This window comes from Lithobates pipiens, unplaced genomic scaffold, assembly GCF_037356315.1.
Source record: "Lithobates pipiens isolate NorthernLeopardFrog02 unplaced genomic scaffold, aLitPip1_a1.2 Scaffold_18, whole genome shotgun sequence".
NCBI classification, from domain to species: Eukaryota; Metazoa; Chordata; class Amphibia; order Anura; family Ranidae; genus Lithobates; species Lithobates pipiens.
In genome coordinates, this window is record NW_027507758.1 from 124113778 (window position 1) to 124185866 (window position 72089).

General features: G+C 43.1%; 1 protein-coding gene across 1 annotated transcript; it reads left to right on the forward strand.

The window, feature by feature from the left end:
• Nucleotides 1-4792: 4792 nt before the first annotated feature.
• On the forward strand, nucleotides 4793-19717 carry LOC143986686 (cadherin-7-like). Its single transcript, XM_077485093.1, has 5 exons — nucleotides 4793-4796; nucleotides 6793-6909; nucleotides 11870-12006; nucleotides 19183-19374; nucleotides 19616-19717. Exons 1-5 carry the CDS (start codon nucleotides 4793-4795, stop codon nucleotides 19715-19717), a joined length of 552 nt encoding a protein of 183 aa, XP_077341219.1.
• Nucleotides 19718-72089: the final 52372 nt, after the last annotated feature.

Consider the following 72089-nt stretch of genomic DNA (forward strand, 5'->3'; position numbering starts at 1 on the left):
CATAAATTCTTAATTCAAATAAAAACCATCTAAAAGGCAATTTACAACATGCATTTTTCAAGCAGAAACACATTTCCTTTACAACAGCTCTGTAGAACTTTCTTTCTCTCTATTGATTTGCAGGGAAATAATTGCATGATTGAATACTTCCTGTCACCTGACATCCCAAATAATTGCTTTATGATTGAAAATGTGAAAGATGGAAGGATAATAACTGCTGGAAAACTCGATCCAGGGAAGATTAATATAACAGTGTTTGTCAAAGACAAAGGTTCTCCTTCACTTAATAGTAGCGCTTCCGTCATTCTAAATGTCATACAAAAAGATGACCCTTATCCAACATTTAACCCAAATGAATTAAGGTGAGTTTTATTTCATTCATGAGTAATGACTCCTTTTTATTTACAGAGATTTTGTACATTGGAATATTCTGCTAAGCACACAATACCAAAATCAAAACTAGCCTGATAATGTTATTCACATCAGATAGGTAATTATGAAAACGTTGGCTATATATAAATAAATTCAAGAGAATACTTTATTGGAGGTAATTAAAGCTTTGCGCACCTTGGAAAGCTTGGTCTACTTTAAAACAAATGACGCTCAATACACAAAGCTTTAACAGAAGGATAAGGATCTTTATTTTAGCTATATGACTAGTACTTTTAAAAATAAAAAAAAGAGGATCTTTCAGGTATCATCAATATGATACAGTGAGGTTGATTTACTAAAACTGAAGAGTGGTTTCTGTGCAGAACTGCACCAGATTTTCCACTCTCCAGTCTTAGTAAATCAACCCCACTGTTTAGTGCTGATCTCCATGTTCCTGTCACAACCATCTTATATTCAAATCTAGTAATGCGAAGAAAAAACAGTGTTCTAAATCCGCCCTAATGAACACCACTCTGCGCCCCTTGGACCAATCACCAACGGTTAAGCGTGTTTATGATAAAAATATACCTTTAGGCAGATACTCTAAATGGTAAACACATGTAAAAACAATATAAATAAAGATTAGCAATAAATGTCCTCTTTAGAATATTGTAGCAGTACTTCCTGTCTACATCCAAGTGAAAACAGATTCACATAGAAAGTCAATAATAAAGTCAATAATAAAGTCGTAACTGATGCGTTTCATCATATCCTGACTTCGCCTCAGACAAAGTCAGGATATGACGAAACGCGTCAACACGTGACCTACCGGAAGTGAGGTCTGTGCCTCAGTCTAGCGTTCCACGGGCCGAACTTCCAGGAAGTCATTCTCTGGTGTACACAGTGGATGCTCTATCTCTTTCAGGTGGCCGAAACCCACTAAACAGGCACAGCGCACTTTATTTTTATGCTTCAAAGAATTGATATCTGGTACGCTTAATTTATTTGGGGGGCTCTGAATTAATAAAGTTGTGAAACAGGACTACACTATGGTATTATCTCCATTCCTTTCACATGTTACATTGGAGCCCTTGGTAATTGACACTGACATCTAGTGGGCAATGAGAGAGGAGCAGTGGAGAAGTTTTATTTGAAAGGTGAATTAATGCTGGTTCTATGGGAGTGCATCCCCATAGGGGAGTTCGTGCTGCACGTGGTGAATTTTGGTGGAAGTTTTCTACAAATCACAGCAAGGACCTTCTAATACCTCTCCTCTGCCACTACACAGTCGTGTCTTTTATTGACTTTCTATGTGAATCTATATTCACTTGGATGTGGACAGGAAGCGTTCATATTGTTTTTAAATGCGAAGAGAATGCTAACATCTCCTAGGAAAACTGGACATCAGAAACACCACATACAATATGCTCAGTGAATGCTACTACCACTGAGACCAATACCAAACTATTAGGCCTCATGTACACTGCTGCTGGTAAACAGACGTTCAGAGGCAGTTGCAAATTTTCTGACGTTTCAGACACCAAACGCGGCTAAAGGCGGTAACTTGTGTTTAGCCGCATTTCGTTTACAGGCATTTTTTATTTAAAAAAAAAAAGAAAACATTTTTTGCAAACACTTCTAAACAAATAAGCAGCAAAACAGACATTTTAAACCTGGGTTATCTGTCAAGTTAAATCGTTTATGAGAGGTTTTAAAATTGTCCCGTGTATATTAAGCCTAAATGTGGTTGTTCAAGTCCAAATTTCACACATGTTGCCAGGTTATTCCCCTAATTGCTTTTGAAGTTGTAAGGAAATTGGCATATTCTGACATATTTGGTGGGAATGGTGCAAAGCAAAGAGATTCTGGACTTGTATGTATTAGACAATTTTTATACTCTATTAGGTTGTTTGATTAGGAAGAAAATCCCTAGAGGCCTTTCCGAATAAAAAATAAAATAAAATACAAAGCTGTTCCAAAAATGAACACCGACTGCTTAAACACTTTTTTATGGCAACTAAACACTTCGAAATACTAAACCTCTGCATGTGTAAAAATGCCAACAATACTAAATGAAAAAATCCCTATGTTTCAAAAGGTCTGGAATCCCTGACTAATGCCGCGTACACACGACCGGACTTTCTGGCAGATTAGGTCCGACGGAATCAATTCTTATCAGGAAAACCGTTCGTCTGTATGCTGGTCCGATGGACCAAATACGACGCAAGGAAAGCTATTGGCTACTGGCTATTGAGCTTCCTTTTTTAGTCCCTTCTTACGTCATCACGTTCAAAACAAACAGACTTTAAAAAAGACTTAGTCGGTTCATGTGTGGGCAAATCCTTTCCTTCGGAAGTCCATCGGAACTCTGCTGAAAGTCTGCCAAGAAGACCGTTGGACCTTTTCTGCCGGAAAGTCTGGTCGTGTGTACATGGCATAACACACTATCTGCCATTGGATTTTGAACCCATACAACCATTTAAATGGTCACGGGGTTAGACCTACTAAGCCAACTCCTTGAACATCTATGAACCCCCTACCCTCCACCCAATATATGCTGTAATTTAATTTCCTCCTTTCCTTCCTTCTTCCACCTCCCACTTCATCCCCTCTCTCTTCCCACTTTTTTGCTACATTACATTACCATTCTTCACTTCAGAATCAAGTCTTAATTCCTCCTTAACATACCATACTTCCCTAACTTTTCTGATTTACTATATAGAGTATAGACCAAAGCAAAGTGAAGCTCCAACATGCCAGTTCCCTTGCACCCATCTCTACCTTTCCCCTCTCTTAGATACTACATATGTTATTATTTACAAGCCAATTTGCTTTAGCCTTGCGTTGGTATACTACTTGCTATTTGTATGTTCCTGTGTATCTACAGTATTTGACTTTGGTATGTCTGTTTAATGTTCCCTGTTAAAGAAAAGAAAACCAATAAAAAAAACACACGGAAACAGAAAAATTAGATTCCTTATCCTGACAGGTTAGGTTAGGCCTATGATCTCCTGAAAGAATGTGAAGCATACGGCAGTGGTCGTGGTGGTGGAGCTTAAATGGCAGCAGATGTATTGTGAGTTGACAATGTGAGAGTCATCGTTATGTTTAAACCAACTTTTCTCAGCCTTTTTAGTTACCATGGAGGAACCCTTGAAATAATTTTCAGCTCCTAAAATGTATATCTACTGTTCATGGTATATTAGTGTGGTCAATAAATTTTAGCTTCAGGAATAAACATAAAAAAATATGTGCCCCCCTAAATAATCTGACACATGGATCAGATCATTTTATGACATTATATTGATCGCCATGACAAATTTATTTTCAACAGTCATCATAAAAAAATTAATAATAATAATTGCCAGCAGAGAAACATAGACAAAATTGTAATGTCCCCTTACATCTGAGGACAATGTAGAAGTGCCCTCCTACATTAATGGCCCATTGAAAAGTACTCTTTTACATTGCTGGACAGTGTAACATGATGATCGGTGTAGATAGAAGATCAAGATCCATCATTGTTCACAGCTCAAGGAACCCTGAGCAAACTCTGGAGGAACCCTAGGATATCACAGAACCCTGGTTGGGAAAGGCTGGGTTAAACTGGGTTAGACTGTAAAAGGAGCATGTTTGAACATACTGTTTGCGTGATTAACATAAAATGCCATAGACCTTTCCCAATCTATAGCACTATAGATTGCTGTATATTTCACACACACATATTCATATTTTTCCAAATGCTACACTTAAAGTATCAATACAATTGGAAGTGACTTATGTTTCTTCTTTGCTTTTAGCACTTATCTGAAGAAAAATGAAATCAGTAGTTCCCCCATTTACACATTTTCTGCTAAGAATACATCAGGGCATAATATCACTTATAGAATTGTTGATGGTAATGAAGGTGGTGAGTATGGACTTATGACAACTTTTTATATATAATAAATCTAAAAATATAAATATATATATATATTAGGGCTGTTACTGATTAAAATTTTCGCGTTTGATTAATCTTTTTTTTTTTTAAATCAATTAATCTACTTAATTTTGATTAATTAAAAAGCACATACAGATCCAACTACTTTTCTCTGATCTCCTTGCATTGCAGCTCTGCATTAGTCAGTGGTAAATGTGGTATACACTATATACAATCACCCGACACTAGTTAGTTTCCATAATCCATGACTTAACTTCACAGTTCACACAAATACATTTTAAATTCAAACTGTAGCACTGACGTAATAAAAATTTTTTTCCCACAGTAGCGTGACATCCACTTCTGGTCTAACTAATCAATCTCACCTTATGGCATGGACCCCTGTGCAAACAGGTGGTCATGCAAGCGGGTATCAAAAGGGTTAACACGGACCATAAACTTTTCTCACATTTCCTTAGATCTTAGCAAGGACGCCAGGTCATGGGTAGAAAGAAAAGATCTAAGTACTCACCGCTTAAGTATAAGATTTAATTTTTGTGTTCAAACACAAACTACTCACATAAAGATGATAAAAACACAGCATGTAAAGCCGACAATCGTGTTAGTTCCGCAGGGCAGCAGCGGGTGATGCCATGCATAGCTCCTCCCCGTACGTGTTATGTTCAATTAGAACTTCAACGTCACCGGACTCCTCCCCCCTTCCCTTCGTTAGCAGACAGAGGCACTTGGGGAAGGGGGGAGGACATCGACATCACTGGATCTCCGACGGAACTCCCTGAAGACCCGGAAGCCGGCGGAGAGGTGAGTACCGATCAAAATATTTTTTTTAATCGAGGAATTAATCTTTAATTTCCACAACCCTAATATATATATATATATATATATATATATATATATATATATATATATATATATATATATATTAGGGTTGTGGAAATTAAAGATTAATTCCTCGATTAAAAAAAATATTTTGATCGGTACTCACCTCTCCGCCGGCTTCCGGGTCTTCAGGGAGTTCCGTCGGAGATCCAGTGATGTCGATGTCCTCCCCCCTTCCCCAAGTGCCTCTGTCTGCTAACGAAGGGAAGGGGGGAGGAGTCCGGTGACGTTGAAGTTCTAATTGAACATAACACGTATATATATATATATATACATATACACTGTATATTATAATTGCTCACTTTTCAAGGGAAATTTCTCTTTAAAAGAAAATTTTACCTTAGCCTGGTGAATTAGGTACAGCTCTGCTGAATTCCATCATCCAATCACGTGCAAGCAAAATTACTGTTTCATTTTCCTTGCGTGTGGTTGGGTATTGTTTGCAAAGTGAATCTTTACCACATTCCCTAAGCTAAGAGAAAATTTCATTGCAAAGTGAACAGCCTATTTGCCTTTAGTAAAACAACCTCATACTGTAGTGTCCTTCAGAATTTTCGATGAAAAGCTCCCATCTGACTTTTTCTGACATTCCACTCGTGTGTTCATGGCATTACCGTTTGAATACAAAAACAATATAACTATTGGATAAATAGGTGCACTTCCAAATAAAATTCATAAATATTTCATCCTAAACCATAAAGTATAAATGCAGTTACAAACGTGAAACAATAATCTCAGCAAATAAATGTCAATAAATACATAAAATTTGTCATACAATCATTTGTATGACACTACGCTGGCTCCCTCTGGTTTTATTTGTAGGATGAATATGTAATGCATACCGTGCTGTTAACCCTTTGAGTCTGGCCAGCTGGAGGTTGGGTGAACTGTACTGACGCAAGAATGCTGTCCACGGAGGCTTATTCACACTTAGCACATATTGATCTCTGTTACCATAGGAGACAACATTTGGTAAGAGGCTGAGTGATTTGTGGTGGAGGAGTCCACTTACCTGCTGTTTGTCCTTTGCACTTGCTGGATGGAATCTGCATGGACTTTGCACATGATCATGCACATTCTTTTGATTGCATTATGAATTTGCATAGTAACAATATTTATTTATTGATTTGCATGATATAATGATTGTGAGAGTAATTGTTATGAATTTATTTGCTGAGATTATTGTTTCACATTCGTAACTGTATTTGCCCTTTATGGTTTAGGATGAAGTATTTATGAATTTTATTTGGAAGCGCACCCATTTATCCAATACTTTATATTATTTTTTTGTTTTAAAATGTTCTGCTAAGGAAGTAATACCAAAATAAAAACTGAAAAAAAAATAAATATATAGGTTGTTAATTTTGTTAATGTTTAATTAAAGCCATGCATGCACAAAGCTTTACCACAAAGATAAGGATCTTTAACAAAATTGCGTCTGAGCTTGAATGAAGTTTATTCGCTAGAACAACTGTAGGTTGGAATGCCGCATATGGCAGGGATACTTTCTGCTCAAATTCCTTAACAAAGAAAGCTTGTCCTTGTAAAGATACAATGTGATACACAGTACATGAACTCTGCAATTTTACTGTTATTTGCAGGTCAGTTTTACTTGGATGAGAATACTGGTGAGCTATGGGCAACAAAAAAATTCAACTATGATGACCAGCCATTCTATACAATTACTGTGGATGCTGACGTGCCCCCTGGCTTGCAAGGTAAAACTTGCCTTTCCTATGCTAGCCTTCAGGTAACATGCATTTATGCAAAGTGGTCTTATCCAGGAAAAATAAGTGTGGTTAATGGAAAGCTAAAATGGTTTTAAATCATTGTTTTTTTATTTATTTATGTTTTTTAAGTTGATAAATTGCTGTTTCTATATATATTTAATTGTATTTAGAGGCTTTTATAAAGAATTTGCTCAGGTTACTCTGTTTGCAGAGTTTACTGGGCTTCTAATAAGAAAGATCAGCACTAGATCTACCATTGTTGAATGCTTCTTACGACTTGGGGAAGGCTTGAAAGTTAATGTGGCATGTCCCCCAGGGCATATCTACCACGAGGCAAACAACCTTTCGGTGGTTGTACTGGGATGATGCCCCCAGTATTGTTTTTTTAGAGCTGGCGGTTGGCTCTCTTGTAATAGCAATCAGAGCGACTTACTAGCTATTACAAACAGCTGGAGAGGCATTCCCCCTCCAGCCGCCTTCCACGGCTCACTCGAGCTCTCCCGTCCCACCCAGAGACCAGAGCGACAAGCTGGCTTGTCTGCTGGCTGGCAGTACAGCTGGAATCAGCTTTGGTTGGCAGCTCGCTATAGTAACCTGGAAGCGATGACATAACATCAGTGGCGTATCATGGGTTGGCAGCACCCAAGGCAAGGCAAATAATTTGCGCCCCCTAACCTGCGGACTTTTAGCACTCCCAGAGTCCCTTCCAATACAATAGTACTGACCTACCTGATTCCTATACTGACCACTACACTAACCTACTTGATTTCAACACTGACAAACCTGATTCCTTTACTGTCCATTACACACTACACTACACTATACTGTCCACTACACTGACCACTATACCATACTGTCCACTACACTATACTGTCCACTACAATATACTGTCCGCTACAGTGACCACTATACTGTCCACTATACTACACTATACTACACTGACCACTATACTGTCCACTACACTATACTGACCACTATGCTATACTGTCCACTACACTATACTGTCCACTATACTACACTGTCCACTACACTATACTGTCCACTACACTACACTGTCCACTATACTATGCTATACTGTCCACTACGCTATACTGTCCACTACACTATACTGACCACTACACTATACTGACCACTGCACTATACTGACCACTACACTATACTACACTGTCCACTACACTATACTGTCCACTACAATATACTGTCCGCTTCAGTGACCACTATACTGTCCACTATACTACACTATACTACACTGACCACTATACTGTCCACTACACTATACTGACCACTATGCTATACTGTCCACCACACTATACTGTCCACTATACTACACTGTCCACTACACTATACTGTCCACTATACTACGCTATACTGTCCACTACGCTATACTGTCCACTACACTATACTGACCACTACACTATACTGACCACTGCACTATACTGACCACTACACTATACTACACTGTCCACTACACTATACTGTCCACTACAATATACTGTCCGCTTCAGTGACCACTATACTGTCCACTATACTACACTGACGACTATACTGTCCACTGCACTATACTGACCACTACACTATACTGTCCACTACACTATACTGACCACTACACTGACCACTACTTTACACTGACTACTACGCTATACTGACCACTACACTATACTACACTGACGACTATACTGTCCACTACACTATACTGACCAATATACTACACTGTCCACTACACTATACTGTCCACTACACTATACTGACCACTATACTATACTGTCCACTACACTACACTGACCACTATACTGTCCACTATACTACACTGACCACTACACTGTCCACTATACTACGCTAAATTGTTTACTACACTACACTGACCACTACACTGTCCACTATACTACGCTATACTGTCCACTACGCTATACTGTCCACTACGCTACACTGACCACTATGCTATACTGTCCACTATGCTATACTGTCCACTACGCTACACTGACCACTATGCTATACTGTCCACTGCACTAAACTGACCACTATACTATACTGTCCACTATACTACACTGACCACTATACTATACTGACCACTACACTACACTACACTGACCAGTGACCACTATACTACACTGACCACTACACTATACTGACCACAATACCGACCACTAGACTGTCCTGCCTATATTCTTCCTAAACTGACATATAGACATATACGGTGCCCCCCCCCCCCCCCCCAGTCCATCCATTCCTCACCTTCTTGTTCTGCATCGGTCCAGACTCCGGAGGATAGGTCCTGGAGGCTCACATGTTCCAGTGCTTGTTTCCTGTGTTCCCTGTGCTCCAGCTGCCATGTTCACTGTTTCCCAGCACACTGTGATTGGGCGCCTGGGGGTCATGTGCAGAGGCGGGACTTCAGGAGCAACTGCGATCGTGGACAGGCCAGCCTCACTCCGCAGATGACCCCCATACGCCCAATCACAGGGCGCCGGACAACGGCGCACGGGAGACACAGGAAAATAAAATTAGGAGGCAGCACTGTGACATGAAATTGCGCCCCCCCTAAATGTCGCGCCCGGGGCCACGGCACCCCCCCCCCCCCACGCTAAGCCACTGCATAACATTTACTCAGAAGCCATCTAAGCCAGTTTTTAAAAATCAAAAGCATTCAAAAAAATTAAAAATAAAAAGCATTCAAGAACACCGAACTTGTTTTACCGAAGTGCAGAGGAGGGATTTGGGTTCTTAAAGAACCCAGATTTCTCCGTAAAGAGTACCTGTCACATACCTATTGCTGTCACAAGGATGTTTACATTCCTTGTGACAGCAATAAAAGTGATAAAAAAAAATGAAAGCAAAATAAATAAATAAATATTTAAAGTGCCCCTGTCCTCCTGTGCTCGCACATAAAGGTGAACACACTTGTCGGTCCCACACACACACGCAAGCAGTGATCGTCCCACACATGTGAGGTATCACTGCGAACATCAGTAATTCTATATATGGCACTAATCATGTCTCAGGGTCCAATGAGGAAGCTGCAGCCGTTCATCATGAACAGCTGCAGCTTCCCCATCACACCCTGAGACAAAAATGGTATACTGCGGCTGTGGTGGGACAAATTTAGATGGGGGGGGGAGGTGCCAATTTTAATCTTGCCTAGGGCAGCACAAGCTCGAAAATACACCACTACATGTCCCTCTTCTATCTGCATCATAGCAGTAAACCAACTTTTTGAAAACAGCCTTGCATTTTCATCCTGATTATTGCAAGTGCTGATTTTTAAATATTCATCTACAGTATTTCATATTAAGCTGGGATAAGAAAGGACTTGAGGATGTTCAGCATCATGTAGAGTTTTTCTCCCCAGCTTTACTGTCCTCTTGGATTTCAGTTCTTTTAATTATGTAAATGCACCCCACCAAGAAAAATGCCCACTCCTCCAGACTGACATCCACCCATGAAGACATTATGATATTTGCATAATAAGCTGGCCCACTTCTTGCAGCAGGGCTAAGCACTTTTGAGACGAGTACTGAGAAAAGGTGCTGTGATGTTTTCAAGGAACTATGTAGCGCATCCTGCCAGTACCTCACACCAGCCATGACTTTGATCTTCCTGCATTGCGTAGGGAAGCACAAAGACCCAGTGATAACGTCACTGGGTCTAAATAAAAAAAGTAATGAAAAGGTTTGGCTCTACTCACAGATCCTGGCAATCATCAGTCCAAAAATACAATCTCCAGCAGAGTAGCCCAGTTTCCAGTCCAAGAAGGGGTGGTTCATGAGCAAGCAGCCCCCATCCCTTGAGCACTTGGATCCACCCCCATAGGGAATTCTCTCAGGGTCTCAGCTTATTTACCAGTAACCCAGACACCATCTAGGCACACCTCCCAGGGATTGGCTAGGCCCTATTAAAAATAGCGGCTGGGGATTTGAATTCTCCCGCCCCAAAACTCCAGAAGCTTCTTCTGGAGACAGGGAGAAGCCATAGATCTCCCGGCCTGTGAAACCCTGGACACACTACACCAAACAATTATTGCTTGTGTGATTACATGTGATTACAGCAGAAGCTTAAAACAATACATTTGCCCATTAGCCTAAACTACGAGAGCGCTACACAGATTGTGAAAAAATGGATGTAATGCTCACCTTGAAAGAAGCATTCTTTGAGCTCCATGATAAAGCTTCTGGGGCTTAGGGATCATTTGCACTAGCAGGGATTGCTACCTCTTTGGCTGGATGAGTAGTGGCCAGGGGTGTTCTCATTTTTGTGGTTGCAGCAGGATTTTACCCCCATTCAAATGAATGGGGCCACACTGCAACTGCATGCAATGCACATGGTTGCGTTGTAGTAGACTAACATTTAAAGGTTCAAAACAATTGGTGAGGACACCAGCGCCTCCTTACTGCCTGTCAGATGCTTTCTAAAGAGTGATCTGAGATGTAAACAAGCCCTTGGGGTAGTCAATGATGGGTAAATGTCTGAAAAAATAACAGCCATTCTTTCTTGTATGTTTTGCTATATGTATTAAAGAAGAGCACACAGGATTAACACCTTCTGCCCTCTTCTAGAAAATGTCTGTGTGTAATTTCAAGGGTTGGTTATCAACTCCTATTGGTACCGCTAACTGGCCTGACCCTCTGAAAGCTTTGTTTAGGCTTTCACCTTAGTGGGGGATCGGACCATGCATGGCAAACCAAATAATCACTCTGTAAGCCAGTGGTTCTCAAATAACAGGTCAGGTTTGCAAGATAACTGAAATATATCACAGGTGATATCATTTGCAGTGATTGCAGTATTCTAGTCTGCATCTCCCCAAGGTAATACCTAAAAATCTGGCCTGTTGGTGGGTCCTGAGGACAGGAGTTTAGAACCACTGCTGTAAGCAATGCCAATGTATAAAGAACTGCTGCATAAAAAAATTGTTGTAAAAATGCTTATTTCTGTGTTTGCATATGTCTTGTTATAGATCCATTGCTGAAGAATATAGCCCGTTTACAAATTAACCTGCCAGACTTTCACAAGGGTCCAATATTTGAGAAGCAAAAATACAACGCAACAGTGTTCAACACTTTACCCCGTGGATTCCCAATCATCAAAGTCACAGTATGCAAATCTTTATATTTGATGCTTTGATGCAGAATTGGTAATTCTGTAATATAAAAATGGTACTATACACTGAGACATGTTATTCTTGTATACAAATCCCATTAAAATTAAGTGTCAGTAACAAAGACATTTTGTTAAAAAATGGAAAAATATTTTGCCTATCATCTAGCATAAACGACACCACATCCCTATTGAAAATTATTGAAAAATGAGAGAAACTAAATGGGATTTTTAAGGTGCCAAAACAGTACAAAATTATTTTATAAAATTAAAAAAAAATATTCAAAAAGTAAAAACAAGACATAGAAGGAGTAAATGTTTATAATATGGTACTAATACATGTGCTGACTGATTTCATCTCTACATGTTTCGCCTTGATATTGGCTTCTTCAAGAGATATAATTGATATCAGGCACAATAAGCACTAGGAATAAACAGAGTTTTGATGAAAAACAGAACAATCAACAATTATAACAATTAGAGTACATAAATAGATACAGCTTAAACAAATTGAAAATAGCATTCATCAATTGTAGACAGCACAGCAAACAAGTCACAGATGGTCATAATAGTTACCTGTATATTTGCAACCATTTACACATAAATTGAGACTCCATAATCATGGGGATATCAACAGACGGATCATTTGGTGAAGCCATAGAGGGGGGGTGTATCCAAAGTACAGCTACCGGTAAGTTATCCGAAAACTATGGGGTAAGGTGATGGACAGAATTAGATACTAAGGTAACAATCACCACTAAGATCCAGACAAAAACTGTTTGTATAGAATAGTTTTTACCCTATGATAAAGTATATTTTTCTGTAGTCACAGGTTGAATTGATCACCAACTCCACAGCAGGACTGGATAAAGATGACGAAAAAGATAGGGTGAACTCATTTCTGAATTCTAGTCAAAAAATGACCCCTTAATCATAAACTTAATGGACCTGATTCGCACCAGACGTGACATCATTATGGCAACAGTGTCTACCGGAAGTGACACCCTAAAGATGCTGATTGACCGCAAGTGATGTAAAAACATCAACAAAAACCCGGACGCGTCAGCAACAAATAGGGTAAACACTGCGGAAAAGATGCAGGGACATATATAACATCCCAGCCCAAACTAACCATTGGGCAAGCCGGAAAAAAGACGTTCTAGCCGGGAAGAGAAATGTTAATTCACAAAAATAGGAGGGTCATAAAAGAGGCAACCCAAATTAATGGGACATCGGTCAGCCAGGCGGTAAACGGTGCCACCCTGTGAAATCAATAGGTTAAACCAAGAGCGATGCCCTTGGCATCCCTATGGCCACTGGATCCGACAAATTCCCCACAATGATGAAAAGCAGAATGGTGTTTAAAAATAAACACTCAAAAATTGTCTGTCTAAGATGGGACACACAAATATATGACAAGAACCATCATTTTTAATCATATTCACAAATAGAAAAAAACATCAGTAAATTGACCAGAGACGACCTAGAAATGCTGTGCATATCCGCAATTGGCGTTACAACAATCCATAATAGCCAATTATATAATTGGGAATACATTATACATCAAACCATATAGAGAATGATATGAATTAATCCAGTGTTCTAAGAATTTGAAGAGCATGGCAAAATCTATTTAGAGGAATGGTTTGTAGCTGATGGATTCATTCAAGCCTGGATGGACAGTGGCTGCCAGGGAATGAATCCATCTTGTTTCACGCTGAAGGATATTATACCAATTGCTCTCCAATTTAGCCATAAAGAGGAGAAGCTGATCTTTGGTGCAAGTCCAGATGACAAAAATAAACTGATGCCAAATTAATACATTTTCAAAGAAATCTTGAAATTCATCAGAGGGGAAAATTTCAAGTACAGATTGGTGTACGATGGAGAACAATTAGTGCCCATCGCCACACCCTGTACCTGCAGGTAGTGGGAGTGATCAAATATAAAAATGCTGTTAGTCAGTACAAAAAGAAGCAGGCTGGAGACAAATTCATTATAGGGATTGGCTCTAGGGCCTCGTTCAGATAAAAAACCCTCAACAACCCCAACCCTCAATTGGTGAGGGATGGAGTTGTAAAGAGCCTCAACATTAATGACCACCAACCAAGAACAGTTGGGGACACAAATGCCAACTAGGGATCTGAGAAGATCAGCAGTATCCTGGATACAGGAACTTAAAGATCTAACATGAGGACGTAAATAATCATCCACAAGTTTGCTGGCAGGTTCAGTTAGACAGCTGTTACCTGATACAATTGGACGGCCGGGAGGAAATTTGCCATTTTTGTGTATCTTAGACAACGCATATAATGTGGGAAGTCTTGGGGTATTTACTGTCAGAAATTCTAAAGTCTTCTGATCGAGCAGGCCCTTATTAAAGGCCCGGGTGATCTGAATTCGATATTTTGTTTCAGCATAGTTGAACTGTGCCAAAGGAATAGACCTATTCCAGGAGCGGTTCAACAGGAGATCCATGACCATAGTTTTGCATTGGTAAAGATTCATTACAACTATATTTCCTCCTTTGTCAGAAGGTTTGATAATTATCTGATTGTTTTGTTTCAAGGCGGTTAAAGCCTTCCATTGAGAAGGACTAAGATTGGATTCCTTATTGAACCATTTCCATTTGGTAGTTTCTGAATTTCTTTAGTTACTTGTTGGGTAAAAGCTCAAATATTGGGATTGCCATGAAGTAAGGGAAAAGATCTTGATTTGGGTTTATACTGATAGGGTGGCAGAAAGGTTCTCTCCAACTGGGTGTCTAAAGATGGACTCAAAGTGGGCTCCTCTAGAGGTTCATCAAAAGGATTGCTCTCCTCCCATAATTCCATGAGATCAGACAAAGCCTTGATCTCATTAATTGTTATATTTTTCCAAAAGTCATCTGGGGCAATTCCTGATGGGAGGCCCCCGGGCGTCTTTGTCAAAAATAATTTTAAACATTAATTTTCCAGCAAACAAATTCACATTCTTTATAACCTCTAATACATCAACCTCCTGATCAGGACAAAAAGTCAGGCCCAGGCTAAGAACCTGGGTCTGAGCAAGTGATAAAGAAAATGAGGATAGATTAATTACTTGGACGCAGTTTTGCTTACTATTTTGACAATCGGTGTGTTGAGGAACTTTTTTAGATCGGGAGTGAGTTGAGGTGAAAAAATCAGTGCTGTGCGAAGATCCTCAAGATTGGTGATGACATGTAATGCCGCATACACATGAGCGGACTGTATGGCGTACTTAGTTCGTCATACAATCCGACGGACAGTCCATCGTACTTTCGACTGAACGGACTTGACCACACACGGATGCACAAACAGTCCGTCGAAAGCTTGCGCGATGACGTGTACAGCACGTACGACGGGACTAGAAATAGGAAGTCCAAGACACAGCAAAGCACCCTTCAGCCGTGTAAATCCTTTCTGGGCATGCGCCATTCTTAGTCCGTCGAACTAGCATACTGACGAGCGGATTGTCCGCTGAAACCAAAGTACGACGGACAGAATTTCGAAAAATCCGAAATTCTTAGTACGCCGGACTGCACGCTGAAAAAGTCAGCTGAAGCCCACACACGAGCGGATTGTCCGCTGAAATGTGTTTCGACGGACTAAGTACGCCATACAGTCCGCTCGTGTGTACGCGGCATATGTCCCCTGAGACAGTACTACAAATAGTTTGGCTTACCTTAGATGCAACTAAGGAATTTAAAGTGGAAACAGAAGAAATTGAGTGACCATCACCAGAATAAGCAGACGAAGGTAAAGAATGGGTGTTTTTGCTCTGAGAACGTAGACCGGAACATGAGTGATCTCGAGGTGTGCGTTTGGAGGCTGAGACATTTGTGGTTGGACAATCAGTTTTACATTTCTGTGAACCACTCGTTGAATGTCATGTGGATCCTGCTTGAGAAGAGGACATAGAAGACAAAGATGATTCATTGGAATCAGTGGGATCTTGATTGGAATTATTTGTTTTTTGGGGGAAAGATCTATTCCTCCTTTTTCGATTTTCAGACCAATGATAAGCAGTATTGGTCTCATAGGCCAATCTGTCTCTATAGTATTTTTTATCTTTTTTTTTAATATATCTATAACAAAATTTCAAGATGTTTTTCCAGGGAAGATTTTTTTTTCAGAAAAAGTGACATCAGTTAATAGTCCACAATTCTATAAAGTTTTTCAATGTCATCATTTACAGTATGAATCTCTCTGGAATAACTACAGCAAAGGGATTCCATCATCCTCAGTGAACATAACTGAAGATTTTCTTCTCAAGCCTGTCTGAAGTCAAAATTAATTTCTGTATCCTAAGTCCCCAAATATTTGTTATTCCAGAAAATGCAAGCTTTTTTCCTACAATCTTTTTAAACTGGAGAAGAAACATTCTAATGTCTTACCTCCAAAGGAGTCACCCTGAGCCTGATGAATTTTGTCCATCAAGCCATCAAAAGCCACCCCTCTATATGTAGCCATGATCAAAACAGAGCAATTTGACAGGGATTCGTTTTAAAAAAGTATATATATATATATATATATATATATATATATATATATATATATATACAATTAAAACAATTAGACAAAAATACCAACAGATGAAAGGCTAAATTGTTAAATGGGTGTTTTGGCACCCGATAAATCCAAAGAAGAAAAAATATTTTGCCTATCACCTAGCATAAACGACACCATATCCCTATTGTAAATTATTGAAAAATTAGAGAAACTAAATGGGATTTTTAAGGTGCCAAAACAGTACAACATGATTTTATAAAAGTAAAAAATGTATTCAAAAAGTAAAAACAAGACATAGAAGGCGTAAATGTTGATAATACAGTACTAATACATGCGCTGACTGATTTCATCTCTACATGTTTCGCCTCGATATTGGCTTCTTCAGGAGATATAATTGATATCAGGCACAATAAGCACTAGGAATAAACAGTTTTGTTGAAAAGCAGAACAATCAACAATTATAATAATTACAGTATATAAATAGATACAGCTTAAATAAATTGAAAATAGCATTCATCAATTGAAGACAGCATAGCAAACAAGTCACAGATGGTCAAAATAGTTACCTATATATTCAAAACCATTTACATATAAATTGAGACTCCATAATCATGGGGATATCAACAGATGGTTCATGAGACTCCATGATTATGGAGTCTCAATTTATGTGTAAATGGTTGTGAATATACAGGTAACTATTATGACCATCTGTGACTTGTTTGCTGTACTGTCTTAAATTGATGAATGCTATTTTCAATTTGTTTAACCACTTCAGCCCCGGAAGAATTTACCCCCTTCCTGACCAGAGCACTTTTTGCTATTCGGCACTGCATTGCTTTAACTGACAATTGCGCGTTCGTGCGACATGGCTCCCTAACAAAATTGATGTCCTTTTTTTTCCCCACAACTAGAGCTCTCCTTTGGTGGTATTTGATCACTCCTGTGTTTTTTTTTTTTTTTTTTTGCACTATAAACAAAAAAAGAGTGACAATGTAAAAAATAAAAGGCATTATTTTTTTACATTTTGCTATAATAAACATCCCCCAAAAATATATAAAAAAAATGTTTTTCCTCAGTTTAGGCTGATACGTATTCTTCTACATATTTTTGGTAAAAAAAAATCGCAATAAGCGTTATTGATCGGTTTGCGCAAAAGTTATAGCGTTTACAAAATGGGGGATAGTTTAATGCATTTTTATTCATTTTATTAATTCCTTTTTTTTACTAGTAATGGCAGCGATCAGCGATTTTTATTGTGACTGCGACATTATGATGGACACATCGGACATTTTTGACACATATTTGGGACCATTGTCATTTATACAGCAATCAGTGCTATACAAATGCACTGATTCCTGTGTAAATTACACTGGCAGTGAAGGTGTTATCCACTAGGGGGCAGCGTATGGGTTAAGTGTGCCCTGAAGAGTGTTTCTAATTGTGGGAGGGCGTGGTTACGTGTGACACATCACTGATCTCTGCTCCCGATCACAGGGAGCAGAAATCAGTGACACTGTCACTAGGCAGAATAGGGAGATGCTTGTTTACATTAGCATCTCCCTGTTCTTCCTCTCCGTGAGGCGATCGTGGGTATCCCCATGGTGATCGAGTCCGTGGGACCCGCGACCTGACTCACGGAGCTTGCCGTGGGCGTGCGCTCCCAAAGCACCTCTTAAAGGGCCACGTACAGGTACATTAGTTTGCTTGTACGAGCCCTTCTGTCGACATATATCGGCATGAAGCGGTCAGCAAGCGGTTAAGCTGTATCTATTTATGTACTGTACTGTACTTCCCAATTATATAATTGCCTATTATGGATTGTTGTAACATCAATTGCGGATTTGCACAGCATTTCTAGGTCGTCTCTGGTCAATTTACAGATTTTTCGTGCATTTTTAAATATGATTAAAAATTATGGTTCTTGTCATATATTTGTGTGTCCCATCTTAGGTAGACAATTTTTGAGTGTTTATTTTTAAACACCATTCTGCTTTTGAATCCATCATTGTGGGGAATTTGTCGGATCCGGTGGCCTTAGGGACGCCCAGGGCTTCACTCTTGGTGTAACCTATTGGTTTCACTCGGTGGCACCGCTTACTGCCTGGCTGACCGATGTCCTATTTAGTTAGGTTGCCTCTTTTATGACCCTCCTATTTTTGTAAATTAACATTTCTCTTCCCAGCTAGAACATCTTTTTTCCAGCTTGCCAAATGGTTAGTTTGGGCTGGGATGTTATATATGCCCCTGTGTCTTTTCTGCAGTGTTTATCCTATTTGTTGCTGACACTTTATTCCTAGTGCTTATTGTGCCGGATATCAATTATATCTCCTGAAGAAGCCAATATCAAGGCAAAACATGTAGAGATTAAATCAGTCAGCACATGTATTAGTACTGTATTATCAACATTTACCCCTTCTATGTTTTGTTTTTATTTTTTGAATAATTTTTTTACTTTTATAAAATAATTTTGTTCTGTTTTGGCACCTTAAAAATGTAGTTTCTTTCATTTTTCAAAGACATTTTGTTGTTACAATAAAAGTGTAATTTTTATCACAAAAAATACAAATACATACATACATTTACTAAGTAATATAGCATATCTATATATGACATAGTAACAGTGAATGTGCACTGCTAACAGCTGCAAAATGTTATTTTAAAGGCTAAAGAACCCGGTTTAGGACCAAATGAAATGCTCGTCTATAGTTTTGTGAATCAGTCAGTGGAAGAATTTGCTATTAATAATTACACAGGCCAAATCAGGAGTAACGCTGTGGCTGGAAAAAATGGAACATTTCACATTGAAGTCCAGGCTATGGACCCCAGTGGTCTCTTTAACCAAACCATTGTTCAGGTAAGCCTTGTTTAATTTTGCTGCCATGATAATAATTCTAAATGCATCATAGCTTTTCATTAAAAACAAGTACTAACACACACTTTGGTAAGTCAGTAGGTATGTTTATAACTGTCCTAGATGGTTAATTAATTCTTGTGTTGATATCTCCTACTGTCTACACACCTTTAGCATTAGCACTAGTAACTGAATGTTCATTGAATTAAAACTGAAAAGTATTTTTTCCTGTTTTGTCTTTCAGATAAGAATAGAATCACCATACCTTTCCCGCGATGATGCAGAGATTAAAATTAACCAGACATTACATGAGGTTGAACGTCATATTGGGAAGATTAAAAAGTAAAACTTTAAATGAGCTGAATTGTTCTTTACATTAGTAATAGTAGCAGTAGTAGCAACTAAACCAATTGTAATAATGAGTAGAGTATCACTCTTTATAGCAATTCAAGTTATCATGGCATAGGGCTGTGTTTATCAACTATGGCATCCTGGGGTGACATCTGGGCTCCCCTGGGGTGCCGCTAGCATGTGACCCAGGTTCAATAGATCACAGACTGATGAGAGGTTTTTGTGAAGGGGGGAAGGCACTGCTGTGATGAGAAGACCCTGTCATTGAGTTACTCTGATGTGATGAGGAGCCTCTGACTTGGTACTGGGGTGCCTCAAAATTTTGCATACTTTAAAAGGTGCTACAACTGAAAATAGATTGAGAAACGCTGGCAGGGTGTGCAAACTCCATGTGTCTAGCAGCAATTAGCTGAGGATAAACCTGTTATAGTACTTTAATCATGGATAGCTTCATCTGAAAAGTTTTAATAATTACTGCATGGGTTATAGGTCACCTTCAGGTGATGGACACCTGAAATCCAAGACAGGAAGTCCCCCTCCCTATATAACCCCTGCCACTACAGGGAGTACCTCAGTTTTGTAGCAAAGCAATATACATATATCCCAGAAGAGAGGCGGGACCTCTGTGTCCCGTGATGTACTCTAAGAAGGGGATTTTACAGGTAAGCTGTAAATCCTAATTTCTTAATCGTACATCACGGAACACAGAGCAATAATAATTACTACATTGGATGTCCCAAAGCAATGCCATCTGAGGGGAGGGAGACACAGAACAAAACCGGCTGCCATCAGACGTGAGGATCTATACTGCTGCTTGCAGAACACTGCGCCCGAAGGCGGCATCCTCATGCCCTTTTACATCCACCTGATAGAACCTGGTGAATGTATGGACTGAAGACCAAGTTGCAGCCTTGCAGCTCTGAGTCATGGATGCTTGGTGATGCACTGCCCAGGAAGCACTGACTGCTCTGGTAGAATGCGCTCTAACTTGGAAGGGGGGCGTTTTCCCTTTCAAACCATAAGCCTGGATAATAACCTGCCAAGTCCACTTAGAAATAGAAATAGACTTCAATGCTGCCTGGCCCTTCCTGGGACCTTCTGACAACACAAACAAAACATCAGTTTTACGTATCTGAACTGTCGCTTTCAGATAGATTCTGACTGCCCTCAACACATCAAGTGAGTGAAAAGATTTTTCCTGCGTAGAATTAGGTTCTGGAAAAAAGGAAGGTAGGACAACATCTTGGTTCAGATGAAAACCTGATACTACCTTAGGTAGAAAGGATGTGTGAGGTCGCAACACCACCCTGTCCTTATGAACAATCAAATATGGCTCTTTACAAGAAAAAGCAGCCAGCTCTGATACTCTTCTAGCCGAAGAGCTAGCCACCAAAAAAACTATTTCTTTGTCAAAAGGACCAATGGAATATGATGTATCGGCTCAAAAGGCTGATTTTGTAACACCGATAAAACTAGATTCAAATCCCATGGGCACAGAGGAGATCTAACTGGTGGATTTATAAGCATTACCGGATACGAACGTCACTTCCGGGTTCCTACGCGTTACGTCGTCAAGACTTCAACTGGGATCATCCCAGTTGAAGTCTTGACGACGTAACGCGTAGGAACCCGGAAGTGACGTTCGTATCCGGTTTTGCTTGCTGTCTGTCAAATGTGCTTACTTTTGCTTCACTTGTGAGTAGTTTTAAATTCTTTAAATAAATTGTTATATTTTAAAAAACAACTACACTATGGCGGTTTTCTCAGATTTATTCCCCTGAGTCTACCCACCATCCATAAGGAAGCTAAAAGAAGTCTCCTAAGGAAATTTGTTTATACAGCCATCCCTGCAATCATCTCGGTGTCCATTACTAATTTTGCTGTGTTACCCACAGCAGTGAGGTAATTGCATAGCATTAACACTACCTGCATGGATCACTACTGATGGATTTATTACTCAGCACGTTGCACTTTTAATTCAGTGTGTCTACCGAATTCCACGTTTTGATTTGTGTCCATTACTAATTTTGCTGTGTTACCCACAGCAGTGAGGTAATTGCATAGCATTAACACTACCTGCACGGATCACCACGGACGGATCTATTACCCAGCACATTGCACGTTTAATTTAGTGTGCCTACCGAATTGCACGTTTTGATTTGATTGTGTATGGGACATTTTATACAAATCACAATTGCCACTTGGATTCAAAATCTGTTTATTCTTCTTTGCTCATATATATTTTTTGTTTCATTTTTTACACGTTTAATACGTGCACACATCCTATATTTTGATATATACGTTAAATTCATGTTTTTTGCACATAGAGCCACTTTATGATTTTCTGCACTAGGTAATCACCGTATGGTTTATTGCAATTCCACTTTAGTTTATTGTCATATATGTACAGTGTTATTCTCTGTTTTATTTATGCACGGTTGCACTTTATACAGCTTTATAATTGCACATTTTTAGTTCTATTGTGGCTATTTGAATGTTTTGTAATTAGCGCATCACATCTTTATTCATTGGCATCTGTCATTACAATCTTCCAAGTAACTGGTATGAAGGATTTTCCCTTCAGCAAATTCTTGGCTACCAACCACTAGTGATGGACGAACGTTTCGCCCGGCGGTCGTTTTGCGGCGAATTTCCGACATTCGCGGTCCGCACGTTCGAACGCCTTTTTCCGTCGTTCGCCGCGGCGGACTTACGTGTTTAATGTATACAAGAACTTTAACCTTTGGTGACACGTTTATCATGTGATACAGGACAGCCAATTGAGACATGACAGCACATGGACACTTGGACATTCCCCCTAACCTATAAATACACCCGATCCGGTGGCCATTTTACATTCTTTCTTCTGTTACGATAGGGACAGGTTCCTGTGTGGAGTAGGGAGAGATAAACCACTAGCTATTTGGTACACAAAAGTTCTTTTCAGGACTGGTATAGGTGTTAGGTGTTGATAGGTTTGCTGTGCTGCTGATTCTTGCAGCAGCCTGAGTGTCTTTTGTTAGTTTAGAGAAAGGGAAAGGACGGTGTATGCTACAGGGACAGCCAGATTAGTCTTTCATCATCATCATCATCATCATCATCATTAGCTGTTACTATCAAGGTCCACAAAAGAGCTGTTCCAGTAACCACTAATCGTTCTCTTTTTTTGCCAATTTGTATAGGGACAGGAAGGAAGCAGTGTTGTCAGGCAGTGAGGGTAATTTTAAAGACTTGCTGTTATTATTAGTTCCACAAAGGTTCTTTTCAGGACTGGTATCAGTGGTACAGTAATAGGCTTGTACATGTATAATATTCTTTCTTCCAAATATAGAAAGGATATTATACTTGACTGCTGCCCTTCTGCTGCAGTCTGCTAAACATTCACAACTCACTTGTTCCACAAAAGTTCTTATAAGGACTGGTAACTTGGTATAGGGTGCTACGGTACATAGGCTTGAGTGCGGTACAGTCTGCTGTTCTGTAAGGACCGCTATCGGTCCACAATAGATAGGGTTGACGTGCACCACTGCTGACCGCTGCCCTATACTGCAGCAGTCCTTCAGCGGTATAGGGACTGACGTACAGTCTGCTAATCACTAACACACAACCTGCTTGTTCCACAAAAGTTCTTATAAGGACTGGTAACTTGGTATAGGGTGCTACGGTACATAGGCTTGAGTGCGGTACAGTCTGCTGTTCTGTAAGGACCGCTATCGGTCCACAATAGATAGGGTTGACGTGCACCACTGCTGACCGCTGCCCTATACTGCAGCAGTCCTTCAGCGGTATAGGGACTGACGTACAGTCTGCTAAACACTAATACACAACCTGCTTGGTCCACAAAAGTTCTTATAAGGACTGGTAACTTGGTATAGGGTGCTACGGTACATAGGCTTGAGTGCGGTACAGTCTGCTGTTCTGTAAGGACCGCTATCGGTCCACAATAGATAGGGTTGACGTGCACCACTGCTGACCGCTGCCCTATACTGCAGCAGTCCTTCAGCGGTATAGGGACTGACGTACAGTCTGCTAAACACTAATACACAACCTGCTTGGTCCACAAAAGTTCTTATAAGGACTGGTAACTTGGTATAGGGTGCTACGGTACATAGGCTTGAGTGCGGTACAGTCTGCTGTTCTGTAAGGACCGCTATCGGTCCACAATAGATAGGGTTGACGTGCACCACTGCTGACCGCTGCCCTATACTGCAGCAGTCCTTCAGCGGTATAGGGACTGACGTACAGTCTGCTAAACACTAATACACAACCTGCTTGGTCCACAAAAGTTCTTATAAGGACTGGTAACTTGGTATAGGGTGCTACGGTACATAGGCTTGAGTGCGGTACAGTCTGCTGTTCTGTAAGGACCGCTATCGGTCCACAATAGATAGGGTTGACGTGCACCACTGCTGACCGCTGCCCTATACTGCAGCAGTCCTTCAGCGGTATAGGGACTGACGTACAGTCTGCTAAACACTAATACACAACCTGCTTGGTCCACAAAAGTTCTTATAAGGACTGGTAACTTGGTATAGGGTGCTACGGTACATAGGCTTGAGTGCGGTACAGTCTGCTGTTCTGTAAGGACCGCTATCGGTCCACAATAGATAGGGTTGACGTGCACCACTGCTGACCGCTGCCCTATACTGCAGCAGTCCTTCAGCGGTATAGGGACTGACGTACAGTCTGCTAAACACTAATACACAACCTGCTTGGTCCACAAAAGTTCTTATAAGGACTGGTAACTTGGTATAGGGTGCTACGGTACATAGGCTTGAGTGCGGTACAGTCTGCTGTTCTGTAAGGACCGCTATCGGTCCACAATAGATAGGGTTGACGTGCACCACTGCTGACCGCTGCCCTATACTGCAGCAGTCCTTCAGCGGTATAGGGACTGACGTACAGTCTGCTAAACACTAATACACAACCTGCTTGGTCCACAAAAGTTCTTATAAGGACTGGTAACTTGGTATAGGGTGCTACGGTACATAGGCTTGAGTGCGGTACAGTCTGCTGTTCTGTAAGGAACGCTATCGGTCCACAATAGATAGGGTTGACGTGCACCACTGCTGACCGCTGCCCTATACTGCAGCAGTCCTTCAGCGGTATAGGGACTGACGTACAGTCTGCTAAACACTAATACACAACCTGCTTGGTCCACAAAAGTTCTTATAAGGACTGGTAACTTGGTATAGGGTGCTACGGTACATAGGCTTGAGTGCGGTACAGTCTGCTGTTCTGTAAGGACCGCTATCGGTCCACAATAGATAGGGTTGACGTGCACCACTGCTGACCGCTGCCCTATACTGCAGCAGTCCTTCAGCGGTATAGGGACTGACGTACAGTCTGCTAAACACTAATACACAACCTGCTTGGTCCACAAAAGTTCTTATAAGGACTGGTAACTTGGTATAGGGTGCTACGGTACATAGGCTTGAGTGCGGTACAGTCTGCTGTTCTGTAAGGACCGCTATAGGTCCACAATAGATAGGGTTGACGTGCACCACTGCTGACCGCTGCCCTATACTGCAGCAGTCCTTCAGCGGTATAGGGACTGACGTACAGTCTGCTCACTTCCTTGACCCAAAAAAGCACACCGTACTATATGCCCCTACCCTCCTCTTTGAAGAGGTTGAGCGGTGTCATATTTCTACTGGGGCTGCTTATGATATCCCTGTGCTGTGCTGACTTCCTCCTGGGGGTTCTTATTATGAAGGGATCACACTATCCCTGTGCTGTGCTGACTTCCTCCTGGGGGTTCTTATTATGAGGGGATCACACCATCCCTGTGCTGTGCTGACTTCCTCCTGGGGCTGCTTACGGTGCTGCTGTCAGTGCTGTATGTCACGGTGCTGCTGTCAGCGCTGTATGTCACGGTGCTGCTGTCAGCGCTGTATGTCACGGTGCTGCTGTCAGCGCTGTATGTCACGGTGCTGCTGTCAGCGCTGTATGTCACGGTGCTGCTGTCAGCGCTGTATGTCACGGTGCTGCTGTCAGCGCTGTATGTCACGGTGCTGCTGTCAGCGCTGTATGTCACGGTGCTGCTGTCAGTGCTCTGTATTACGGTGCTGCTGTCAGATGCCTCTATCACGGTGCATGTGTCATTCCGGTATGTCACGCTGCTGGTGATCATCTCCTGCACCCTCTTCTTTGCCTACCCTGGTCCCTGACCTTCCCTCTCCTCCATTGCCTTCATTAGCTCCATAGTCCTGAATTGTTAGAACAATTTCCCAAATAAAATAAAAATGCTTGTAGTTATCGATCCCAAATTCACCTCATACATGTATTATGTCATTGTCCAGATGGTGGGACTACGTTTTACCCCCTAATAATTACCACGTGGCCGCAAATTCGACATGAAGGTTTGCAAAGTTCGCCTCCCATTGAAGTCAATGGGGCCCGCGGCGAACGTTCGGTTTCGCGAACGTTTGGGTCCGTTCGCATTTCGCTTTCGCGAAACGTCCCGTCGGAAGTTCGTCCATCACTACCAACCACCAACTGAGGTTCTGATGAACTTCTGGGGTCAGATAGATCGGTAAGTCCAAGGCTTGGATTTTCTTGTTCCAAGCCGACAAGATCCCCTTTTGCAACAGTCTTGAATGAAATTGAGCATATGGGGACTGCTTCGAATGAAGCCACCATCTTCCCTAATAATCTCATGCATAGGCAGATGGAAGGATTCTTCCTTGCCGTGATCAGCTGGACCAGCTCCTTTATAGCAGTGACCTTTGATTGGGGCAGAAACACCTTTCTCCGGGCTGTATGTATGACCAGGCCCAGGTACTCCATTCTTTTTACTGGCTGCAAGGCTGATTTCTCGAAGTTGAGGATCCACCTTAAGTGTTCCAGATACTTGACTGTGGTGGACACGCTCTGATTTAGGCGAACAATCGACTGATCTACTAACAGCAAAACATCTAGATATGCCATCGTCGTTATACCCCGGGTCCTTAGCCTTGCCAGGAGCAGGGCTAGCACTTTTGTGAATACCTGAGGGGCAGTAGCCAACCCGAAGGGTAGGACCACAAATTGCAATTGGTGATTTGCTACTTCGAACCGTAGGAACTTTTGGTGAGCGGGAAAAATAGGTACATGTAGATATGCGTCTCTGATGTCCACAGACGCCAAAAATTCTTCTCCCCGTAGGGTGGAGACTACTGACCGGATTGACTCCATCTGGAAAGAACAGATGTTTAGGAACTGGTTTAGGTCCTTGAGGACCAGTATGGGTCTGACATCCCCATTCGGTTTTAGCACCGTGCAGAGATTTGAATAAAATCCCATACCCTGATCTCTTGTAGGAATCTCTATGATTACCCCCTGAGACACCAAGCAGTCTAGTGCCAGAAACAAAGACCTTCTTTTTGTCAGGTCTTTGGGTACGTTTGATCTTAGAAAACAATGCTCCAGTTTGTAACTTAGAGATACTATGGAGATGAGCCATTTGTCTTGGATCTCTTCCTGCCAAGTCTCTGAAAACTGCAGAAGCCTTCTCCCCCCCCCCCCCGATTAAGTGGGAGGCCTCGGGACTCTGCTTTGTAGGCTTTTCTCTCCAGGGTTTTTTTGGCCCCTGGGATTGCCCTTGAGGCTTACCTCGAGAACCTGGTGGTGGAGACCGTTGCGATTGCCTGGAGGCAGATGTCCCTGGACCTGGAGAAGATGAACATTTAAAGGAAGGACGTTTAGTCTTCTTTTTCACTGGTAAAAGGGTACTTTTACCACGTGAAATTTTTTGGATGTATTTGTCCAAATCTTCCCCATGAAAGAGAAAGCCAGTCAACAGCCTTTTGCATGATGATTCAGGTTACCAGTGCTTTAGCCACAGACTTCTGCGCATCTGCACTAGCAAAAGAGCATGGCGAGATGCCTGATGAATAGAGTTTTAATTGCGGCGACCGAAAAACATAAGGCCTTGGGTAGGTCAGCCAAAATTCCCTTCTTGGTGAATTTTTCCTTCATAGGATAAAGCAAAGAAAACTTTTTAGGAGGAAGAAAATGCTTATCTGGGCCCTCCCATTCAGCATATATAAGCTTTTCCAATAACGGATGGAGAGGAAAAGCTTGTAAAGCCTGAGGAGGCTTTAAAGAGCCCAAAGAGGGAACCAAAGCTTCGGCCGCCTCAGCAGAGGGCAATCTATAGGCTGAATGAACCATCTTTGAAAGGGATTGAACCTGCAACCTTTGAGATTGCAAGGCTGAAACAGGCTCTTCTGAGCCTGTCTCCTCTGAGCCTATCTCCTCTGAAGAGGAGTCGTCAGATTGCCCCTCTTCTTGGTTCTCCAATGGTGATTCTACCTCATCTTTCCACTGTCCCTCTGGCTGGGGTTCCAGGGAGGGAGAAGGGGACCTGACACGCTTTTTTCCCCCCTTCCAGGAAGATTTAGCGATTATTGAGGCTAACCTCTCTTCTAAGCCAACCAAAGCAAGAACATCCTCAGTGACATATGCAGGAGCTGAGATGTTAGGCGAGACAGCAATATCTGATAGCGCCAATGGCTCATCCTGACTGGCTACATTGAGTCTTTCTGGAGAGGAAGGAACTGAAGGTGATGCCTTTGCGCAAACCTTTTGCTGCAACCGAGCCCCCTCTGTGGGAACGCATAGTCCTAAGCGCAAATGCAAAGGTACTAACCCAAATGCATCACCTGCTGAGTCCTAGTCCAGCAATATATTATCTATATGCTGCTATTAATTACCCAGCCTGATGCTTTAAGTAAATGCCTTGTTCCACCACCTTACATGCCCCTGACGCTCCTGTGTGCCACCGACTGCTCAGCCAAATAGAGTGAGGCTTTTTGAAAACGTTCAGCCCGCCGGCAAATCCACGTGAACGTCGGCTTGCACTCGCCGCTGCCCCCACCCCCTTTTCCCCACCGTCCGATCGTATCTATTTAAGATACGGATGCGCGTGCGCCCACAAGATAGCCGTGGGGGAGGGGGACAGGAGGAAGAGGATCCGTTAGGGGATCACCTGGTAGATGGGCAATCCTTCTCCCTAACCCCCTGATGGCTAGAGAGCGGAGAGAGGCAGCTGAACATGTCCAGAGCTGCTGCTGCACTGAGCATTGTCACACTGTGAGGCAAGGTAAGTATATCAGGCAAGTATCTAGACTTTCATACCCTCTAGTGGTGAAAAATAGGCATGACACCATTTACTAAAAATAGAAGATATCCAGCTCAGATAGTTTCAGTGTAGTGTTTTGAGACCGTGTTAGTAATCTTGACATACGGTTGAACACTGTCTATTTGATCGCGTTACTGCCAGTTTAACGCCATTTACTTCTGTGTGCATTACTGCCAGTTTAACGACATATCGTTTTGCATGCATTACTGCCAGTTTAACGCCATATAGTTTTGTGCATTACTACCAGTTTGATGCCATATAGTTCTGTGTGTGTTACTGCCAGTTTAACGTCATATCACTTTGCGTGCGTTAATGCCAATTTAACACCATATAGTTTTGCGTGCGTTACTGCCAGTTTAACGCCATATAATTTTGCGTGCGTTACTGCTAGTTTAACGCCATATCGTTTTGCGTGCGTTACTGTCAGTTTAACGCCATATAGTTTTGCATGTGTTACTGCCAGTTCACGCCATATTGTTTTGAGTGCGTTACTGCTAGTTTAATGCCATATTGTTTTGCCTGCGTTACTGCCAGTTTAACGCCATATAGTTTTGTGTGCGTTACTGCCAGTTTAATGCCATATCGTTTTGTGTGCATTACTGCCAGTTTAACACCATATCGTTTTGCGTACATTACTGTCAGTTTAACACCATATAGTTCTGTGTGCGTTACTGCCAGTTTAACGCCATATAGTTTTGTGCATTAATGCCAGTTTAATGCCATATAGTTTTGTGCATTACTGCCAGTTTAACGCCATGTAGTTTTGTGTGCGTTACTGCCAGTTTAACACCATATCGTTTTGTGTGCATTACTGCCAGTTTATTGCCATATCGTTTTGTGTGCATTACTGCCAGTTTAACACCATATCGTTTTGCGTACGTTACTGACAGTTTAATGCCATATAGTTTTGTGCATTACTGCCAGTTTAATACCATGTAATTTTGTGTTGCGTTACTGCCAGTTTAACGCTATATAGTTTTGCATGTGTTACTGCCAGTTTAACACCATATAGTTCTGTGTGTGTTACTGCCAGTTTAACTCCATATAGTTCTGTGTGCATTACTGACAGTTTTTACACCATATAGTTCTATGTGTGTTACTGCCAGTTTAACGCCATATAGTTCTGTGTGCATTACTGCCAGTTTAACGCCATATTGTTTTGTGTGTGTTACTGCCAGTTTAACGTCATATCGTTTTGTGTGCGTTACTGCCAGTTTAACACCATATAGTTTTGTGTGCGTTACTGCCAGTTTAACACCATATAGTTCTGCGTGTGTTACTGCCAGTTTAACGCCATATAGTTTTGTGCGTTACTGCCAGTTTAACGCCATGTAGTTCTGTGTGTGTTTCTGCCAGTTTAACGTCATATAGTTCTGTGTGCATTACTGCCAGTTTAACAGCATATAGTTTTGCGTGCGTTACTGCCAGTTTAAAGCCATATTGATTTGAGTGCGTTACTGCTAGTTTAATGCCATATTGTTTTGCCTGCGTTACTGCCAGTTTAATGTCATATAGTTTTGCGTGCGTTACTGCCAATTTAAGACCATATCGTTTTGTGTGCATTACTGCCAGTTTAATGCCATATCGTTTTGTGTGCATTACTGCCAGTTTAACACCATATCGTTTTGCGTACGTTGCTGACAGTTTAATGCCATATAGTTTTGTGCATTACTGCCAGTTTAATACCATATAATTTTGTGTTGCGTTACTGCCAGTTTAACGCTATATAGTTTTGCATGTGTTACTGCCAGTTTAACACCATATAGTTCTGTGTGTGTTACTGCCAGTTTAACATCATATAGTTCTGTGTGCATTACTGCCAGTTTAACGCCATATTGTTTTGTGTGCGTTACTGCCAGTTTAGCGCCATATCATTTTATGTGCGTTACTGCCAGTTTAACGTCATATAGTTTTGCATGCGTTACTGCCAGTTTAACACCATATAGTTCTGTGTGTGTTACTGTCAGTTTAACTCCATATAGTTCTGTGTGCATTACTGCCAGTTTAACGCCATATTGTTTTGTGTGCGTTACTGCCAGTTTAACGCCATATTGTTTTGCGTGCGTTACTGCCAGTTTAACGCCATATCGTTTTGTGCATTACTGCCAGTTTAACACCATGTAGTTCTGTGTGTGTTACTGCCAGTTTAACATCATATAGTTGAATGAATGAATGAAATACTTGTATAGCGCACAATGCGAACTGAATCGCCTCTAGGCGCTGTGGCGAGCTTTGATCATCTGCTAAAAGAGGAAGGTCTTGAGTTTTTTCCTAAAAGCCAGGTGATTTTCTTCCAGGCGGATGTTGATTGGTAGAGCATTCCATAGCCGAGGCCCTTGGACAGCGAATCTCCAATCACCCTTGGATTTATACCGGTCTTTGGGCACGAGGAGGAGGTTTTTGTTGGCTGATCGAAGACTGCGGTTTGGTGTGTAATGATTTATTTTCTCCATTAGGTATTGCGGAGCTTCTCTATGCACGCATTTGTGGGTGAGGCAAAGGGTCTTGAACGTGATCCGATTTTTTACGGTTAGCCAATGTAAGCTCCTCAGTGAAGGAGAAATGGATTCCCAGGGTTTTTTTTCCTGTTATCAGCCTTGCTGCCGTGTTTTGGATCAGTTGTAATCGCGCAAGTTGATATTGTGATAATCCTATGTAAAGCGAGTTTGCGTAGTCCTGTCGTGAATTAATGATTGTTCCAACTACCACTGCTTTGTCATTCTTTGGGATAAAAGGGATGAGTCTGCGAAGCATGCGCAGCAGATGGTGAGATCGACTGACTACAGATCCTATTTGCGCATCCATTGACATTTGTGCGTCTAAAATAACCCAGAGACTCTTCGCTTTGGTCTTTGGGGAGATAGTCTGCCCAAAGACGGTTGGTGGAGACCAGGAGGTTTTGGTTGCGGGCTTATGATTTGGGTGTAAGATAAGAAGCTCTGTCTTTGATTGGTTCAGCTGGAGGGAGTTGGTGGTCATCCAGTCCTCTATTGATTTGAGGCAGTTTTCAAGTTGTTGTTGGTGATCTTTTTTTCCATTGATCCGGAAATAAAGTTGCGTGTCGTCAGCGTAAGAGTGGAAGCAGAGATCTGAGCATCTGATGATTTGAAGGAGTGGGCGAATGTAAATGTTGAAGAGAACGGGTGACAACGGAGAGCCTGGAGGGACTCCGCAGGTGACTGCCCGAGTTTCGGAGAGGAATTTTCCTAGTTTCACTGTCTGTGACCGATTTCCTAGGAAGGACGCGAACCATTGGAGATCTATGTCTTGGACTCCGGCTACTTCTGTGAGGCGGACGAGTAGAGTATTGTGATCTACTGTATCAAACGCTGCACTTAGGTCTAGCAGTACGAGGAGACACGGCTCTCCGTCATCTGCTGCTTCAAGGGCGTCATCCCAAATCTTGAGAAGAGCTGTTTCTGTTCCATGACCCGGGTGGAAGCCTGATTGCAGCAGGTCCAGGAGTTTGTGAGTATCCAGGTGAAGTTGTAGCTGATGTACTACAGCTTTCTCTATGATCTTAGAAATGGTGTTGAGGCTTGTAATCGGCCTACGGTTGTTTGGATCCTGAGGGTCCAGGTTTGGTTTCTTGAGTAGAGGTTTAACGATGCCTTGTTTGAGGATGCTGGGAACAATCCCTTCGTGGAATGATCGGTTTATGAGGTGGGTTATGGTTGGAGCCACGATGTCGGAGCATTCTTTCAGTAGTTTTGTGGGGATGATATCAATAGGTGAGGTACTGTCACGCAGTTTATTAATGATGTTTTTTGCGGTGTCTACGGTAATTGGGGATAGTGAAAATTTTGGCGGTTGCGGTATGTTGGTGCAGACATCCTCTTTATGTATTTGCTGGCTGAGGTTGGATGTTTTCTTCTGACAAATTGTTTCCCTGATGGTTTTGACTTTATCGATGAAAAAATCCGACAGTTTCCTGGGATTCGCTTTCTGGGGGTTCTAGGCACACCGGATTCATTGATTGATTAACCAGTTTAAACAGTTCCAGTGGTTGGTTTGCGGCCATTGAGATTGTATATGAGAAGTGGTCCTTTTTGGCTTTGAAGATTGCTTTCCGATAATTCTCTGTCAGACCTTTGTAGTTAAATAGGTTTTCCTCATGGGATTTCTTCTCCATGTTCTTTCCGCTCTTCTGCGTTCTTGCTTTAGTACGGAGAGGGAGCTATTAAACCATCCAGCATTTCAGTTCTGTGTGTGTTACTGCCAGTTTAACGCCATATTGTTTTGTGTGCGTTACTGTTAGTTTAACCCAATATAATTTTGTATGAGTTACTGCCAGTTTAACGCCATATCGTTTTGTGTGCTTAACCACTTCCCACCCGGCCAATGCATATATACGGCCGGGTGGGAGCCGTCTACTCCTGATAGGACGTTCAGGAACGTCCTTCAGGAGTAGCGGGATCGCGCGCACGCAGCGGCGCGATCCCGATGTGCTCGTGTCACCCGGACACGGCACATCTCAGATCGGCAGGAGTGCTCTGTGATTGGCCATCCTGATCACATGACGGCCGTGTCCAATCACGGCCGTCATGTGATGTAAACAAACAGCCGGTTGCTAGGCAATCGGCTCTCCTCTCCTCACACGGAAGTCACCGCTGAGGAGAGGAGAGCAGAACGCTGCAGCCGGCTGATGATCAGTGAGTATGGGCTGCTTTTTACAGATTTTTACTCACTGATCATCAGTGTAGTGTAAACACACAACACACCACACAGTACAAACACAGTCCCCACATATGTCCCCAAAACACACATGTCCCCAAAACATACATGTCCCCAAATAATAAAAACACATGTCCCTAATAATAAAAACATGTCCCCCACATATGTCCCACTAAAATCACATGTCCCAATGATTATCTGCACACATATGTACGAGATCACCTGCACACATATGTACATGATCATTTGCGTACATATGTCCGTGATCACACAAACCAATTATTATACACTTAACGGAATTTTTTTTACCAAAAACATGTAGCAGAATACATTTTGGCTTAAATTTATGACAAAATTTGATTTTATTGGATTTCTTTTCAAATAGAAAAAAGAAAATATTGTTTTTTTTCCAAATTTCCGCTATTTTTGCGCTTATATCGCAAAAAAAAAAAAAACGGAGTCGTGAATAAATAACACCAAAATAAAGCTCTATTTGTGCGAACAAAATGATAACAATTTCATTTGGGTACAGTGTAGCATGACCGCGCAATTGTCACTGAAAGCGCTAGAGCGCTGAAAGCTGAAAATTGGGCTGGGAAGGAAGGGGGTGAAAGTGCCCTGTATTGTAGTGGTTAACTGCCAGTTTAACGCCATATACTTTTGTGTATCACTGTATGTTTGGCGCATTATATTGCAATATATTATAGTGTATTTGTGGAGTGTGTCTGTGTAGTGTGAGTACTCAAATAAAAGTGAACCAAACACCTCTTTACATTGATCAAAGTGCATCTACGTACAGATTTCAACTTCTTCTTTACATTTGCTTATAAGCACCACCCCCTCCCTCCCAATAATGTCTGAGAGGACAACAAGGAGAGACGTTCCCTTGTCACTGTAAGGGGGCCAGCAGCAAATGTGTCCACAGGCAAAGGTGGTCAGTCCTCACGCAGGGCATAATTTCCTCTGTTTAGTGAGTATGCCCGTGCTATCCAGCCACAGCATGCAGAGGAGGTGGTTGACTGGCTTACTAAACTTTCCTCATCCCCCTCATCCTCTGTCACACAATAAAGACAAGTGTGCATTCCCCTGCAGTTGCCAAAGTGGATAAACCTGCCTCCTTGTCCACATCTATTCCTGCTATACCCCAACATCAGCCATTGAGGAGTCAGCTGAGTTATTTGACCACAGCATCAGCCGCTTGCACCTTGATGATGCCATTACTGGATTCAGATGTTGGTTCTGAGGTTGAGGATGACAGGAAAATGAGCCTTGAGAGAGGGAGGAACACTGGTAGACAAATTGGCAATCATGTTCCCCAACCCGCAGCGTATTGCCAAGTTGTCTACAGTAGTAATGATGAAGATGGAGAAGATGGAGATGATGAGGATGATGATAAGGTTACTGATGCGACTTGGGTGCCAGATAGATAGAGCAGAGGAGAAAACTGAAGGTGAGGTGGCACAACCCCAAGGAGGCTGACATCAAGAAAGAGTAGAGAACAGTCACCCTATTCCTATCACATTCTGCAGCTGTTATCTCCCGGCCCACTCCCCAAAGCTCAGCTGTCTGGGCCTTTTTCAGCACATCTGCAGCAGATCGCACTTTCCAGCTGATGATCCACTGACTTACTGGGTTATGAGAATAGATCACTAGCCAGAACCTGCCCAGTATGCTATTGAGTTGTTGGGCTGCCCTGCATCCAGTGTGCCTTCAAAGCTGCAGGAGGTTTCGTTACTGATCATAGAATGTGTCTGTCCACAGACTCTGTGGACTGTTTGACTTTTATAAAAATGAATCAGTCCTGGATTACCACCTGATGCTGATATCACTGATTAAGTCTTTTTAGGATGTGGAATCCCTGCAGGACTACAAGGCTGTCTAGCTTTGAGGGTGTTCAATCATTTCATCTGGAAGAATATTTTTGGTATAGGGTTCATGGGCACAATTAACACCCAAAGACCATTTTTCAGCACCTGTTTGACAGGTGCATATCATTGCAATTTTTTACAGCAAGGCCAATTCTTCCTTTAATCAAGAGTACCTCTATAGGGTTACGGTGGGAAGGTACCACCGACACCCAAAGACCAATTTTTAAGCACCTGTTTGACAGGTGCATATGATTGTAATTTTTTACAGCAAGGCCAATTCTTCCTTTCATCAATAGTACCTCTATAGGGTTAGTGGGAAAGCGCCACCGACACCCAAAGACCAATTTTTACACACCCGTTACTTCTATCCAAAGTCAAATTGACATCAGACTGTATCCAAAAAATATCGAATCTTGTTCCCAGTGCACTACATTGTGGCCTCATCATACACACTGGCTCTACATCTGCTGCTGAGCAAAATAAAGGCAGCTTGCAGGGAAAATGTAATTTCTTTTGGCTTTATAAATGCAATTATTGCTGCAGCAGACTCTAGACATGGTACAGATCTGCCACTTTACAGGTACACTAAGGGGACCCCCTAGGCACTATATTGGAAGGAATTTTTAATTTCTATGCTTTCACTGTAAAAATCAAAAGATCACTGCTCATTTAAAAATGATGTTTTTCACAAACTTTTTTTTAATTGATACATGTCCCCCAGGGCAGGACCCGGACACCTATAACCATTCTATGCCCAGTTACTTGCATACAAGCCTTCAAAATGGGCACTTTTGATTTTTGACTTTTGGGTCCCATTGACTTTAATGGGGTTCATTATTCGGGTCTGAATTTTTGCAGTGTTCGAAAGTTCTGGTGCAAAACGAACAGGGGTCCGTTCGGCCCATCCCTATTCTCAACCACATCACATGCATTTCAGCTGGAAGAGTATCTTCTGGTATAATCCCTAACAGTCCTATTTTTGGATCAAAATGAACCCATGTAGAGCTCAACGAGTTTATGGTATCAAATATGCCCTCCCAATAACAATGCAATTTAGAACATTGTCACAACATATGTATACTGTAAGTGCACTCGTATTAGTATACCTTGGGCAATTTGATTTAGCTGTTTTTCCCCAGAAATATAACTTTAATGGAGTATAATGGGCTCTATGAATGATAAATAACTGAGTCAAACATTGTGAGGATAGGGATACCGTAAATAAATTATTCAAGGCTTGTTCCCACTCCTCATTACTAAGCCCCCGTACAAACGGTCGGACATTCCGACGGAAAATGTCCGACCGTGTGTGGGCTCCATCTGACTTTTTCCGCCGGAATGGCCGACCAACAAAGTTTGAGAGCTGGATCTAAAATTTTCCGACAACATGATCCAATGCGCGTCAATTCCGATCGTATGTAGCCTAGTCCGATGGACAAAGTGCCACGCATGCTCAGAATAAACTCTGAGATGGAAGCGCTCGGTCAGGTAAAGCGTTCGTAATCGATATAGCACATTTGTCACGCTGTAATGTTAAAAATTGTTTAATGCAGCACATTCTCTTTTTCTTTATAATGCTACAAGAAAGAAGTTGTTTTGCTGCTCATATTCACACACACTTCTCCAAAACGTATTTCTTTATTCTTTTTCCTGATTTCATGAATACAATATTTTTATTCGTCAGATTTCGTCATTTTATTTTATTTATTTTTTTGTTTACATTTTGTGGTTGGTTTTTTAATCAAGATCTCCTTTTTTGACATTTTGCTCATCTTCGTAATTTTTTTGGTGTGTTTTGTGTGTCAACTTGCCACAACACCATTATTATCTTTTTATTTTATTGTTTTATTTTTTAATCTCTAGGGGTTGTTTGGTGTTGGTGGACTTTGTATTTTTGAAATGTACCCGCCTACTCACAAATAAACTGTCCTTTTTGAAGTAAAACACATAGGCAAGTATTTCTTGAACAAAAAAAAACCTTTATTAGGTGCCATAAACAAATTAACAGGAAGGCAACGCTGGAGAAACTGGTCAATTTGGCAAAGCTTTGGCCCCCAGGGCAGACATCAATTATTTTTTAAATGCAAAATTGGCCTGAGGAGTACATATCTAAAGGGAGAACAGTCTGGTCCAGAAGTCCAAGAGATCAGGAAGAGCAGATGACATCTGTGTCCCCAGGCTGTGGTCATACAAGAGCCTGCATCTTCTGTCAGACCAGACTGAACCCAGGCCATCACTCTTCTGGCACTTCCCTCCAGGCTTCCTTCCAGGCTGTGGCTCTGCTCTTGTAGTTGTGGCAGGAGGTGGAGGAGGAGGGCGATGGTCAAACTCCCAGCTGCCACTTGCCACAGCCTCCTCCCGGCTGCCACCTGCCACAGCCTCCTCCCGGCTGCCACTTGCCACAGCCTCCCCCCGGCTGAGGTCTTCCTGTGTATGAAAATGGGACATCGTTTTAGTTTTTTGGTCATCAATCACACAATTTTATGCTCATGACTGTTGCCAATTGAATGTTAACAAATAGAACAGACTATCATTCTGAGCCCAGCATTTTTCATTCTTGTCCCAATCATTTTTGGTCACTACTGTCTATTGATATGTAAACCGCTTTGTTAAATCACAACTTACTGATCAATAATAACATCTAGTTAACATCATTAAATGTACGACAATAAAGATGTTGAACAATGCTATACCTGTCTCAAGCTGGACCCCTCCACATGTTGCTGCCTGGAAGGCCAAGGTTGGACATTGGAAGCCTCAGCTGGGGGCGAAGGAAGCCTTGAAGGAAGACTGTACAACATCCTGGGGACATAAATGTCATCTGGATCTCCTGATCTCTTGGACTCCTGGAACTTCTTGCACTCCCTCAGATATGTACTCCTCAGGGCACCAATTTTGGCCATCACATAGGTCATGTCTGCCGTGGGGAGCATGATCTTCACCAAAGCAAGCACTTTCTCCAGCGCTGCCTTCCTCTTTCTTAGGTCCTTAAAAAAGGGGTTGTTCATCTGCCACAGGCAGGGCAGCTCCCTGAGCATATCAATGATTAGTCCCAGAAAATGTGGTTCCTTGAAGGGATCCACCTTCTCTGCAAGACACAACACAAGACAAACCCTAATGTCAGGCTAAACTCTCCTAATCTTGTCCCAATATAAGCCTCAATCTAGAAGCAGTATAGGCTAGTGATGTACCAAGTTAAAACTGTACCTTCGATCTAACGATCGGTGCTTCAGCTTCTTCCTCCGCTCACAGATCGTACGTACAACGCATGTGTGTTGCATTTTATATACAGCGTGCATGCTTGAAACTCCGACCGCCTCTGACGTTCTTTCTAGTCTATTCCCCTCCCCTTCTCTTTCGGCACAGTGGGGAGAGCACATGGCAGAGACACAGCAGGGGCATGATAATTCCACTAACGAGGAGGAAGATGAGGAAAGCCGGGAGCCAGAAACGTCCTGATCCCGGAGGAGAAGATTTAAGGCCTCAAATAGGTTTTTTGGAGAGATGTCGGAGATGGTGGACATATTGAAGAGGAACGACTATGATGAGAAGTATGGACCTTACCAAAACCCAAATGTCAGAAAGGCCAAGATCATGACTAATGTTGTGAAGAGTCTTCAGAAGAATTTTGAGGTACAACGATCCAAGGATCAACTAAGAAAACGCTGGTCAGACCTGAAACTGAGGGAGCATGATCAGTACAGAAGGATCAACTGAGTTATTCAAAAAAGTAAGTAGTTGTCATGTGTTCATATTATTATTAATGCTTGCATACTGCTCCATGTGCTTTGATTTAATGTTGTACAGTTTAAAATGGCCACTTTCATTTTCATGGGTTCAATCATTCATAATAAACATTGTTTGTTCGCCCACTTCAAAGACGAAGTTTTGCCAAGTTGCACTTAACTACATTTGTTCAGGCCTATTTCTAGTCAAAGGAAGTTTGTTGTCTAGAGGGGTTTGTAATAGAATGAAATGCAAACTTGATTCAGTGTATAAAGGAGAGGACACTCAGCAGCTGTTTACACATCTGGACTCAGGAGCAATAGTGTGTGACACCAGAACACCCTTTCTATTAGGGTGTCCCACACACATGGATACTATAGGGGTGTCTCCATCTGTCAAACTTGCACAAAACAGATTAAGTACTCCAGCTTTAGAAAGTGTCAAAAATAATGTTTGAACTCTGCCAAGAAACACAATTGTAAACACTTCCAAGCAATGTTTCATATTACTATTTCTGCCCTCAAATATCTGTGTGCTAAGTATTCCTTTTTTACATTTTCATAGGGGAGAGAAGACATCTGAGGACACCAGGGACCCCACACCTCCCAAAGAAGGGGAAATACCAACACCAGAAGTAGAGGAGGAGGAGGAAGGAGAGATTGCAGAAATTGGCGAAATTGGCACAACAGGTGAGTGTCTGAGACCACAGCTTCAGGTAAGCTAATCAATGTATGCCTGCATATTTATAATACATAGTGTGTTTTTTTTGGTTTATGGTGATGTGGATGTTGTGAAAGAAGAATCGCATTTTACCAGTGAAAGTGCCCAGATCCTCATTGGGGAGATAATGGGGTGCAATCGCGATTTAGATAATATCAAGAAAAACATCAATGATGTTCAACAAAAAATGAAGAACATCATTGATGTTTTAGGCAGAATCTGAAACACCCAAAACTAGCTAGCATCCATTTTCAATTTTAAAAAACAGTTTTATATTTTTAGAAAAGCCAAATTTGGAAGATGCACACAGTGTGTCAACATGTGCTATCTCCCATCATTTGGGATCAATGTACGCGTTTTGTGGGTGCAACCCCTTCCTTGCTACTAAAATGGCTGAGATGAAGGGGTTGCACCCCCAAAACACGTACATTGACCCCCCATGATGGGAGATAGCACATGTTGACATTAGGCATGGGATCAGGAGGAAAATGCCCAGTTGGATTGACAATTTGTGTGCATCTTCCAAATTTGGCTTTTACAGGGGTGACACCCCATGTGATGAAGGCAATATCAACACAGTTTGTACATACTCATGTCTGATATTGTCTTCACTTTTCAAAGCTGAACTTTGTAAGTTCCTGTGTTCTGTATGTTATGCTTTGATACATGCCTATTTACACAAAAATGGCAAGTTATATAAATGTTACCAAAAATAATGTTAAATACACCAAATATGTTGGGTTGTTGTAAAATTCTTTTCTAAACGCACATGTTAATGTGCTTTGAGTAAAAAGTTTAATTATCAACAATGTGTGGCTTCCTTTTTCAATGCGCAAAAGCAGTATTTGTAGTAAAGTTGTTGTTTTCTGTGACAATGGGTGTTATTTACTAAAGGCAAATCCACTTTGCACACCAGGTGCAGTTTCAGGTGCACTTTTTCAGTGCACTTGTAGTGCATATTGGGCTAGGCCCAACTGAGGTCAGATAGTTTGGTGAGTATTTCTTCAAAAAATTGTGCAGAATGCAGCAGGAAAGCACAATATGATTGAGTTTATATTCCACCATGTGGATTGGAGTCAAAAATAGGCAGAACCGGCTGGCCATTATCCCGAAAGTGTTCTCCACTAGTCTTCTGGCTCTGGCCAGCCGGAAATTAAAGATCCTCTGGTCCGGGGTGAGGGTCTTCATCAGGAAAGGGCGCATCAGATCGCTTGCCAGAGCAAACGCCTCATCCGCAACGAAAACGAAGGGGAGTCCTTCCACATTCTCCTCTGGAGGTGGCAAGCCCAGACTGCCACTCTGGAGATGCCAGTAGAACTCTGTCTGCGTGAACACTACACCATCTGACATCTGGACATTTTTCCCCACGTCCACATACAGGAAGTCATATGTCGCTGTCAGGAGTCTGGAGGGAGGCCGAGATGCTGAGAGGGCTCCCCTTGCAGCCGAGTGCAGCACAACCCTGAAGATGACACAGGGATGCGGTGCCCACAGAAGCACGGGTTGCCTGGTAGTAGCAGCAGATGACAGGAGCTGAGTAGAGCAAGACTCTGGGGGCAACCGTGCTTGGGAAGTCCAAGAGAAGAATGAACGAAAGTCCAATAGCAGGGTCAAGGCCAGGCCGGGGGTCAAACACAGTAGATCAGTCCTGAGGTCGGAGCTGCGGGTCCTGAGCTGAAGACCGGAGTATTGGAGTCCAAAGCCGAGCCGGGATCGGATGCAGGGAGCAGACAAGGGTCGTCGGGTACAAGCCAGTAGTAAGAGCCAGGAGAACAGCAGGAGCAGGTCAAACAAGCCGGGTCGGTACACGGGAGATCAGATAGCAGGAATCACGGACACAGGTGTACAGGAGAAGCTGATGATAATCCAGCGGTGCAGCACTGTCAGACGAACGTTTAAATAGTTAAGGCGTCTATGTCACGTCGTATGCGCGCCATTGCGTTCGTACGCCTACGACATTGTAATGTTATGCGTTCATACCACCATCGCGTATGCGCACTTGCTCAGACGTAATACCGGGCGTTAGTTTTAGAATCACATTGCGCCTCCGAGTGCGCTGACGCGCGTTAACACGACCGTACGTTGCGAGGTTGCGCATAGGGATGCGCCTATTTCCCTGACAGTCGCAGTCTGCCATTCCAGTGGCATTGAAGTAAACTGTGGACTCAAACAAGAAAAAAAAAATAGTCATTTTGCACATCAACATTGCAAGCCAATTAGACACAAACATTCTTAGCCAAGATCAGTATAACATTTTTGGAAATTAGTATTTAAAGCCAAAAGTATAAGGTCCTCTTATCACATTCCTCACCCCCCCCCCCCCATCTGATGGCCCATTGCAAAAAATTAGGGGGGGGGGGTGTTTTGGACAGGTAACCCTCTCCACTTCATTGAGAGCTGAATGCATAAATTATGTGTGATACTTTGGCCAGACCCTCCTTACTTACACTATTGGCAGTCCACCCGGATAGGTAAGAAGTGTCATAATACAAAAAAAAATGAACAAATGGAAGCACATTTTTACATTCTGCTATTACCTATCAAGATAATAATAGGAGAAAAAAAAAACTTTAAACAGTAGCATTTGAAAGTATTGAGGCAAGCCCTTGCACTACATGCTTTGGTGAATTCATCCATAAATCTGACCACAAAAGAGGTAGGTATAGTGTGTATTGGGTTAGGGAAAGTCAGCAGATAGAGGGTTGCTATCAGCTGACCTAGCAGTTGGGGGGAGGGGGGTTCCTAATGAGTTTGGCCCACCAAAAAAAACCTCTGGCACGCTGCATGAATTTAAGCACACACATAACATTTGTACACATTTTAGGGGGTGTTTAGGGGAAAGCAATACTATAGAGCTGACAAAACACATTACTAAGTGACTAGGCTATAGGTTTATGGGCCCAGAAGAGCATGCTGGGGAGGTTAGTGAAGGCAAATATGCATGAAGGACAAAAAAGGAACTTTAAAAGCTTCCAGCATGCATGAGGACAAAGGGGCACAGCATATCAATTACAGCATATTTCAATCATGATAATTAGGGAATGAGGAATTAAATACAATACATTAGCAAACATTAAATACATAGAATGTGATGTTAAAGGAGAAAACTTACCTTAATATAGTCCTTCTGCAGGACCTGTATGATGGCAGAACAGGTCTCTGGAATAATGATTCCCAGAGCCTGGGAGGAGATGCCTGTGGAGAACTTGAGGTCCTGAAGGCTTCTCCCTGTCGCTAAGTACCGCAACGTGGCAACTAGCCTCTGCTCCGGAGTGATAGCTTGCCACATGCAGGTATCCTGCCTGCTGATATAAGGGGACAGCAAAGCCAGCAGACGGTAAAAAACGGGGTCCGTCATCCAGAGATAATTCCTGAAATCATCAGGATTATTCTCCTGGATATCACAAAGCAAAGGCATGTGCGAGAATTGGTCACGCTGGAACAACCAATTCTTGCTCCATGAACTCCTCTTCGCCTTGTTCATGGACTGGGCTTGTGTCAAAGCTAAAAGCCCAACACCAAGCCCTTGCACAGCATGAACTCTACGACGAGTACGTACATGAAACATGGCTTCAAAACACTCGGCTGGTCAGAACAGACAACAGAAAGCACAGATAAACCACAAGGCCTGAAAGAACAAACTGAAAACCAGAAACGAGCGGACAATAAGTACTGAAAATCAAAGCATACTATACCAACATATAGGCCGCAATGACCAACAAATGCAAACTGACTACACGCACTGATAAGCAGATACGCACCCACAAGCACAAACTGAAGAGCAGTAACGATCTGAAGCACAAATCTGAATCGTCTCTAACCAAACTTCTACTAACATGTGATAAACATGAGATCAGCAGAAGAAGCCCAAAGGGTGCCACATGTGGTTCTGAACTTCCCTTTTCTAGTCCCATTGTACGCGTTTTACATCACATCGTAATTGTCGACCGGAAATTCCGACAACTTTGTCCGACCGTGTGTATGCAACACCAGTTCCGGACTAAATCCGTCGGAAATTATCCGATGGGTTTGGTGATCAGAATGTCCGACCTTGTGTACGGGGGCTATGTGTTTCCAGGTCTCTACACCACCGCCCAAAACTACCTTCTTGTGGGTTAGTTTCAGTTGTCCTTTGTAGAGAGAGAAGAGTATATACTCCCTATAAGTCCCCGTTTAGAGCTTTTTACACTTACTGCCAAGGCTAAGATTGATGAAGGATTATATTTTAGCAGGAAAGTCCTAGCTTGACTCTGCAGAGCATGCCGTAGCTGTAAATATTGAAAAAATTATTTATTAGGCAAATTGTACCTCTTTGCCAACTTATCAAATGGATACAAACCCTCATCATCAAAAAGTATATAAAATTATCTAGTAGTAATACTAACAGAACTAGTAATGTTGAAAAAATCTGATACAATAATGCTAATAATAGCGATATCCATATGATGTGCCATTTGCAGCAGTAATGTCCAAAATATGATCCAGGCAGTTGTATCATTTAGTATTATTTTAACGGTAACGCCAATTTTTTATCAGCACAGCCGATGCAAAAAATGTGCTGTCAGTAATAAAGCCACATACTCCAGAGACCATATCTATCCTTGACACTTTTGGGAAAAATCAGAAATTTTCTTTTTTTATTCCTGAAAAAAGGTTGAAGCCCAAATAACCTTTCACACACAATGAAGTGGCCTGGTTCTCCAGCAGACCAAGACGCCCCCTGCTCACTGTTTCAGTTAATAGTCGTCATGCTTTTCAAGCAGTGCTATTAATTGGAGTATGCAGGAGGCACGTCGGGCCACTGGTGACCTAGTCTGCTTCATTGTGTGTTAGCGCAGCAGTCTGACTCTCCAACAAGCTGCCAGCACAGGATATATTAACCCTTGATGCAGCACGAAGTATTTTAGAAAGGCAAAAACAAGAGCATGCTTGCTGCTGTATTTGGAACCTGACCAGGGCTGGACTGGGACAAAAATTTGGCCCTGGACTTCATACAGACTGGCCCATTTTAATTGAATAAAATGCTGTCCCTCCCAAAAAAAATCACGCCCACCAAAAGGCCCCCAATTCCATTATTGTATATCATGAGAGGGTGAGAGAGAGAGGGAGTGAGAGAGGTGGGAATGGGGGAGAAAAAGGGGGGTTGAGGGAAAGGGGGTGGGTGAGAGAGAGAGGGGGTGAGTGTAAGACAGAGGGGGTAAGTGTAAGATGGGGGAGCTGAGAGACAGAGGGGGCAGAGAGATGGGGGAGCTGAGAGATGGGGGTCTGAGGGACAGAGGGGGGCCGAGAGATAGGGGGAGCTGAGAGATGGGGGGGTCTGAGAGACAGAGGGGGGTCTGAGAGATAGGGGGGTGCTGAGAGACATAGAGGGGGCTGAGAGACATAGAGGGGTCTGAGAGACAGAGGGGGGTCTGAGAGACAGAGAGGTTGGGGCTGAGAGAAAGAGGGGAGGTCTAAGAGAGACCACATAGCACTGTCCCTATCTGCAGTCCCTCCTCTGCTCCCCCCTGCAGGCTCTGTGTACCTGATGGCCAACAGTGGCAGCGCTGAGTCTCCCTCTTGATCTGGTGGTGCTTTCGCTGCTCTGCTCCTTCCAGTGGCTCCTTGGCAGCCTCTGCCTCCCGCCTGTCTTCTTCCTCTGGTCCCCCAGTCAGCCTGTCCTCCGGCCTGGGCCACACTGTTCTTGGAGAAGAGAGGAGGCGGAGGAATCAAGGTTCTGGGAGCACCGGAGTGGCCGTGCCCGCTCCTGTTCACCTCTTCAGTGGTCAGGGAGGGGGTGGAGCTCTTCTCCCTCCCAGGCTCTCACATCCAACTGCCCTCCTTGCTGGCCACCCTCCCCGAATCCTTGCTGCTGTTTGCTGCCAGACTCCCGCTGTTGCTGGACTCTGCATAAAAACCGACCCACTGAGCCATCGGCCCACCAGGAAACTCCCGGTAGTCCCAATGGCCAGTACATGCCTGAACCTGACTGCAATACAGTCATGAATATAGCTCAATAGAGATTTAAAGTAGATCCAGCATCGGATATGCTCTTTCATGTTAAGTGTATATTTGACGTGCACATGGATGTAAATACAGCAATATGATGATTAGAGGTGCATACACATGGATGTATTTTCCCAAAAAAGCACAAGTCTTATGTTCAGGAAATTATACCTATGCCTATGGGCCTGTAATCACACACTGGTGTTTACATCGTATTTTACCATCATTGTATTATACAATGCAGTTATATGGACAGAAATACACCATAGCTAAGGCTCCTGGGCATTGTAAACACAGACATATTTTATGCTGTATGGCCACACACCTATGTTTACATCCGTGTACATGTACCCTAATACTTAAAGGTAACCTTTATTATTATTTATTATTATTTGTTTAAAACTCCTTCAATATCTGCCTAATTTGAGGGTGTCCAACCGGTGGCCCGTGGGCCACATGTGGCCCGTCGAGCCCTCTGATTTGGCCCGTGACCTCCTGCTTTGATATGGTGGGTCCACAAACCCAGAAGGCAGTTACCGACCCGCCATCCCAAAGCATCAGTGTTGAGAATGGAGCCGGCAGTATAGAAAGCATGAGGCTACAGTAAAGAGCAGACCCGTTGCTTCCTGTATAGCGTCGGCTCCTGTCCCAGGTGAAGTGATACAAAATGCAGTCCACCTGGAACAGCAAAAGTCGGTGTTACCTGCAGGGTGATTACTGATGTGTAGATTGTGTTTAAAGGTCAGTTTTCTTTATTTTAACCACATAGCAATGGTATCTGTCCAATTTTGCACTTGTTACTCTGGGCTGCTTTCAAACTGATCCGCAGGTGCAATGCAATGCACATGACCTGCCCTGAGCCATTTTCTGCAGGTTTGGTGTGCTTTTTGAAAGTGCAAAAGTGCACCACACATGCATGATATAATAGAATTCTATGGCAAAGTGCAGCTAACTCGCAGGAAAAAATAAAAGTGGTCAGCCTTCACGCCGCTAAGTGGTAATAAGTGACTAAAGTGGAACTAAATCCAAAATCAGATATAATAAAACACAGATGCTGTAAAAAAAAGCCTGAGTGATATAAAGTGCAAATGCTAACTAAAAAATGCAGCAGGACAAAATAGTGAACACAAACTATCAAATAATGAATATAAAGGGGTGGGTCCTGCGCAAATCGTGCCACTCAAATAAAATACACAAATTCAAAATAATATAAATATGTGCATACATACAATGCCGTGAAAAAAATATAGTCCAAAAAACAGCACGCATAAAAATATATAAAAAATGGAAAAAAGGTTTAATGATAGAACAATAATAAAATGTCCGCTACTCAAGGCTCCCAGAACTCTCACCTTTAAACGAAGTGAATAAGCAAATCAAACAAACTCCAGGATTCTCTTATTTCATTCATAAATAATAAATAATAGCCATCAGGAAATCCAAAGGAGGGATGTAATGATACAATTCCGCCACTAGAGGGCCAGTCCCAGCTTACAGAATAGGTGAAATGGATCTTCACTTCTATTTCACAGTGTATGGCTCAAAATAAGAGAGAGGAGGGGGAGAGAGAGAAACAGGAGACTTCCATAGTGTAGTAGTTTAAAAAACGGCAGGTAAATTTATTAAAAAGCAGTAAAGACTCTCACATTTTAATTGCAAAAACAAGCACAATCAGGAAGAGGGTATAGTGACAACTTCCTCCCGTCTTACTCTACTTCCGGTTCGTCCTCTGGCCAATCCCTACGCGTTACGTCATGTGACTTCTTCATGGGGATGCTGATAGGACGTTACTGGCCTCCATAAGTATAATGAGAACCGGAAATGCCAGTTCGGCCATTTTGGAAAAGGGTAAGGATAGAGGTAAACAAGCGAAAACAGGAAGTGCTGTCTTCGCCATCTTGCTACTCCAACATTACTAGACGGAAGTGTAGAAAACCACCATCTTGGAGTAGAAGAAAAACACAGAATCGCCAATATAGACAAAAACAGCGCTATTAAAATATCCAAAAAAGTATAAATTACTTTAATGATAAAATTAACATACATATTATATCCCAAATGCATCTAAAAAGCAAAACGCTAAATCTGAGATTCAGAAAAGCATGACATCATTTTGACTGAATGATCAAGCTTGCTAAAGAGGGATAATAGGGAGATAGGATAAAAATATAAATATAGATTGCAAAATGGCAAACCCGCTGCAAAAAACTGGGACTACTATATAAAAAATCAGTATATCAATGTATAATAATAATCATATTAATACAAGAAAAAAAAAATTTTTAGTTTAAAAATTAAAATTAAATTATTAATAATTAATAATTTAATAAATATGCATACGTGAGATAAATAAAGTCACATACCGGAAATAGAGTAGGACTTTACAAAAATTATTATATAATAATATATCCACAATTTCATCAATAAATAATCACAGGAAAAAAAAATTACATAAAAATTGAAAAGATAAAAATATTAATAATTAATACCATCAATATTAAAAATTACTTAAAAAACAATTCAGATCAAAATCTACATTAAGACCATCAGGATAAAAAGACCTCATAGTAAAAATCCATCTAGATTCCTTTTGACTAATAGTTCGGATTTTGTGGCTACCCCTCCAGGTGGGGTTATATCTTTCGATGCCCCAAAACTGCAAGTGGGAGGGGTCTCGATTATGTACCTGATCAAAATGTTTAGACACACTATGATTGGGAAACCCCTTAAGGATGTTCTGTATATGCTCTTTTAGCCTAACTTTCAACGCTCTTTTTGTTCTCCCAATGTATTGCAACTTGCAACTACATTGGAGGCAATATACTACACCCTCCGTATGGCATCCTATAAAGTCACGTATATCGTGTGTTTGTCCAGTGATAGTACTAACAAAATTAATTTTTTTATTTTGAAATTTTTTGGCATGTCTACATGCAAAGCAGTTTTTACATGGATAAAAACCTTTCCCTGTAAAAAAAGAAAAATCCCTTTTGGGGGGTGGTTCGACAACAGATTTGGCAATAATATCTCTCAGGGTGGGAGCCCTTTTATAAATAACATTCGGTCTTTCTGGTAGGATTTTGCCCAAGTCCCTATCATTTTTAAGGACATGCCAATGCCGACTTAATACTCTGGAAACCTCTTTGTACTGTACTTATAATCAAGAATAATAGAAGGAACCTCATAATTGTATTTGAGTCTCTTATTAACGTTATCTTGGAGCATGGTACATCTATCCATGCATTTAACATGTTCAATTTCCCTTTTTAGTTGTAAGTCTTCATAGCCCTTTTCTTTGAATCTGGTGGCAATTAAGTTAGCCTGTTCTAAAAAGTCATCGGTTTTAGTACAATTCCTTCTTATTCGGGCAACTGTCCTTTAGGTATGTTGTACAACCATGGCTTAAAATGACAGCTGTTAATGGAGATATAGCTATTCGCATCGACACTTTTAAAATGCGTTTTTGTAATTACTGTGTTCTTATCCAGGGAGATGTTTAAATCTAAAAAAATAATACTTTTTGCATCTATTATCCATTCCAAATGGATATTTTTATCATTATTATTCAATTTGGTAAGGAATTTTTCCAATGCTAACTCGCAGGAAAGCCACAGGTGCACTGCGCTGCAGGTAAACTGCAGTGCATCAGTGTGAAAGCGGCCTTAGGCCCCTTTCACATGATTGGTCTGATTGGGTCTGTCTGTCCATTTTTCAGGTGGACCCAATCAGACCCTCCATTCACCTCTGTGGTGGAGTTGTGTGTGTTTACACCCACTTACCTCCAATCCTAAATGCTAAAATAAACAGAAGGGGATCCTTCCCCTTCAGTCTGGGTGGATCGGATCAGAGGGCCCATAGAGCAGAGCGGGCCGTGTCTGTGTCCGCTCTGCATATGCATATGCAAAGTGGACACAGACATGTCATCTGCTCATTGTGGCCTGGGACCAGTTACCAAGTCACTTAAATGGCCCTCACACTTCAAAAGGTTGGGCACCCCTGACCAATTTTACATAGTATCCCACCTTCAGTCTATGTGGAATGCTGCTGCCATACTCATCCACCTTACTAACTATTCAGTGTCCACCATTCCTCCACTGTCTTTTGATAACCCAATCAAAATACTTACCACAACTCTGCCCTAAGCTACATCACCAAACTTATAACAAAATATCACCCAAACCATCCACTTTGCTTCTCTCAAAACCTTCTGCTTTCTATCTCCTTTGTCACCTATTCCCATACTCACCTCCAAGACTTCTCCAGAGCCTCCCATCTTCAAGAACGCCCTACTCCAATCTCCCAGGATGCCTTTGACTGTGTCCACCCTTTGGCGATCCCTAGGAAATAAATCTCTTCAGGGAAGTTTATCCTGCCTGTACCTAACAACTGAACTTTTACTTTTTCTATCAACTCATCCTTCCACAGTTACTGCCTTAAGTATTACTTGTCCCTCCCTTTCAGATTGTAAGCCCTCACTAGTAGTATTGTACCATGCTGTTTCAGTTTATAGTGTAAATTAATTTGAAAACTGTTGACGCTATATAAATTCTGTCTAATGATAAATAACTCTTAAAGAGATAACAGTATTACTCTTGACAAAGCCTTTGTCTACTTTTTGATACAAATTAGCTCCTACTGCAGCCTCATACCTTGTGACTTGCTACATGGTTGCAATGTTGCAGGGAAGACTGTGGAAATGCCTTCTCCTGACTGCAGCAGCCTGATGACATCATCCACAGCCTTGGAAAAATCCCTGGAAACAGTACATCTGACTTTGTTTATTCTGTTATGCCATTAATGAATTAGTGTAAACTTCTAAAGTAGCTGACATTTCCAATTAATAGTTCTCACCCATTCATATACTGTAACTGTATGACAAACAGTAAATTGTATTTCCAATATAAAGACATTAATAGTCCCTGCACCAATAGAGACTGAGGATAGCACCAGAATTTTGTTTGCTGACATTGTATTTGCGTGCAGCAAATGTAAGTTTGTTACCTAATAATGGTGAAATGTACATTTTTAGGGTTCTGGAAAAGCTACTGAAACAGAAAGTTAAAATTGTGGATTTATCTTCAAAAGACAAAGACACAACTATTCGTGTTCAAGCTGTTGAAAAAACCCAGAAACTAGTCAGGTAAATATTAACTATTTCCATTTTTTTTTCAATTGATCAGTATTCTAGTATTTCTGTACTGTTTTCCTATTATTTACTTTATACACTGAGAAAAATTATAAAGTCAACACTTTTGTGTTTGCCCCTATTTATCATGAGCTGAACTCAAAGATCTACGAATGTTTCTATGTACACAAAAGGTCTATTTCGCTCAAATATTGTTCACAAATCTGTGTTTGTGCGCACTTCTCCTTTGCCCAAATAATCCTTCCACCTCACAGGTGTGGCATATCAAGATGCTGATTAGACAGCGTGATTATTGCACAGGTGTGCCTTAGGCTGGCCACAATAAAAGGCCACTCTAAAATGTGCCGTTATATCATACAGCACAATGCCACAGATGTCGCAAGTTTTGAGGGAGCGTGCAATTGGCATGCTGACTGCAGAAATGTCCACCAGAGCTGTTGCCCTTGAATTGAATGTTAATTTCTCTACCATAAGCCATCTCAGAGAATTTGGCAGTATATCCAACCAGCCTCACAACCGCAGACCACATGTGAACCACACCAGCCCAGGACCTCCCCATTCACCATCTTCACCTCCAAGATCGCCTGAGACCAGTCACCCGGACAGCTGCTGCAACAATCAGTTTGCATAACCAAAGAATTTCTGCACAAACTGTCAGAAACCATCTCAGGGAGATCATCTGCATGCTCGTCCTCCTCATCGGGGTCTTGACCTGACTACAGTTCATCGTCATAACCGTCTTGAGTGGGCAAATGCTCACATTCGATGGCGTCTGGCACTTTGCAGAGGTGTTCTCTTCACGTATGAATCCTGGTTTTCACTGTACAAGACAGATGGTAGATAGTGTGTATGGCGTCGTGTGGGTGAGTGGTTTGCTGATGTCAATGTTGTGGATCTAGTGGCCCATGGTGGTGGTAGGGTTAAGGCATGGGCAGGCATATGCTATGGACAACGAACATAGGTGCATTTTATTGATGGCATTTTAAATGCACAGATATACCATGACGAGATCCTGAGACCCATTGTTGTGCCATTCATCCACGAAAATCACCTCATGTTGCAGCATGATAATGCACGGCCCCATGTTGCAAGGATCTGTACACAATTTCTGGAAGCAGAAAGCATCCCGTTTCTTGCATGGCAAGCATACTCACTGGACATGGTACCCATTGAGCATGTTTGGGATGCTCTGGATCAGCGTATATGACAGTGTGTTCCAGTTCCTGCCAATATCCAGCAACTTCGCACAGCCATTGAAGAGGAATGGACCAACATTCCACAGGCCACAATCAACAACCTGATCAACTCTATGAGATGGAGATGTGTTGCACTGCGTGACGCAAATGGTGGTCACACCAGATACTGACTGTTTTTCGGACCCCCCGACCACCCTAATACAGTAAAACTGCACATTTTAGAGTGGCCAGCCTAAAGCACAACTGTGCAATAATCATGCTGTCTAATCAGCATTTTGATATGCCACACCTGTGAGGTGGATGGATTAGATGAGAGAAATAGACCTCTTGTGTACATAGAAAAAGTTGTAGATCTTTACATTCAGCTCATGATAAACAGGGGAAAACACAAAAGTGTTGCGATTATAATTTTGCTCAGTGTGTGTATATATATATATATATATATATATATATATATATATATATATATATATATATATATATATATATATATATATATACGCAGGGCTTTTTTTCTCAGAGAATAGGTGCAGGAACTCCCCTTTTCCGAGTCACCCCTTGTCTCTGCCCCAACCCATATCTGAGCCCTATTCTTGGTTCTACCCCCTACTCACCTCCCAGTACCGCTCCTTTTAAAGAATACAGAACCACATATAATTTTGTGGTGCTCAGTAGTTTGTATGGAATTTGGTAATGATAGCAAGAAAAGCAGTAAAATAGATGCCTTGCAGCCTAGTAGCTATAGGGCCCCATGCCAGCAACAATAGATCCCCCTACCAACAATGGACCATACGCAACAAAATTTCCCCTCTACTAACAATAGACTAACGGCAGCAGCTACAGATCTCCCCGCAGCCAGCATCAATAGACTCTCCATCAGCCAACAACAATAGATTCCTCCCTCAACAGTAGATCCCTCCCAGAAACATCTGACCCCCCCCCCCCCCAGCAATATAAGATCCACCCTCAGCAACAATAGGTCTTCCAACAGCAACATTAGACTTCCTCAGCAACAATAGACCCCCCTGTAAAAATAGACCCCCTCCAACTAGAATAGATCCCCCAATCAATAGACCCGACAGCACACCCCTGCTTTTCTTGCCATTACATATACAGTAGTCAGTGGTGGAGGTGCCGGAACTGCATTCCCCCGTGTTCCAGCTGAAAAAAAGCCCTGTATGTGTGTATATACATACATACATATATATATATATATATATACAGTATATGCCATGCCATTGTGTAGTGCACCGGTAGCAATATCCTACTCCAAGGGGTCAGTACATATTAACCCACACTAACCTAAGCACTAATTCTCACAAAAACCAAACTCCTTCACCAACCCAAATACAATCAACCCCCAAATAAAAATCTAAAGAGAATCTGTCACATTGCTGAGTAAGGTTAGCTATACACAGCAGATTTCTCAAAGGGCAAAAAGACAAATAATTATTTGCCCTCTGTTCATTGTTGAGCCTTGAAACTGTCCACCATCTCCACCTACATTGTGAACCACGGTAGCAGCCCTGATTAACTCTTGATGAATGTAACCCAGATAAAACAGAACATGAGAAAGTTCTCATGTATAAAAGCACTAACAGCAATGTAACTTTTGCACTCTCTATGGACAGAAAGCTCGAAGAGGACATGTCCAACTTTCAGAAGATGATGGATGAAATATTTCATAAACCTGTGGATGTTACTGTACAGTCACCTCAAACATTGGCCTTGAGTCCAGGAACCATAGCAGGCATTGTGGTCGTTGCACTTGCACTATGTGGTCTCACTGCTTTTTTGATTTATATAAGGTAAAAAGCAAAAAGTAAGTGTACATGACTACAGGTTTGCTTGATAAATGGGCTGCATTAAATGTGGGGTTGCAAAATGTCCAAGTCTGGAAACTGGAAATCTAAGGTCCAGGGCAAACAAACAAACATTTTTCCTGGTTGACATCTGCAGACAATTCTTGATTGTTCTCAGCTTTCTCACAAAGAGTAGTATGATATCTGGCACGCAAGCCCATTTACAATTTAGGATGCAAACGTGTGTTTATATAATTTGGCTAAAGAAAAGTTTTTCATGTTTGCAATCACGTAACTAACTTGAATAACAGCAGTGTGTCATAGTCTTATGATTTTAAAGTGAACCTGTGATCAGGCAAGGGACATTCAAGTATTTACATATACTTAACAAAAAATAAAAGTGCTTTAGAATAAGCCCTAACTGATCTCTGTATCTGCAGGCATTGAGGAGAAATGCATGCTGTAGTTTCACAGCAGAAGCACTAGAGACTCAATATTGCAGCTCACTCTGTGCTCTCCCCTCTCAGCAGTGACTCAGCAGCCTTCCAGCCTTCTGATTTCTAATACAAACACTGATCAATATCTGTAAGGCCTCCTTCACATTGGGCATTTAGCCCTAATGCATGAGACTCCAGTGTTTAGGTATGGGCAGAAGGCACAGGCGCACTGTCCAGCCTCACTGTTGGCAGCATGTATAGTGTATAAGAGGCTGGAAGCAGCTGCAGGTGAACAGAGTTAAATGGTACACTGAGTGATACTAATGTTTAGAGCAGTATGTGCTCAGGAATGAATGCCTGGAACAAAAGCAGTCTGCGTTCTGGACATACCTCCCTGGGCACATACTGCTCTAAACCTTAGTACTGTTTGGTGCACAGTCCAGCCGCAGCAACTATCAGCCACTTATACACTTTTACAGGTTGCTGGCAGTGGAGTGTGCCTGTGCCTCTCACCGACAACTAAATTCTCTATTTTAAAGCACTAGAGCTAAGATGGTAGCAAGGTGAGCAGAGCTCCTGAAGTAATAACTTAATGTACTTCACGGTGCCTGCAGCTACAGAGGTCAGTGCAGGCTTATTTTAAAGCTCATTTACTGCTTGTAAAAAATATGTAAATACTTCAGTGTCCATAGTCTGGCCACAGGTTCATTTTAAGAGGGCCATAGAGAATAATTGGAAGCACTTCCACAATCAGATTGTGCCATCTATTCTACTGGGCCTTTTTCTTTCTCAAACAAGAGCCCTCAAGTCATCCCATAGGTGGGTGCTGGCTCACCAGTGGTTACCTCTCCACTTCAATTTCAGCAACAATAAAACTAAAGGCAGCCACCCTACAACATTAAAGACATTATTGAAGATTAAATGAATGGTTCAATGCAAGACAAACCACCTGACTGAGCTCCACACTCCCTTGTGTTTTTCTTGTAAGGAGCTTATTCGTAGAGTAGACTAAGTAGTCTTGCACTGAACAATCCATTAAATCTTCAATAATGGCTTTTAGTTTTGAATGTGTCTGCCTTTCTTTGTATTACCCAAGCTTTTCTATTTAGGGCAACGGAGAAGGAATGAGGAGCCACACACAGTCTCAGTGCCGAATAAAACAATAGCAATTGGGCAAGGATTTGTAACATGCCGTTTTGTTCTAAAAAAAACACTCAATCCGAGTTATCATTGATAAAGTATCCCTAATCCAGACAAAAAAAGACCAGAGATTGCCATCTAATGTGTATGGGAATCTTTATTTTTAACCTGGCCCTTTCTCAATTATTTACAGGATGTACTTTTGATAAGCAGGTTTGGCATATAAGAGGGCTAATGTATTACAGCTAGAGAAGTAGAGTGGTCATGTACATTTTGGAACATATTTTTTGAAGCACATCTGTCTTAAGAGAATTATGTAGTCTGTCATTGCTGACTCTTCCTTTTGAGTATATTAGTTGCCTAATCCTTATGATTATATTTCGGTTTTAGTGATTTTAGACATTGACAATACAGCTATGGATGAGAAGTTCAGATATTTTTTCTGATGCTCATTTACAGTATGCTAACTCTGTGACTAAAAAGTATTGAGGCCATGCACAGGCAAGTAGCATTTTCAGGAGTCCAGGAATGGCAGCCCACATTCTTCTGTCCTGACAGGTTCAATTTAGAAAACCCCAGCTGTTCAAATGCTTAATCAAGACGTCTTTGTTATTATTCTACAGAAAACGTAGTTCAGATAATGCAACTGATGAAGAGACAGGATCAGTTCACGATGAGGATAACCATGACAAAGGAACACCAAGCAATATGCCAACTGAAAGTAACAGGTAATCTTTGATGCCCCTATTTCACTTGTCATATACCGTATACCCATTTCTGCATTTATTATATAAATTATATAATTATAGTATTTATTTGGGAATATAAATGTTGTATGCCTCAATAAGTAATGTGTTTTAATACAGTCTATCACAGTTATAAGTACACAAAATACTGATTTTATACCCCAAGGATTGAAGTTCCCAATGAGCATGGTGACCCCCATCATCCGTAAATGAAAGAAGTTTGGTACCACCAGGACTCCTAGAGGCTGTTTTGCCAAACTGAGCGATTGAGGGAGAAGGGCCTTAGTGAAAAAGGTGATCAAGAACCTGATAGTTACTCCGACAGAGCTCCAGCATTTCTCTGTGGAGAGAATTGAAACTTCCAGAAAAACAACCATCTCTGCAGCACTCCACCAATCACGCCTGAATGGTAGAGTGGCCAGATGGAAACCCCTCCTCAGTGGGAGGCACAAGACAGCCAACCTGGGGTTTGCCAAAAGACACTTGAAGGACTCTCAGGCCATGAGAAACAAAATTCTCTGGTCTGATGAAACAAAGGTTGAAATCTTTGGCCTAAATAGCAAGCATCATGTCTGGAGGAAATCAGGCACCACTCATCACCTGACCAATACCATCCCTACAGTGAAGCATGGTGGTGGAGATGTTTTTCAGTAGCAGGAAATGGGAGACTAGTCAGAATATAAAGGAAAGATGAATGCAGCATTGTACGGAGACATCCTTGATTAAAATATGATCCAGAGTGCTCTGGATCTCATACTGGGGCAAAGGTTCATTTTCCAACAGGGCAATGACCCTAAGCACACAGCCAAGGTAACAAAAGAGTGGCTACGGGACAACTCTGTGAGTGTTCTTGAGTGGCCCAGCCAGAGTCTAGACTTGAACCCGATTGAACATCTCTGGAGAGATCTGAAAATAGCTGTGCACCGACGATCCCATCCAATCTGATGGAGCTTGAGAGGTCCCGCAAAGAAGAGTGTGAGAAACTTCCCTAAAATATGAGTGCCAGGTTTGTAGCATCATACTCAAAAAGTCTTAAGGCTGTAATTGGTGCCAAAGGTGCTTCAACAAAGTATGGAGCAAAGGTTGTGAATACTTATGTACATGGATTTTTTTTTGTTTTTTATTTTTAATAAATTTGCAAAGATTTCAAACAAACTTCTTTCACGTTGTCATTATGGGATATTGTTTGTAGAATTTTGTGGCAAATAATGAATGTAATCCATTTTGTAATAAGGCTGTACATAAACAAAATTTGGAAAAAGTGAAGTGCTGTGAATACTTTCCGGGTGAACTGTAGGTTCAAACCATCTATAGCCAGGGCTGCTGTTAGAAATCACAGGCCCCTATACAGGCTACCTGACAGTCCCCCCCTTCCAAAGGTGACTGAGGACATAGATTTATCAGTCACTTTCTCTACAGCCTCAGCTGCACAGATGAATGAATAGGAAGCGCTCTGAGGCCTCAATTTAAGAGCACTGCTCTGGCGCACACACGTGCGCATGCGTGCATTCACGGCCAACAGCAGTGTAAGAGAACTGCTCTGGCACACACACGTGCGCCCTCACGGGCAACTGCGGACTTCCAGGGAGCTGATGCGCACACTCGTGTGCAACAGACTGCGTGCACGCATAAGAGCGTGTCCCTAACACCAATTGGCACCTAATGGCCTATTTAAAGGGTGCTCTCACTCACAAACAGCGCTGACTGGTCTTCAGCTGTGTCCTGATCTTCTGATTCCTGTTATACCCTGCCTGATACCTGTTGCTGAACCTGGCTTACCCCGACTCTGCCTCTGGATTCATTCCTGATTACTGGTTCCTGATCTCGGCTTCCATTTGACCTTGCTTCTGCTTATGCCTTTATACTTCATTGCCCGCCTGTTACTGAACCCTGCTATCCTTGAGACTCTGCTCTTCGCCTGGCTCAAACACTGCCTGTTGTCCTGTCTCTGCCACCGAGCCTACTACTCCATCTGCAAGTTCTGCAAGCAACACTTACAGGCACTCGTGTTCCTCCTGGCCCTAGCCACCATCTGTTCAACCTTCAGTGTGACTTACAAGGGAAGATACAAGGGAAACAGGAAGTGAACAGGAAGTGAAGCCTTGTGGCTGTTTTCTATTGCACAGGCTTCACATTCTGTTTCCTACTGCGCTTTCTGAATGGTCCCACTGTCTTCTCTGACCCATGTGTCTCCCAGAAGGCAGCGGGGGAAAGGAGGGGCTGGAAATTTTGTAAATCGCTGCATTGTTGTGTGGCGATCTTACCCAAAAATGGGATTTTCCGTTTTTACAATGTTTCTTTGTGCTTCTTCAAAAGACCTTGAACAGCAGATCTTGAAAACCCAGTCTGTTTTGAAATCTTTGCCTGAGAGAGACCTTGCTGATGCAGTATAACTATTTTGTGTCTTGTTGTTGTACTCAGTCTTACCATGATGTATGACATGTGACATGAAAGTGTCTTCTACAACTTCACCTTAGTAGCAGAGTTTAGCTGTTCCTCAGATTTAAGCCTCCTACAGGGCTGTTTTTGTTTCAGTTACTGATTTCTTGTTTTAACCTACATATGAAATTGATGATTATTAGCACCTGCTTGATATAATAGGTTAATCACAAACCTGACTCTAATCCTACAAAATGCCTGACTTTGTGCAAGTGTACAAAGTGTGCACGTGTAAGAATTGATGCTGGTTTGAAGCCAAAGTGTGGTCACACCAAAGATTGATGTGATTTAGATTTTTCTTCTGTTCACTCACTTTTCAAACTGTTAATTGCTAAAAACAAACAATAAAAAAAAAAAAATATATGTATGTATGTATGTATATATATGTAGGAAGGCCAGTATGGTGGCCTGAATTTATGAGAGGAGCCCAGGGGGTATTTAACCAGCCCACTCGCCTGTGGTCTTTGTCGGTTCCTGTGCGCGGTACGACGTCACTAGGCCGACTCTTCGAAACTCATTAGCGTCCATGAGTTACCGCTTCGTAGTTTTTCGAGGTTCTCGTTTCCGTTCGCAGATTCACGTACAACGCGTCGATTCGGCTGTCGCAGGTAGGGTTTTTTCGGTTGACTTGTCATTTCATACATTGTTAAATGTCTCGTCGCTAAACCTCGATATCAAACTTACGAGTCATTTGTAAAACCCTACACACAGCCACAACGTCTGTCTATTACTCGTAACGTTATCATACCAAACATTTCTTCGTTTTTGTGTACCTCACACCGACGCAAAGACACAGCTTCGTTTAGGCGTGTCTCACTGTTTTATGCTCCACAGACTAATCGATGTTTCTCGTGGATTTGATGGACACTGGTCAGTGCCATGTCAAGGCCGAACCATTTCAAACCATTTCAAACCATTTCAGATCATTTCAAATCATTTCACTCTCACCTACCGTGCTCCGATTCAAATCCAGTCGCATCCACAATGCACCGATTTGTCCCGGTGCGCCCCAGTTGTTTTTTCGGCCTCATTTCAGTACTTGCTCCAGAGTCCCATTTGTTGAATCACCGACTCATGCCTCTGTCATGGTAAATCATTTCACTGTCACGTATCACGTTCCGATACGAATCCAGTTGCATCTACGATGCACCAATTCGTTCCAGCGTGCCCCAGGTATTTTTCGGCCTCATTTCAGTACATGCTCCAGAGTCCCGTTCGTTGTTAGTCGCAGGTTGCGGCGCACCGATTAGTACCTCTGTCATGGGAAATCATTTCACTGTCACGTATCACGTTCCGATACGAATCCAGTCGCATCTACGATGCACCAATTAGTTCCGGCATGCCCCAGGTATTTTTCGGCCTCATTTCAGTACATGCTCCAGAGTCCCGTTCGTTGTCAGTCGCAATTGCGGCGTGACCGATTCATGGCTCTGTCATGGCAAACTTTTTCACTCATTTCACTGTCACTTACCGCGCTCCGATTCGAATTCAGTCGCATCCGTGATGCACCGATTCGTTCTGGTGTGCCCCAGTTGTTTACCGCCTCATTTCAGTACATGCTCCAGAGTCAGGATTCATTGTCGGTTGCAGGTTTCGGTTCTCTGATTCATGTCTCTGTCATGGGAAATCATTTCACTGTCACGTATCACGCTCCGATACGAATCCAGTCGCATCATGCACTAATTCGTCTCAGCGCGCCCTAGGTATTTCAGCCACATTTCAGTACATGCTCCAGAGCATGCACGATTAATGCTCAGTCGCAACAGTGGCATGATCGATTCGTGCCTCTGTCATGGCAATCAAAATAATTTCACGCTACAGCCCGTTTCAATTCCAATCGCCTCAGCGGCACATCGATTCGTACCGGGTTCATTTCGTACTCTCCACGGTCTGATTTATATTAGATTAATTTCATACACTCTACAACCGGTTCTTATCAGATTAATTTCATGCGATCGATTCGTATAGGATTCGTTTCATACTTACGACCGATTCATATCAGATTCATTCCATATACACCCAAGAAACAACTCCTTGCAAATCGCTGTAGCACACACCTAAGCATACACTCTCTGCAATCATTGCAAACACATATCCAGGCACAAACTTCTTGCAATCGTTGCAAGCACATATTCAAGCATAGACTTCTTGCAATCGTTGCAAGCACGCTTTCAAGCATAGACTTCTTGCAATCGTTGCAAGCACGCATCCAAGCGTAGACTTCTTCCAATCGTTGCAAGCACGCATCCAAGCTTAGACTTCTTCCAATCGTTGCAAGCACGCATCCAAGCATAGAGCTCTTGCAATCATTGCAAGCACGCATTCGAGCATAGACTTATTACAATCATTGCAAGCAGATGTCCAGGCACAAACTTATTGCAATCATTGCTAGCAGGCAGTTCTGGCTAGCTCAATAGATTGCTTTAGGAAAAAGGCCTGGATACTTTCCTAAATGTACATAATATAACGGGGTACTTATATTTTTTATTTTTTTCAAATATAAATTTTATTTATTTAAACAATGCCCAACATGGGCGCATATATAACATAAAACATATAAGTGGGATACATGGGGGGAAAGAAGGGAAAGTGCATATTGAGTTTGTTACAGAGATAGAGGGAGAGGCAGATATATCTGACATACTTCACATCATAAACTTAACATGAGTTCATGTAGGGTCATATTCATCTTCATTCCAGTTACCACTGCCTATGTGAGCAGAAGCTCTGCATGAAGAAACCAGAGGTATACTAGACACTTAAGTCTTTTCCGCCTCCCCCCTCTTCCTCACATCAAAGCCTCATCACCTTGGTAAAAAAAAAAAAAAAAAAAAAACAGTGTCCGAGGTCAGAGGCTAGCAGTAATGGGGACAAGAACACATAAGGGAGGAGGGTTGGGGGGGGGAAAAAAAGGGGGGGGGGAGGGATCTGGTTGATTCAGGAACATCTCGTCGTATACTTGGACCAGATTGCTAACTATCTTACAGGGTCCTCAGAGATACTCCTTCAGGTGAGAAAATAAACTGATGCCAGAGTGCCCATGTGGTTTTAAATTTTTCCTGTTGTTGCCTCCCAGTGAGCACCAGGTCTTCTAGTTTACTAACTTCCTCCACCCTTCGAATCCAGGATGCCACTGATGGTGGGGCTTGGCTTTTCCAGTGGAGCGGTATGCAGGCTCTGGCCGCATTTACTAGGTGACACAGAATGGATTTTTTGTATTTTTTAGTAGACATGGTATTTACATGTAAGAGAAAAAAGGCCGGGTCATCGGGAACATTGTATTCCGTGAATTTTTGGATAATGGTCCTGACTGTAGACCAGAAATGGGACAACTTCGAACAGGACCAAAATATATGCAACAATGCGCCCTGCCCCTGACCACATCTCCAGCAAAGTGCCGAGGTGTTCGGATAGAAGGAGTGCAAAACTTGAGGGGTTAAGTACCACCTCGTCAGGAGCTTGTAGCTAGTTTCCTGTATTTTCGTACAAATAGTAGATTGTAGGGCAAAGGTTATCATACGTTGAGTCTGGTTCAGAGTAAATGTGCAGTTCAGCTCCCTCCCCCATTTGTTCAAAAAGGTTAAATGAGTGTCATCCACCGGGGCGATAAGGAGGTTGTACATTGTTGACAGCGTCCTAGGAAGTGCCCCGCTCCCTGAGTAGTATTCCTCAAATGTAGTCAAAGGTACATCAAACTGCTGTGGAGATGGGAGGGCCCGAAGGAAATGTCTAAGTTGGACTGCAGTCCAAAAAGCTAGTTTGTAAGGGCCCGTCGCATTACACAGCATCTCTATAGATGGCCAGTCTCCATTCATGTTTTTGAGGACCGGCAACCTATCCTCCTTGAAATTAGTTTCCTGGATATAGGCTATATCACTGCGGGCTCGTCTTAAAGCGGAGGTCCACCCTAAATAACAGTACTAGGTCTATGTGATCCCCCCTTCCCTAATCGCTAGGTAACCCCCTTACCTTTCTGCTGTCTTCTTCTGTTTTTTTCTTATTTTAAATTTTCTGCCCCTGGAGATTGCGGAAAGGGGCGGGGCTGATGCGGAAAGGGGCGGGGCTTCAGCGGCAGGTCACTTCTTCCTGTCTGCCGCAGGGGCTCCTGGGATCGTTTTTTTTCCCCAGGAGTCTGTGCTGCGCCCAGGCTCGAGATCTCGCGCGAGGAAGAGAAGGGAAGTGACGGCGCTCGATATTGGGCTGACTGCGCATGCGCGAGATCTTTAATCGAACGGGCGGTGCATGCTGGTCTTTTAGCAGCACACTCTCCCGGAAGAGGATGCCTGTGGGCTTCACATGCCCACAGGCAAAATGACAACCGTCAGGAGACGGTTTTATAAAATCGTTTTTGATGAGAAAAATTGAAAAAAAGAAAAAGTAAGTGTTATATTTAATAATAATAATAATAATGATTGTCAGTATGCCAAAAAAAAAAGGATAAAGACAGTGGAATCCTGCTTTAAGTCATGCATTAACATACGTCGCTTCTCTGGGATATTGAGGCCTTTCGCGTTTAAGGAGTATATTCGGAGGCTGTCCATCCTCAACCAGAGGGGGAGGGAGGGAGAGAGAGAGAGAGAGAGAGAAAGAAAAAAAAAAAAAGGGGAGGGTCACCCCCTTAATCACCAAATTAGGAACGCTGCCAGGGGAAGTGGGGGAAGGTAAGGCACAAACAATAGGGATTAAGGGAAGGGTAATAACTAAGGGCAAGCAAAATGCTTGCGTGGCACGTCTCCACCAAAAACGGCCGAGGACATGCCGGCCTACGTGGGGGAAGTGGCTGGGAACAGCTGAGGAGGGGTGCTCCCGGCTCTCCCCGACATCCCGGGGCCCTAGGAGCTGTTAGAATGTGGTCCACCGGTACCGATAAGTTTCCCCTCCCCACCCCCGCAACCCCATGGCCGAGCCGCGCGGGGGGGGAACACCGGAGGTGCAAGGAGGGCCGTCGACTCCACCCCGAGGGCTCCGCCTCTCTGTACTCCAAAAGCGGCTAACCTCCCCAGTAATAATAGAACACATAGCAGCGCCCCCGGTCTCCCAAGAGGCGGGGGAGCAAGCATGTAGCATCCCCTGGACGGGTGTAGGTCACACCGTCTTCGTCACAGCACCTGTCCCTCCGAATAGCCGGGCTCCCTGCCAGGTGGTGACCTCCGACGGACACGCTGGTTCCAACATCTACCATTCCCTTGGCATGTATACATATTAAACTTAAACCCAACAGGAACGAGAGAGGAGCCAAAATAACATATAAATCAATACAATAAATGCATAAATCATAAACCTGTAAGTATCTGGGGAGAGCCCCCAACCGAGTACCATCAGTCCCCCCAAGCCAGGAAGGGGGCAGCCACCCCAACCGGGGAGAGGGGGGAGGCGAAACCAAAAAAGGAAAAAAAAAACCCATCCCCCCGGGAGGGCAACCCCCCCGAGGCGAGGGCGAATGGAATCTTCATCTTAAATGAGCTGCAAGAACAATGTCCCAAAGTCCCCCAGCGGCCCCCCAGTGCATCAAAAAACCAGAGATCCCCCTGTGCTCCGCATCCCCCCCCAGCCAGGCACAGTCCAGTGTTCCCAACAGACCTCCAACACTGGGGGGGGGGACATCCCTCCTTCACGTGGGTGTTACGGGGTCAATTCCTCCACATCCAGGAATGGGAATTGAGCCGGTAGGTCTCCCGGAGAGCGAAGGTGAAATGACTGCTGATCCCTTCTGAAGGTTACTGCAAGTGGGTAACCCCAGCGATAGGTGACACCCCTCCGGCGGGCAGCTTCCAGCACAGGGAGAAGCATGGCTCTTCTCTGCAGCGCAGCACGGGAAAGATCGGGCAGGATTCTAATAGATGCCCCGTCAAAGTCCACAGTCCCAGCCTCCAATGCCCTGCGGAGGATTAGTTCTTTGTATGAGTAATGATGCAGGCGGCAGATAACATCTCTCGGCCTATTGATGTCCTGCGACTTTGGTCCCAGCGCTCGATGGATCCGGTCGAACTCCAGGGTCCGCCCGGGAGTTTGCGGAAAATGGCGGTGGCCGTAACGGCCAAGTCCTCCGGTCCAGTCGCCTCCGGGAGTCCTCGCAGACGGATATTATTCCGTCTGCTTCTGTCTTCCATCTCCTCCTGATGGAGTTGGAGCAAGGTAGCTGCATCAATATGTGCTTCCTGAAGGCACTCCAGCGCGCTGACCCTGCTTTCTAAGTCCGTCGCTGAGGTCTCCCCCGCCGTCAGGCGTACTGTGATGGAGCTCAGTTCACTCCTCACCTCCTTCATGTCCTGACGGTGCTGTGTCTCCAGTCTGTCAATGAGGGATTCGATATCCGTTTTAGTCAGGAGGGCCCGGAGGAGCGCCCATAGCTCTGCGTTACCTCTGTTTCCTGTGGCAGACATCAGTGGGGCTTTCGAGCCCGATTGCAGGTCAGGTGGAATGTCCGCTAGTGAGTCTGAGCCCAGCGAGGCCGCCGGCGAGGACGGCCCGCTCTCCAGTGTCGCTCTCCAAGTGCATCCGTCATCTTAGGGGGAACAGGAGGCAGCTGAGGCTGTGTAAAAAATTGAGCGATCGGCCCGCCGGAGTCTCTCGTTCTCTCGTGCCTGGACTGCCCTTTGGTCTTTCTCCGCTTAACAGACATGCCGTGATCTAATAAAGGGTTTCGCGATCATAATAGGCTCCGGTAGTCGGGAGAAGAACGGGAGCTCGGAATACACGCGTCCTCATCCAGCCATGTCCAGGCCACGCCCCCTCGGGGTACTTATATTTATAGGTAAAGTTGATCCAGGGAAAAATCTGATTGCCTCTCGAGGGATCAGGAAGGAATTTTTTCCCCTGCTGTAGCAAATTGGATTATGCTCTGGTGGGGTTTTTTGCCTTCCTCTGGATCAGCTGTGGGTGTAGAATTGGGTATGTTGGGTTGTGCGATACTTTATTTATTTGATTTGTGCTTGGACTGGATGGACTTCTGTCTTTTTCGACCTGGCTAGCCATGTATCCTACCATAACTCCTTGCAATCGTTGCAAGCACACATCCTGGCATGACTCCTTGCAATCATTGCAAGCACGCATCCTGGCATAACTCCTTGCAATCATTGCAAGCACGCATCCTGGCATAACTCCTTGCAATCGTTGCAAGCACGCATCCTACCATAACTCCTTGCAATCATTGCAAGCACGCATCCTAGCATAACATCTTGTAATCGTTGCAAGCACGCATCTTGGCATAACATCTTCCAATCGTTGCAAGCACACATCCAAACACACATTCAAGCACAACTCCTGCAGTCTTCGCAAGCACATGCGGTAATACGAATTTCTCACAGTCAGTACGAACACATCTCCAGTGACAAACTCCCATGCAATTGTCACGAGCACACGTTTAAGCACAACTTTTGCAATCATGCCAAGGCACGTAACTTAGCATAACTTCTTGCAATCGTTCTTTTGCAAGCACATTCTCAGTGGCACACAAACTGGCTACACATCATTTTCAGCGGCACTTAATTGGCCACTTGTCTCCAGTGGCTTTTTCTTACAAGCCACTCACCGTTTCCTGTCTGTCATCTCTCCCTTAGGACAATTGAGTTCAGCTTCAGTCCTGCACCAGATATCGTGTTGACACACGCAACTGGCTTCTTCTTGTAACACGATCAGGCTATTCCTAGCCAGCGTCCAGCATTTCTTATCCTTACAGGACCCGGAGAGCCATCTGTCTTTACAGCCCATACAGTAAGATCCCCACTACGAGGCTTCCAGAGGCATTAGCCCATAGCCAACGGCAAACACTCGCCCATCACAACTGCCATCTTTAGGGACATATAAAATCCTCGCACATTCCCCAGTCTAGTCATCCAAGCGACCATCTACCTGGCCCTTTATGGTTTTCTACGGCCTAGCCAATTTATCATTAGTAGAACTGGCAGCCAGGTACTATACAGACACCACCTGACTTTTAAAGACCATTACTTCCTTCAGGTTATGGTCTCCACTCCTAGACTTCACACATACACTGGGGTGTAGCAAGAAGCTGCTCCAGTCTCTCTTGAGAATGCTCAATTCTGCAATACGGGCCATTCCCCAGGGTCGATCTTTATGTCACGCCTCCTGATCTTCCTCTCACGGACACAGGACCCCTCTCAGATCCTTAATTTAGATGCCGTGGCAATAGCAGACCTATCAATGTCGGAAGGTTCCTTACTGGATGGATTGGTATAGCGATGTTTATACCATCTACAATGCCCCTGTCACCTCTGGTAGTGACAGATGCCGCAGCCTCCACAGGCTTCGCTGCAATTTTTGGCCACCACTGGTTTACAGGACCATGGCCTCAGGGATACTCCTAAACCCTGCATTTACCTGGACTTCCTCCCTCTTCAAGCTATACCCGGCCATGACAGCCTCTCGACTCTGGGGTCATATCAGGACAGGACAGGCCGTGGCTTTCACCACCGACAACTGGGCCGAGGTCGATCTTGTTGATGAAACCAGGTCTGGATCGCTCTCAGTTATGTCCTTCCTGCACAGACTGCTGCGGTTATCTTGGCAGCACCAGTTTAATCTCCACTGTATGTTCATTCCAGGCTACCATCTTCTGGGACAGGTCTACTATCTTTACTAGTTCACAATTTGGCCTTCTCCCCAGCCTGCTCATACAAACAGCCATTTACTTAGCCTACTATGGGTTCTGATGGCCTAGCAAGTTCACCTTCAGCAATCCCGCAGGCCAAGTTCTGCGTAGTCGTCACTTGGCTCGCTACCAACGCCATTTCATCCTCCACCTTGCAGTGTCTAAAACCCAGCAATCTGGCTCCAGGATAGATGTCCATTTCTATAGAACAAACAATGCCTGGTGTCGAGTAACCATACTTGACCACCTACTGTTACTCCTAACGGAACGCTCAAACTCTAGTCCCCTGTTGCCTTTTCGTACACTTGAGTGCCTGCCAGTTTCCAAACACATGGGGTTCTTCTACGCAGCCTGCACCTCGACCCCAGTCTGTACCATGGTCACTCTTTAGTATTGGAGCAGCCTTGGCAGCATCTTGGCATGGGTCCCAGGTCACGTCATTAAGAGACTAAGCAGTTGGAACTCTGCCTACCTCGCCCGGTACATCCCCAATCCTCGGGTGGAAATGGCACAAGCATTCACCAAACTTGCTCAACTAATTAAGCTAAAACTAATAAAACTACACCCCTACCTGAATGTTTTTGCCCCCTTATTTTGGTATTCCAACCATCAGACCAGGGCACACTTCAGGTCTATTTCATGTTGTAAGTCTTATGGTAAGTCTATTTGTTCATATCCGTATCGGCCATAGGGCTTCGACCATATGGCCAATACGGCCATAGGGCTTCGACCACTGATGGGGCTGCACCAATATGACAGCACTGATATGCTGCACTGGGGGCCACTGATGAGGCAGCACTTGTAAGCTGCACTGATAAGGCAGAACTGAAATCCTGCACTGATGGGCACTAATATGATGGACTGATGGCCACTGATGAGGTAGCTCTGATGGCCACCAATGAGGCAGCACTCCTAAGCTGCACTGATGGGGCTGCACTGATAAGGCAGCACTGATGAGCACTGATAGGTTGCACTGGTGGCCCATGATGAGGCTGCATTGATGGCCACTGATGAGGCTGCACTGATTTGGACTGATAAGGTAGCACTGATGGGCACTGTTCAGGCAGCACTGATAAGGCAGCACTGATATGCTGCACTGATAGACACTGATGGGGCTGTACTGATGGGCACTGATAAGGCTGTACTGATGGGCATTGGTGAGGCTCCACTAATGGGCACTAATGAGGCTGCGCTAATGGGCACTGATGAGGCTGCACTAATGGCTACTGATATGCTTTATGTGGAAACGACATTCCTGCACTTTTTACACAGCAGGAACATCGTTTCCATTATCAGCTGCTTCCTGCAGGACTGTGAGCAGGGCCGGACTGGCCTACCGGGATACCGGGAAATTTCCTGGTAGGCCACCTGCCCTGGGGCCCGCTTTGAGCTGCGGCTGCAGCGGGGCCAATCTCGGGGTGCCAAAAACGTGCCTCAGAGTCCTCTTCTCCCTCCCTTCTCCTCTCCTCCCCTGCGGCGATCTCTTGCAGTGTCACAGAGCTTTGTCCTGCATTGTTTCGTCAATGCTGTATTAAAATCCCGCCTCCTAGACAGGCAGCTCCTGATAGATGTCACACTGATCCAGTTTCCTGGCATTGGATCAGTGTGACATCTGTAGCACCATGGGGTTTAGTCAGGGAGCTCCTCACAAATGTACTTGCCTAGAGTAGTCATCTTGGTTGGTTGATAGAGATCTACTGATTTCTCCCTAAGTTTGGCCTTGATGCACTTTTCTCTTCTGCCACTAGAACTTGGTGGTACTAGATATGAGAAGGGCAACTCAAGGTCAGGTTATGGGTATATGGAGTATCTCAGCCAATGTGCAAGGGTTTTCTTGAATCCCTTGGCCTGCTGGGAAAACCTATATATTCGGGTGAGGTCAAGTGATAGCTTTTCTGTGCCACCTGGATGGCTGTCTGGGTGGATGTGTGTCATATGCCTCAGTCTACAAGGCCATAGATTGAGCCTATACCAGGGCATCTGGCTGTCAGGCTGTGTGAGGGCCTATCCAGAAGTAAGAGGGCAGTACAGGGTTAGGACTGCGGCTTGCAGTCCAATCGAAAGTGACGGTTCTGTCAGGCTGGAGAACCTGTCAGTGGTCGGGGGTAGAAGGGAAGCTGTCGCCACAAAGGCACCCACCGCCTTTACCAGGGACCACAGAGAGTAACTGAAGAAAGTACTGGAACTATATTCTCACCGAACGGGCACGGTGGAGAATCGGGAACCTTCAGGTGGTGATCAAGTCAGGGACCCAAACCGCGGAGGAAAAGTATCTGGAGTGCTAAGCTAGGGACCCAGCAGGGATACTGGGGAGATACCACCGTAAACATTGGAGGAGCTCAAGGGATTCAGATTCAGTGAATCAGTGGGTCTAGAGAGAGACCGGGAGCTCAGTGTTGAAGAACTACAAGAGGCAGTTGTAGTGTAGCTGAAAGAACTGTTACATTTGAGTTGGGAACTGTTAATGGACTGTTGCCATAGGAGACAGCATTCCTGCATGTGCAGAAGTGCTGCCTTTCCTTGCACAATTGTCTTCCTATTGAAGTCTCGGAGTCTGTCAATTGAATCTATAACTACTTAAGGGTGTCCTGGCCCTAACCCTCTTTCCCTCAAAAATACAAAAAGGACTGTCAAAAGAAATAAAACCTCTTTTACATTCAAGAAGCGCAAAAGTTATAGCGTCTACAAACTTGGGTAAATTTTTGGGAATTTAAGCAGCTTTTAGTTTAAGACTGCCTATTTCATTTCTTGAGGTGCTAAAATGGCAGGGCAGTACAAACCCTTACATGTGTAAGACTTTTTGTGAGCCTAGCCGTGTACAGGAAACCCGAAAACCAAGCACCGCCTTGAGGATTTCTAAGGGCGTAAATTTTTGATTTCACTCCTCACTACTTATCAGTTTCGAAGGCCATAAAATGCCAAAATAGCACAAACCCCCCCACCCCATTTTGGACAGTAGACACCCAAAGCTATATGCTGAGAGGCATGTTGAATCCATGGAATATTTTATATTTTGCCACAAGTTTTGGTAAAATTACAATAATTTTTTTTTCTCACAAAGTTGTCACTAAATTATATATTGCTCAAACATGCAATGGACATATGTGAAATTACACCCAAAAATACATTCTGCTGCTTCTCTTGAGTATGAGGATAACACATGTGTGAGACTTTTTGGGAGCCTAGCCGTGTACAGGACCCTGAAAATCAATCACTGCCTTCAGGCTTTCTAAGGGCGTAAATTGGTGATTTCACTTCCACTACCTATCACTAGGGATGAGCTTTGTGTTCGAGTCGAGTCCGCTGACGTCCTCCCAGAATGTTGCTCTCGCGCGCCCCCCCACCCCGGGCGTGCTCCCGCAAACATCCGTGACCCGGCGCATCACGGATCGTGGCAAATTGTAGCGTCCGTTTACCACGTGTGAACATTCTGTCAAATGACGGCGCGATCACTTGTAAACAAACCGGCGTCATGTCATAACATTGGTTCCTCCCTCCCCTCTCTGTACCGATCTGTGCAGTGCGAGGGGAGAGGGGGAGAGATCGTTTTTAGCAACGCTGTGGGCTGGATCTGTAGTGCCCACAGTGCTGCTCTGTGCCCATACTGTGCAATACTCTGCAATGATGTGCAATACTGTGCAATACTCTGCCAATACTTTGCAATACCCTGCAATACTCTGCAATACTCTGCCAATACTCGCAACTACTCTGCCAATACTAGCCAATACTCTCCCAATACTCTGCTAATACTCTGTAATAAATTTTAACAGAAAAAAAGTTTTTTTCTTTTTTGTTTACCGAATTTTCAGTCTTTTTTGATTTATAGCACAAAAAAAGAAAAAACCCAGCGGTGATTAAATACCACCAAAAGAAAGCTCTATTTGTATGAAAAAAAAGGACAAAAATTTCATATGGGTACAATGTTGCATGACTGAGTAATTGTCATTCAAAATGTGAGAGCACCGAAAGCTGAAAATTGGTCTGGTTAGGAAGGGGGTTTAAGTGCCCGGTTGTCAAGTGGTTAAGTATCTGCCTGTATTTATCAGTACTGAGGATACCATTGATCCTGACCAAATCTCCAACTCCATTTGCAGAAATAGAGCCCCAATTTCCAACGAACCTCCACCATGCTTCACTGTTGTCTGCAGACACTCATTATTGTACTGTTCTCCAGCCCTTTGGCAAACAAACTGCCTCCTGCTACAGGCAAATATTTTAAATTTAACTCAAGAGTTCATAGTGACTACTGCCATTTTTCTGCAACCCGGTTCCTACGTTTTCGTGAATACTTCAATACATCACTTAGCATTGTTTCCATGTTGACGGTATGGCTTTTTGGCTACAATTCTTCCATGTAGACCACTGCTGGCCAGACTTCTCCGGACAGTAGATGGGTATACTGGGGTCCCACTGGTTACTGGCAGTTCTGTGCTGATGGCACTGCTGGTGTTCTTCTAATATGGAAGGCAAGGAACCATGATTTGTTGGCCGACCAGTGCATCTACGGTCCTCAATGTTGCCCATTAGTTGGGCTTCTTCAAAAGAGCTTGAACAGCAGATCTTGATTGAAACCCCAGTCTGCTTTGAAATCTTTGTCTGGGAGAGACCTTGCTGATGCAGTATAACTACCTTGTGTCTTGTTACTGTGCTTAGTCTTGCCATGATGTATGACATGATATGAAACTGTCTTCTACAACCTCACCTTAGTACCAGAGTTTGGCCTCTTTCACACGGCCGATCAGTTCAGGTCCAC

Excerpts from the sequence above, each read along its gene's own strand:
- LOC143986686 (XM_077485093.1), top strand. Across the intron at positions 6,910-11,869 it reads CGTGCCCCCTGGCTTGCAAG|ATCCATTGCTGAAGAATATA; the intron begins GTAAAACTTGCC and ends GTCTTGTTATAG. Across the intron at positions 12,007-19,182 it reads TCCCAATCATCAAAGTCACA|GCTAAAGAACCCGGTTTAGG; the intron begins GTATGCAAATCT and ends GTTATTTTAAAG.